Source organism: Osmerus mordax, chromosome 3, assembly GCF_038355195.1.
Source record: "Osmerus mordax isolate fOsmMor3 chromosome 3, fOsmMor3.pri, whole genome shotgun sequence".
NCBI classification, from domain to species: domain Eukaryota; kingdom Metazoa; phylum Chordata; class Actinopteri; order Osmeriformes; family Osmeridae; genus Osmerus; species Osmerus mordax.
In genome coordinates, this window is record NC_090052.1 from 15,381,122 (window position 1) to 15,436,878 (window position 55,757).

The 55,757-nt window shown below is 43.4% G+C and overlaps 6 protein-coding genes across 9 annotated transcripts; 2 read left to right on the top strand and 4 right to left on the bottom strand.

Annotated features, from left to right (window-relative positions):
• Positions 1 to 13,565: 13,565 nt before the first annotated feature.
• Positions 13,566 to 15,226, bottom strand: timm29 (translocase of inner mitochondrial membrane 29). Its single transcript, XM_067233259.1, has 2 exons — positions 15,087 to 15,226; positions 13,566 to 14,616 (listed from the first exon to the last, which is right to left on the bottom strand). Exons 1-2 carry the CDS (start codon positions 15,187 to 15,189, stop codon positions 13,913 to 13,915), a joined length of 807 nt encoding a protein of 268 aa, XP_067089360.1. The 5' UTR covers positions 15,190 to 15,226; the 3' UTR covers positions 13,566 to 13,912.
• A 347-nt stretch (positions 15,227 to 15,573) lies between these two features.
• yipf2 (Yip1 domain family, member 2) lies at positions 15,574 to 18,736 on the top strand. The gene is made up of 9 exons (XM_067232561.1): positions 15,574 to 15,705; positions 16,136 to 16,201; positions 16,434 to 16,579; positions 16,732 to 16,812; positions 16,911 to 16,998; positions 17,112 to 17,228; positions 17,421 to 17,587; positions 17,730 to 17,912; positions 18,021 to 18,736. The coding sequence occupies exons 2-9, from the start codon at positions 16,171 to 16,173 to the stop codon at positions 18,111 to 18,113; spliced, it is 906 nt and encodes a 301-aa protein (XP_067088662.1). The 5' UTR covers positions 15,574 to 15,705; positions 16,136 to 16,170; the 3' UTR covers positions 18,114 to 18,736.
• A 776-nt stretch (positions 18,737 to 19,512) lies between these two features.
• Positions 19,513 to 29,417, bottom strand: carm1 (coactivator-associated arginine methyltransferase 1). 3 transcript variants are annotated; one of them, XR_010876391.1, is made up of 17 exons: positions 29,269 to 29,417; positions 26,794 to 26,919; positions 26,365 to 26,471; positions 25,960 to 26,064; positions 25,535 to 25,645; positions 25,150 to 25,327; positions 24,944 to 25,034; positions 24,681 to 24,762; positions 23,723 to 23,808; positions 23,476 to 23,565; positions 23,218 to 23,355; positions 22,936 to 23,025; positions 22,672 to 22,784; positions 22,171 to 22,251; positions 21,922 to 21,990; positions 20,936 to 21,565; positions 19,513 to 20,797 (listed from the first exon to the last, which is right to left on the bottom strand). XR_010876391.1 is itself a non-coding variant. In XM_067232559.1 (16 exons), exons 1-16 carry the CDS (start codon positions 29,408 to 29,410, stop codon positions 21,426 to 21,428), a joined length of 1,749 nt encoding a protein of 582 aa, XP_067088660.1. In that variant the 5' UTR covers positions 29,411 to 29,417; the 3' UTR covers positions 19,513 to 21,425. The 3 variants fall into 3 exon arrangements, 2 of the variants coding, with proteins under 2 accessions (XP_067088660.1, XP_067088661.1); XM_067232559.1 differs by having other exon boundaries at positions 19,513 to 21,565; XM_067232560.1 differs by lacking the exon at positions 21,922 to 21,990 and having other exon boundaries at positions 19,513 to 21,565.
• A 327-nt stretch (positions 29,418 to 29,744) lies between these two features.
• Positions 29,745 to 32,173, bottom strand: si:dkey-204f11.64 (uncharacterized protein LOC100537752 homolog). The gene is made up of 3 exons (XM_067231580.1): positions 31,982 to 32,173; positions 30,925 to 31,051; positions 29,745 to 30,773 (listed from the first exon to the last, which is right to left on the bottom strand). The coding sequence occupies exons 1-2, from the start codon at positions 32,072 to 32,074 to the stop codon at positions 30,926 to 30,928; spliced, it is 219 nt and encodes a 72-aa protein (XP_067087681.1). The 5' UTR covers positions 32,075 to 32,173; the 3' UTR covers positions 29,745 to 30,773; position 30,925.
• Positions 32,174 to 32,743: 570 nt separating this feature from the next.
• On the top strand, positions 32,744 to 35,839 carry clpp (caseinolytic mitochondrial matrix peptidase proteolytic subunit). Its single transcript, XM_067231569.1, has 7 exons — positions 32,744 to 32,792; positions 33,334 to 33,435; positions 33,520 to 33,591; positions 33,864 to 33,960; positions 34,179 to 34,366; positions 34,554 to 34,659; positions 35,097 to 35,839. The coding sequence occupies exons 1-7, from the start codon at positions 32,781 to 32,783 to the stop codon at positions 35,321 to 35,323; spliced, it is 804 nt and encodes a 267-aa protein (XP_067087670.1). The 5' UTR covers positions 32,744 to 32,780; the 3' UTR covers positions 35,324 to 35,839.
• A 536-nt stretch (positions 35,840 to 36,375) lies between these two features.
• On the bottom strand, positions 36,376 to 41,206 carry aldh3b1 (aldehyde dehydrogenase 3 family, member B1). 2 transcript variants are annotated; one of them, XM_067231548.1, is made up of 10 exons: positions 41,068 to 41,206; positions 40,004 to 40,175; positions 39,691 to 39,801; positions 39,380 to 39,500; positions 39,185 to 39,270; positions 38,775 to 38,856; positions 38,189 to 38,581; positions 37,688 to 37,854; positions 37,452 to 37,551; positions 36,376 to 37,314 (listed from the first exon to the last, which is right to left on the bottom strand). In XM_067231548.1, exons 2-10 carry the CDS (start codon positions 40,163 to 40,165, stop codon positions 37,118 to 37,120), a joined length of 1,419 nt encoding a protein of 472 aa, XP_067087649.1. In that variant the 5' UTR covers positions 40,166 to 40,175; positions 41,068 to 41,206; the 3' UTR covers positions 36,376 to 37,117. The 2 variants fall into 2 exon arrangements, with proteins under 2 accessions (XP_067087649.1, XP_067087658.1); XM_067231557.1 differs by having other exon boundaries at positions 40,004 to 40,056; positions 41,068 to 41,164.
• Positions 41,207 to 55,757: the final 14,551 nt, after the last annotated feature.

The window sequence follows — 55,757 nt, forward strand, 5'->3', positions numbered from 1 at the left end:
TGATATACAGAATAAAGTTCCTTTCAACAACATTGCAGGGGGAATCAGGTCTTAGAGTGTCAGAGATCAAGACTGTAGCCTCCACCGTTCCATTTATATAGGGGGTCAGAGTGTGATACCTTTTAGGGCTTCACTCATTTCTAAGTAATTGGTTGCTGGGATGTGGTGTGGTAATTTTGCAATGTTCACAATACATGTATTTCAGGTGAGCATACAGAATAGGGGAGTATTAAATTCATACTTTGGTGTTTTGATACCTTCATGAATGAACACATCTTTTTTTTCCTAAAATGAACCGTGGGAGTTCATATGTTTTCAATATAGGTGGTCCAGTGAGATTCCAACCCCTAACCTAAGCACCATACTTAACCAATTTAGCTACACAGGATATAAGTGCATAGGTCATAGCTGTCTCATGCCCCGTCTTTTCCCATTTCTGAAGACTCCTACTGCTCCGCCCTCTTGATGTTAGAGGTCTGCAGAGCCTTCTCATACATGTCAATTCTATAGGAGGCGGGACTCCAGAGCAGATAAGCCAATAGAGGCAGAGGGAGGGGGATTTGATGTGTTGTCATAGGAGTTCACCTGATTATTTAAGTCCCCCATTAACTCCTTCAGTTGTTCCTGAAACAAGTAAATTAGAGAAAAGTGTAAGTACTGGAATACATTTTTGTAAAAAAAAAAAGGTTTAGTGATATCCATTTCCCACTGATATTCATTGATTGTTATGATCTTCAGCCCCCTATCTTGTGACTGACTAGTTTCTTCTACCTTGTCTGAACTTACCAATAGTTCAGAATCTGCCTCTTGATCTCTATTTATATTGCCTCTCTTCCTCATCCTCCTTGTCCCTCACAACAGACATGTTCCCCCGGTCCATTAACTACTCTGGACCAGGAGAACACAGAACATATGGAGAACACAAAACTTCTGGGGAGCGCAGAACCAGTGGAGAACACATAACCTCTCTCCAGAGAACACAGAAAATGTCTCAGTAGAAGAGATTTCTGGGTCCGGTAAACTCAAAAGGTGGGATCAACAGAAGGAGGAAAAATAGATGAGGAGAGGATTAGGAGGGAGGGGGATGTGAAGGGGTTAAGGTAGAGGAGAAAAGAGCACAGGACATTGGAGGAGGAGAGAAGGGGAAGAGAGGGATGGGGAGAAAGAGACAGATGGTGGGGAGGAACAATTGAGGATGATGACTTTTTTTTCTTAATGCACCATTAAACCCAGGAGTGGGTAAAAGCCTACCCAAAGAAAGAACACAAAGAAATGGATACAGACAACACTGTATTTTACTTCTATGGTGCATATTTAGTCTATTATATTCCAAATTGCAATGATAAAGTAGCTTGTTCATTACTCAGCCTGAGTGTGGGTGTGCGTGTGCGTGTGTATTTGTTTGGCGAACAGCACCTATTGGACAAGAGCCACTCTGCTCTGCTCTGCATACAGGTTCTCATCTCCATTACAATTACGGGGAGATGGTACAGCACAAATGGAAAGCTCTCATAAGATTTTCTCTGTCTCCTTAGAAGAAATACACATCAAGTAAAAAGTTATTGGTAAATGGTCTGCAAATAAGCTCTCCTGTACCCCACTTCTTGGCAAGTGGTCTTAAGCAATGTGCAATGATAACTAGTTAACCTCAGGTCAACGTATTGACTGGAAGCTTGCTCATTTATGGATGTGTAAAACCCGCTGTGTGATGCTTCCAACCGCAATGGATAGCAGAGGGTGTGTGTGTATGAGTCCATGACATACCCAATGTTCCCAATAAAGGTTAGGCCTGGAGGGCCGAGGTTTAGCAGTGTGGAATGCCACACAAAAGATCAGCAAAACAGAAAAGCAACGCATCTGACATGTGTCTCACATAGACCTGAAGGCGCACTATGTCCTTGAGGGTTTGTTCACTGTGAGGAGAGGACAGGAGCCAGGTCAGATAAGGGGGTGTAACACTGACAGGCAGGCCTAGACGTAGTACTATGTTTTGGTTGTAAATGCTCTTGACTCGAAGTGAAGATATCTGGCCATTATGATGACACTTTGAGCAGAGATGTGCTGATTGTGGCAGACACTGTATTAGTCCTAGTCGTATGTTAGTCACACCAGGGGATGATTTAACACAGCATCCAGACTAATAGACTGCAGCACTGACTCAGACCCACTGCTAACACGCAAGCTAAAAGGGAAAATAGGTCACACGTGTCACATACATTAATACGAGCTCTCTCTCTCTTAGTTTCAAATGTACTTTCACGTCATTGTGTTGTTTATTTAAGATATGTAATTATGGAGTTAATACACTGGTGGCAAAGATTGTTTCAATTTTCATAACTAATATGAAATTAAAAGTTTAGTAGTGACCACTTTAACAGGCTGTTGGATAAGACTGTTTAATTAAGGCTGACTTGACTGTCTGGCTCTCTGCCAGCTCTATCTAGCTCAACTAAGTCAAACAGCTCAATCTGTCTCTCGTTAAAACAACCAATTAAGATAAGAAGACAGCTCAGAATCGAGGACAACACACCAAATAACCAAGTAGGCGAAGGGCGGCACACTGGGTCCATAGATGAGATGTCAAACCGTTATGATGTTAAAATCCAATTGTATGTCTTTATAACATTGATTATGAATTGCATGCATATTTAACAGTGAATATCATATAATGTGGATCAAGCTTCTGCATAGGTATATAACAGTTCATAAATAACCTCCATCAATGTTAGGTAACTTTAGTTAGCTGTGCAGTATTGTATAACTTGCTCACCTGTTAGCTTACACCTGCATGAAAATACAATTACAACCTCGCCTGGTCAACTGCGTTCAGTCGATCTGGGCGACGCCAGAAGAAAATGCCGGTCTCTTTCTACCTTTCAAATCGACGGTTTTGTAGGACTATTTAAAGTGAACAGGTGTGAGGATTAGCAGTTTCTCCAGCGAAAATTGAAATCTACTTCCTGCTACTTTCTGTTTCCAATGGTAACGGTGGTAACCAATCAGAATTATTGGTCTGAAAGGAAACTCGTCTCTTGCGCGCAGGGAACATGAAATTGAACATGAACGTTTCGTCATACCAGTTGCTGATATTTACTGCAAATGTTTGTCTAATTGATACTTTGGTAATACCCAGTAATACTGGGTGATTGAAACTAAGTCAAAAAAATTTTCAACATGAAAACCATTTCTTGGGATGGCAGAGAAGATACCCTGGCCTCTTGAAATGATGAAACAGGATGGCCTAATGATCTATTGAATTATTGCACGAGTGTGTGTGTGGTGCATGAGTAGTAATTGTGTGCACGTGTATGTGTGTGTCTTATCTTGTAGGCTACAATGAGATGTTTAAAATGAGATTGACGCAGTAGTCTCTCTGCCTCAGGAAGACTGTCGTGCCCCGCATCCATATGTATCGTCTTCTCCCAGACGACCCCCACCTGACACACTGGCTGGGAGGTGAGTTACGACCAGGAGCTTCTGAAATGGCTGCTGTGGCCTGGCTCAACTGTACTGCTGCTCTGTGATGCAGGTCCCATGTGCGTGTGCTGACTAGGGATGACCAATACACTGTTCATCATCGGAGCAGACTGGGATAATAGCCTTCCAGCTACTTTCTCCTGTTCTCTCTCTCTCTCTCTCTCTCTCTCTCTCTCTCTCTCTCTCTCTCTCTCTCTCTCTCTCTCTCTCTCTCTGTCTAGGGCTTGTCTGCTCTCTCTCTCTCTGGCTCAGTATGTACACCAACTTTTACACACACACACACACACACACACACCAAATGCTGGAGTCCTCCAAACCTAGCATGCACACATGCATGCATACACACACACACACACACATACACACACATAATAACAACATGTTTATTAAGTTTTACACTGACCCAATAAGGGGAAAAAAGGAGGAGAGTAAGCAATAACACCAGGTCAAATTGTACTACGTGAGATCATACTGATGTATTCAAACCACCCTTTGTAATTCCACCAGCAAATGTGTCAGCTTCCTGTTCCGCAAATTTACACATATATTAATATATTAGTATATTTACTTGCTTCCCTCACGTAGAAATATTTTGAATGCAGTTTTTTCTCTTCAAATAATTGTAATATTTGTTATTCTGTGACATTTATATTTGTTTATTTGGCTTCACATAGAGCGAGAGGAAGATGGTGTTGATTAAAACAGTTCACTTCTCTTATTGTTGTGTGTTTCTGTATGGGAAACAGTTGTACAGAGGTGGTATGGGATTTGTGGTCTCAATTCTCAGGGGTTATGACTCCAATCAAGAGCAAGCCATTTACTGGGTGTTCAGTGTGGTTCACCCCACTGGCAGAGACCCAGGCCATCAAAGGCCTTCCAGAGCTGGATATGTGGCTTGTGTGGCAGATTTAGAGCATGGTGGCAGCTTTTATGGGTGGTGCTGCTTTGAGTATTGACTAAAGGGCTTGTGAAAAGAACTTGAGACAACGAGGTTGGTATGACAGGGTATGGAAATATAGAAACAGAAAACTGTACAAAATGTGTTTTCCTGCTCAAGTGCAGAGGTTACTTTTTCTACTGCAGTTCCAAGCATATTCCCATCATACAAACCACCATGCTGTTTGGAGAAGAAGTAAAGAGGATTCGACAGTATTGAGTCGAGCTGCTGCCATTGACCATGACAATGACCTCTTGGTCCACCTCCAGGGTCTGGGATACTAGGGTGGACCTTCCCTCTAAAGATCATAAAACTGAAGGAGAGCAGGAGGGAGAGGGAGGGGGAAGGGGAGTGGGGGGAAGAGTGACAGAGGAGGGAGAAAGAGAAGCGACACAGAGCATGGCAAATGAGCAAGAGGTGGGCAGGATGGTAAAAAAACAGAGACAGGAGAGTAGCAAAGATAGACACAGGTGTGAAATGAGGATTACAAGGGTGAGGCCTAACGAGGTGTGTGTGGGGGGGAGGGTGTGACGTGCAGGAGAGGAGCGTTTGGAAAGACAAAGACAGAGAGAGAGAGAAAGAGAGAGAGAGAGCGAGAGACAGAGAGAGAGAGAGAGAGAGAGAGAGAGAGAGAGAGAGAGAGAGAGAGAGAGAGAGCGTGAGAGAGTGAGAGTGAGAGTGAGAGAAAGAAGTGAAGGGAACAAAAATAAGATTCTTAGACAGAGAAAGCTAAAGAAAAAAGAAATGACAGAGGGTGTAGGTAGAGGAGCAGTAGGAGTGAAAATGATAAAGCGTGCTTGGTTTGGAGGACTCCACCATAATTCAATTGTCCACCCCATTTTCTGTCACTGGGACAGAATTGATGAAAATATATGGACAGAGGAAGAGGGAGAGGAAGAGACAGACAGAGAGAATGAAAGTGAGAGAGAGACAGACGTTATAAAGATAATGATTTTGCCCTCCAAGTCAGTACCCTCTTTCGTTCTCTCCCTCTCTCTCTCTCTCTCTCTCTCTCTCTCTCTCTCTCTCTCTCTCTCTCTCTCTCTCTCTCTCTCTCTCTCTCTCTCTCTCTCTCTCTCTCTCTCTCTCTCTCTTTCTCCATTGTTGCCTCCATTCCTGATTTCTTCCACCCCCCACTCCACATGTTTCTTTTCTCTCCTTTGCTCTCTCTTCTCCCTCAAAATATCACTCCATCTCTGGCTGTCAAGATCCAATCATGTGGTGGCGTGATCACCACCGCTCTCCCTAATTGCTCCTGGGCCCTGGTGGCTGCTTGTGCTAGAGATGGAGGCAGATAACCAATATAGTTGAAAGGTCAAACAGGTCATAGGTCAGAGACCAGACAGCGTTAGCAGTTTGTCTCACCCAGGAACAGCCATAACCCCTGATGACCCCAGGCTATTTCCTTAACGATGCGGCTCTCTATCTCTCACGCTCTAGGAGAATGGTATTGTTGTGATGACCAGTGGCCTCCATTATGGGTCCTAATGAAGTGGGAATTGGATGTTTTTCGTTTTCAACACTGGTTTTAGTGAAGTGTATGAAGTAAGAATAGGAAGGATTTTGTGATTGTCACTATAGATGAGTAGGCAAAGCCTGCATCTCAATACCATAAACTGCATGCTTCCTTTCTGTAGAGCATATACCCACGAAGTTGATACTGAGCGTGTTTTATATATATATATTAAAATTAAAACCTGGGACGAATTTCAGTTGTACCAAGTTGATGTGGTTGAAATGAGTTAATCTGTTCTGATCAGTAGTCTGTTCACATATACACAGTAGACAAAAGGGATGCACCCCACTTTCATATATTGAATTCTGCCGAGTGGACCATTGTCAGTATTTTGCTTGTGGTCGGTAGAAGAGGCTCTTGGTAGCCTGGTTTTTCCCTGGTTGTCAGAGGTGTCTATCACAACAAATGCTTCCTCTTTGACCTTGTTATGTTATGGGCTCTGGAGGCTGCACACTCATACACCTTGAGGGTGGAACACAGTGCTCTGTGCCACCTGCCAACTCAAATATCCTTCTTCTCCCTTTTTGTTTGTTATTCACTCGCTTCCTTCTGAATCTCTATAAATACTTATTTGTCTTCCTGCTTTTCACACTATATATTTCTCTATTTAATACTTTGAATTATTTCTCTCTCTGTCCCTCTCTCTCTGGCACATGTTGTTTTGACCACATTTACATACATACAAACGTTTTATGGATAAATCTTGACCTAAATGAGCACATAAACTCCTCATCATATTGACACCCAGCTTTGAAATATTTCAATAAAACGCTTTTTCGAAAACATCATCATATTTCATGAAATATGACATGACAATTTCCAGGTCTTGGCTACATAATAAAGTTTTTATTGATCGACCTTTTTGTACACCTTTGACAAAGTATCAGTGTGACAGAACGCTCTTTAGTCAGACAGGAACATTTCCAGCATTGGAAATCCTTCTTCTTCTCCTGTCACAGCTGACATGACAGATGTAGTATCAGAGGAAAAAAGGGTCACACCTGGACACGGTTGTCATTCATCTTCCGGCGAGTCAGAGCCATCCAAACCCACCGACAGCGATGAATGTGAACCGGGACCCCTCTCTGTCAGGGCGTGTGCACACCTTGTTCAGTAGCATCATAGCTCAGTGGAGGTCCTTTTTGGCGGACATCTAGGGAAGGACTGTAGGTATATCCACGATGGCCATGTGCATGCCAAAGGTCTATGCTGATGATGTGCCTGCGTGTGTGCAAGGATGTGAACTCAAGCAGCAGGGTACACTCAACACTCGATGGTTTCTCTGAGTCACAAACTCACCGACAGCGTTGAATGTTCACTGGGACTCGAAAGGCTGAGACTGCGTGATGTTCAAAATTGGCAAAAGTTAAAAAATTCACATTCACAGTGAATTTCAATTTCAGTACTGCTGTGTTGTAGTAATATACAAATTATAAGCCATTGGACTGGGCTAGGCAATGAAGAAATATCTTGGCCAACGGCTTGCAAATAATATTAATACAAATAAAGAAGGAATAATGATTACTAACAGCTGTACACATACACTGTACACCTTTTATACAGTATATTTTGAATCAATAAGCTACTACATAGCATCTATATTAATTTACAAATGCATTATTAACTGTTTGGAATTATTATGTGAGCAATAAAGCTACTCATTTGAAATCCTTTTCAAATCTATCTTCCATGCATACTGACAGACTGACATACTATATGACTATGTCTTACCTCAGGGAGCTGGCTGTTGTGGTCCAACTGGGGTAAAGGCTTTGCCTCTGTGTTTGAGTTAGCAATACCATAGCCTCAGACCGTAAGCTCCATTCTCTGATTGTGGGGGAGGGGAGAATGGGTGTCAAGGGTGAGCGGGAATGCTGAGGGAGGGTCGCAGGGTTGAGAGAAAGAGAAAGAGAGGGGGAAGGAGGGAGGGAGGGAGGGAGGGAGGGAAGGAAGGAGAGAAGGAGGGAGGGATGAAGAGAAGGAGGGAGGGATGAAGAGAGGCTGTCTGGGTGGGTGGGTCGGGAGGAGGGGGTTGTTGATCGATTCCAGACTCTGCATTTCCAGACAGGCTGAATGGTAAAGGTCAGAGGCCACCGGGTCTCGTTTCCTATGAAAGAGAGGCTGTCTGTGTGCGCTTGTGTGTGTGTGTGAGCGTCTCTGCGACTGTGTAGGTAAATATGTGTGTCTGTGTGTAATTATACATGTATATCTGTGTGTGTGTGTGTTAGTGATGGAGTGCTTGTGGCTGTCTGGTTTGGCTGTCCGTCCGTTTCTCTGTGTGTTCTCTCTCTCTCTCCCCCTGCAGCGGGGCTGTGGCCAGGACTGCTCACGTAACAGGAGCACATGGACAGTCACTAGAAACAAACAGACACTGATATACACACGTATCAGGTAGACAGGACATTTATATTTATCCATAGGCATTCCCATACAGACACTCCAAAACATGGATATGCATATTCACATATATGTTCACTGATGTACAGAACATTTCTGTGTTTAGGTACATGTGCTTTTACATAATGAATGGTCGTATGCAGACAAAGATAAACATGCAGACTGACATGCACAAATAGACACAGTCACACACAAGCACAGAGAAGCACACATACAGATTTTTAGACAGAGTGAGAATGCTAATTGCGTCCACACTGACGGTGATGGAGTGGAGGGACTCTTAACACCCTGTTGTTAGCACAACTCTGGTAACGGCAACCAAAATAAACATTTAGCACCACTGACCTACACACACATACACACAACACACACACACACACACCTAACCATGGTAAGGTTTGTAGTATTTGGCCCTATCTGAATGTGTTGAGCTGTTCGTTTAGGGACATATAATCGGTGTGTGTGTCTTTTGCTTTTTAAGCAAGTGAGAAGACAGGTTACCCTTGATGATGGTCTTAGTACTGATGTGCTGGCTGGAGCGCGAGGTGCGGAAAAGTGGGGGAGGGGGTTGACAGAGGAAGGACAGGCCTGCTGCCTGCCTGCCTGCCTCCCCCCTCCTCCACCACCTTCCTTCTCCTCCCTCCCTCTCTCCCCCACCTGGGACTTGAACCCATGACCCTCGGGTGAATGAGTTCAAGGGAGGCACTCCCGTGACTGTGAACTGCTGTTGTGCATGCTTCTTCGCGCTTTCTACATGTAAGCGATGGGTTGGTCGTCAAGTTAGCCACGTGTTTGTTCGTTTACCTCTGAAGTAAGAAAGCGAGTGATTGGTATTTTAATCTTCCGGGATGTGTGCACAGTGTGCCGCCATGAACATGGATGCTTGCAGGTGTGCCTTGACGTTTTCCGGTGAATTCCCAGTCTGTCCGTGGGTGTTAGGTTGAATGTGTTTGTTTATTTGTAAGTATGTGTGCATGTGTCTTTGTGTGAGTTATTGATGAAGATGTCAGAGGTAATGGGAATGGTAATGGCCCATCCCCCCATGTCTGGGTGACTGAGTTTATGTCTACCTGCCCCAGACTGGATCAATACTTTAATCCAATTGTCATTCACTTCTATTGGGTCTGCAACACACACTCACACAGACACACACACACACACACAATCCTATGGTATATGGTAGGCAACATCAGCTTGTACTACAATTACTTTGGGTACACACATTCACAAAAATACAATCAACGTTCTCTCACACATACCAAACAATAATCCCTACCACTATCACATGACAGGGCACAATCATGTGTTATTCAATAAATACAAAATCAGCAAATTACCTCAATAGAACTCATTGTAAAATACTGATCCTGACATGGATCTACCCATCTATATGTCTGTCTATGTATTTATATATTTATATATAAATAAAACATTGCCATTGTATGAGTCCACAGTAGACCTTCCCCCCAGCATTGCATCATGCATTTATGTCTGCATCCACAAACAGCCCATGACACATTGTCACATCATATTTATGTCTACCGGTAAGAGCCTCTCCCATAGAAAGACTGTGCACTCACATGTCAAATCCCATTTATGTGCCCTAGTCCTGACAAAACATACATATACACCAAGTACAGTAACAAGAAGGATGCTTTCAGAAAATGATTTAAGATTAATTTGAGGTAAAAACGTCACTTACCCCCTCAGTCCTCGTGTCCAGCCCCTGATGCAAACACTTCGTTTCACTCCTCTCTCTGCCCTTTCTGTACGTGCTCCCTCTCTCCCTCCCTTGTCCTGCATTCCTCTATCTCTTTCTATCCCACCCTTTTTTGCTCCCCCTTGCATCCTCTATTGAAAAGTGTTCCCTCGCTCTCTGTCTCTATTCTCATCTTTCACCCATCCGCCTCCCTCAAATCCCACCCTCCCCTGTGCCTCTCCCTGTTTTGTGTTTTCCTCCTTCCCGTCCTTCGTCTCCCAGTCAGTCTCTCTCTCTCTCTCTCCACATCTCCGATGTCGTCTTCCCACCGCTGTAAACTTAACTGCGGGCTGTCTGGTGTTTCCGTGCCTGTGTGAGAAAGAGAGAAAGAAGGAAGGAGAAACAGACAGAAAGAGGGAGGGAGAGAAGTGGGAGTGCAAACCAGGACACACAGCCTCTGTCAGTTTGAATGAAAATTGTGCACGCTCGGCTTGTCCCTCCTCCCCCTCTCTCCCTCTTTCCCCTTTACTACCCCTCCTCCACCCTCTTGCTCCCACCCTCTGGTGTGCATGCATGCTGTCTTTCTCTCTGTCTGCCTCTCTTTTTTTTATCCCACTTTCTAAAATGTTTGCACAGACAGACATTTATATTTGTACACTTGCCTGCCTCAACGGCTGTGGTTCTGCCGTCTTCTCTTCTCTATACATTCCCATAAACAAACCCAGAAACACTTCTCACACTCCTTTCACCTAGGAGGTTAACCCTTTCCTTCATCAGCATATTGTGCCCCATGTGTTCATCTTTTTAATATTTACTTTGTGCCACTATCCAATTCGCTCATCACATGGAGAAACAAAAGATAGAAATTGAGACTAAGAATATATCCTCTTGGTTTCTCGATTAGACAAAGGAACAACGAGGATGGGTTGAAATGCTATTACAAATGCATTTAATGTGCTTTGTGGTGCCTTTACTTTTAAAAACTGCCTTTAAATGTCTTTAAATCAAAAAGCCAAGTAATACCTTGCATGCTGATAATCCACACTTTTTTCAATTGTGTTCCTCGCTCCGCCTCTCTCTAGACCTCATCCTCCAGCCTTCCTTAGTTACATATTGATTAGTTAGTATGTGTGTGTCTAACCTCCTGGGTGTTTGTGTGTGTGGGTCTATGTGTGTGTGTGCAGGGCTAGTACTGCTGTGGTCAATGAGGTCAACATGGTGGCCAGACATGCACCCTCCCCCACTTTCCTCTCACCCCTCAGCAAAGCTACTCTCTCCCACTGTTTCCAGGAGCCAGGCCTGGCAATTACCTAGAATGAGGTGAAAGAAAGATTGGACAGATCTTTGTTGTTGCTGGGACTGGAAAGTTAAAGGAAAAGAGTGAGCAAAAAATAGGGCTATAGAGCTATTATGACATCATAGTTCTCATCCCAACCCTCTTTATCTGAGAGGGGAGCAGCAGTGGTCTGTTTGTCTGACCGAGTCCACCACCTGACAATGACCACACTGACCTTTCTTGACAGATAGAATGACCGTCTGCGCTCAATGGAGGGCGGAAAGGAGGGAGGGCGGGAAGGAAGGAAGGAGAGGGGGATGGGTAAGGATTGAGGGTCGATGGAGGCCATAGACAAAAAATTTGAGATTGTGGAGACAGAAAGGGAAAAGAATTGTGAGAGGGTGATGATAGTTGAATAGAGGGGGATATATGTTTATAGTTATATGACACGCTGGATTAGATGCTGAAACAACTATCTATAGTTGTTGCACGTTAAGTGTCATGACGTGTAGATTTTCAACTATGAAGTGTTAATCCTGTCTTTTGTCTCATTGGGGGGAAACAATCACAAACTGTGTGTATGTGTGTACTTCTGGACATGTGCACTCACATCCATTCTGACATTATTCTTGAGAATGAGACAATGTGCAACAGTGCCAAACCGATAATGGCAAAAAGAGTGCATTAGATCAAGTGGTTCTATGATGAAAGAAAAGATTCTGCCTGAGGCTTAACTGGCGACTTTGACAAAGAAATCACAGAAATACTGATACAAACAAAAGTAGGTGCAATACATACAGCAATATTTCATAGATATAACATCATGTATCACTGCTCTTCACAATTCTATTTTCATATTAGTATAGCATACTAGTATACTCTAATACTAGAGGTGCTGTTCATGATACAACTGTGTGCACATTCTGGATAAAATCAATCAATCAATAAGTGAATCAATAATAGATGGCTTGCCTAGTAGACAGTTTAGGGAGAGGCATATTTGAAAGACTTTGCACAGTAGTCCCTCAGTGATGGGTCTGCCATTAACCCGATATCTCTTCCTGGCGACAGTTGATATTCCTCACCAGTGATTTGTAAATGCACCTTTGTGACATCATTGATTCACCTTTGACCTCATTAAGGTCAGTTTCAGGTTCGCCTTTCCTTCCATAAAGGGCGTGTAAGTTACGAGCTGCGCCAGGCAAACGGAAAGCACCTGACTTGGTCTCTATGTAGGGAGAAAGCTTTCTTCTGCCATTCTTCAGGATTCTGCCTCTTACTTGAATTTCAGAACAGATTCACACTGCACGTAGGAACCTTAAATGCAGAATTAAACCTTCTTATGGCCCCATCCTCCTTCTATCGATGGGTAGAGAAAGGAATCCCTTTTCCCACAATCCGGGAGCCATGGCTAACATTGTTGTGTGTGTCATTTAGTACAGTGTATGTTTTGAATCATTGTGCAGACATTGATGTCCTGTTGGACCTGTCTTCTTTTGTAGACCTCCACTGCATCTACAGTTTGATCTCTTCCTGGGCTCCACCCTGCAGTTTGGCTCAGGATGAATGGTCCTGTCCTGCGCACGAGATAAGCAGAAACTGACGCCACTGCAGCCTCGGTTTCCAGAGAACCACAGAATCAATAAATGACATGAATGTGGAGAGACAGAGATGAGGGTAAAGTAGACTGAGATCGAGTTTTTTTTTTTTTTTTTAAACAAGGGAGATGGAGGTTATGAGAAAGATAGAGAAGGGAGTGAGCCATTGACTTCCAGAAATAGATGGAGGAGAAAGCGGCAAAGAGAGATTAATTTTAAGAGGATTTCTTCAATGACACGGGGTGGGGGGCAGTCAAATGCAATGTGATTAGCAGAATAATTAACCTCACTCATTAGGTTGAAAAGATGCTCATTCTCTCTGCCAGAAGGCCAACACTGTATCTCTAATCCCTAAAGAAAGGACAGGGATAAGGACTGATTAACTTACCTAACACACACACACACACCCAACTGGAGAAATCAGACAAAAAAGCATTGATTCTCTCATGGCTGTCACAACAGTCAATGAGGAATGGAGGGCATAGACACTGCCTGGTCGCCACAAAATTTACACCATCATCACAGTAGACAGTCTACGTACATGGATTCCTATAGAAATGCTGGGATCTAGTTCTGGGATCTAGAGTTGTTCCGTGTTTGTGAATTTTGAGTAACCAAGGCATCACCTAATTTTCAGGTCAAATAACCTCAAAATATTAACACTATCACTTTAAATATAAGATTGTTTTAATTTGTCCACCACAAATACATTTTGGTACACAATAATTTCCTTATTCATGATAAATCACTACAGATTTTCCAATGTTGTGAAGTTCAACAGACTAGTCACCAAGTTCAAATTATTTATCTTTACCATTTGTAAACAGAAGTGCACAGAATCAGCCAAACATTTCCTTTCATACATTTCTCACCAACCACTTTTCGCAAACCATCAACATTCAGATAAACATGTCCATAAATAATTATCTTTCTAACATGCCATTGTCCATCTATCATCATCTTGACCAGGTAACCACCAATATCTACCATCAATATTCATAGTTCATAAGACTCAGGCCTGGGCCTGAGCTTGAGTATGCTGTGTTTCTGACGGAGTCTGCTCTACCTCTCCCAGACTCTCTTCTTTTGCCTCCTCATTTCCTGTTGCTGGAGACATTTTGTCCTTTTCTTCTTCCTCCTCTATTTTTAGAGGCAGCCATGATTCCTTGTGCAGACTCTCATTCCTTTCCACTTCCTGCACACTAGGGGGCGCTGTGGAGGCCATGGCAACAGGGAGGTGCTTGAACTCCTCTTCGTTCACATCATAGTCCTTCATCTTAGTGTCCAGGATCCACCAATACCCAGCAAAGCCCACATCCAGTATCCGCTGAGGCAGCTCTCTCCAGGGAACAGAGAGGTTCGAACACTGGGCCTCATAGAGGCTTGAGTCTGGGTCGTAATCAGCACAGTAGGTAAGCGAAGCGACACCTAGGCTAAGGTGACGCAGACGACCCTCGTTACAAAGCTTCACCAGATTCTGGACATGGCCGTCAGAGGTGCCGCTTCGTATCCATGGAGACAGGAGGCCCAGCTGATTGGACCGGTCCAAGAGGCTGGTCTTGAAGGAAGTGTCGTCAGGGTTGGTATAGATGCAGGCACAGGTGCCTCCGATGAGGCCCATGTATACAGAAGCTTTGATTGGTCTCTCCCAAGCACCAACCACTGCCTCGCGACATGCCTCCTTGTAGTCAGTCAAAAGGCCGCGGCACCACATAGCTGAGAGACAAAGAGAATATTATACTGTATAATACGTATAGCTTGTTACACCTATGTGTAATACATAGGTGTAACAAGAACTGTCTATGACCCCTACTCACCTTTTACTTCTTAAGAGGAACATTGTACCTGAACACAGCAGTAATGTAAACCATTAAATAACTCCAAACCATCCTTGGACAGGTCACACAACCTCTTTGACTTTGGATCAATTGGTCACATGTCCATAGCTGTCAAAGAGTTGCAGAAAATAGGGAAGCGGACATACATCTCCTCCTTACTAACAGTAGATGAACACATCTGAGAAGTCAACAGATCTTTAACGTAACGTCATCTGGAAATGACTTTGTCAATGGCATTGCTAGCTGGCTGGCATTTTATAAAGGTGGATAGACACTAAGCTAGCTATCGTGCGACCGGGGAACAAACTGTTAGCAATATATACACAACCAAAAGAAAAGACATCTCACCCGCTTTACTGCTTTTTAACCTTTCCCATCTGGTGGTTTTGGCTGGCCCTGCTACTTCTGCTACAGTAGAGCACAATCTTCTAACCACCCACGAGGCGGCCATGTTCGTTGAACAGATGCAATAGCAGCCTCAATAAAGACTGTCAAAGAAATCCGGGTAGATTTTTCCAATATCTTCAAAATAAAAGTCGATCCGGGTGAATCAGTTCCATATCCGGGTGGTTATGGGCACCGCGTTTAGTCACGTTATGTACTATGCTTTTATTTTGAAAGCAAATTCACAAAACCGGAAATGGTTTTGGTAGTAACCAAATTGTTAGTAACAGTTAGTAATACATTTCTATTTATATATATATGTTCGTTAAATGTCATAAATAACTAACGACTTTGTGTCTGTTACCATGTTCAAGTCATCCTATCATGTGTCACGGAAAAGATTTCTTCCGGGGTAATCAACGATCATGTGATCATTATCCGAGTTTTGCTACACAAAACAACCGTTGTACATAGGTGACGTGTAACTCGAGTGCGTTCTTGCTGAAATGGACTCATAATTTTTGAATATATTGCCGTAAACTTGACTTCTCTCGACAAGTGCTGTGTATCCTGTGATTCACCGGTAAGTTAAGATACTCAGGCTTGAATATGTCTGTCTTGCTAATTACAGTCATCACACTGTGCAGTTGTTATACCTAGCTGGCTTAAACCTTGTTGGCTAGCGGAGACAGGGAACTGCATCATCAGTCAAGACAGCCGGTTAAGCCTCTGGCCAAAAAACACGATGGCCTGTGTGACAGGAGACTGCAATGAGTACTGAGTAAAGTACCACATTCGATACTAGCTAGGTCGAATTCAATAGAAAATAAAGCATACACATTTTAAATAAATATGTTCTGGTGTTCTCTATTGTTATAGGAACTTGAGACATTTAGCTTGCTGAACTGCTGCCATATGTTTGGCTTTTTGCCTAGATAATCACGTTCCTCACTGTCTAGAAGTTCCTCACCTGTACCACATAGGTAGGATAACACATTTCACTTATTTGACAGGCTGTGCATGAGGTTGTCAGGTTTCCAGAGCTGCCATGGCAACTCCAGATGATCTGAAATTCCAAGGTGAGCTTAAATCTGTCATCCCTTTTCACATCCTGCACCCTGCTTTAATGTGGGGCCTCTACCCTTACTACTCGCCTCTTTGAACTAATTTCTAAAGTTTCCTGAAGTGCAATCTAATGTTCACTACCCCATTTATTTATCACTGGTATTATTTGCCTGTTCCTTCTGTTTTATCCTCATCCCTTCCTAATTTTGTCTCATCTCTGCTGTTGACCCTCAAATTTGGTGACAGAGTTTGATGAGGCCGCAGACCTGCTGTCTGCAGACCCAGGGGCCTCCACCCTTAGTGTGTCAGATGGTCCCAGCAAAGCCCCATCCGGAGGAGATATCAAACTGGACCTGTCAGATGATGAGGGAGGCCAAGAAGAAAGTTCAGAGGTCAGCAAATATTAGGCTATGTCTCTAAAACTGTTTTCTTATTAATCACATCCTCAAGCAGTTAAAGCTTTTAAGTTGTCATTTGTTTATTTAAACAAGTGACAACTTGCTTTAAAACAACCCTGTTCATTCAAATATTAAATATGCTATAGCTCCTGGGAGGATCAAAAGAGACCAGTGGCTTCTGGACTTTTGAGTACTATCAGTCGTTCTTCGATGTGGACACAATGCAGGTACAGAATGCATTAAAGACATACAGAAGGGCTTATAATATCCTCCATTGCTGTGAATTTCTACCATTCCTTGACTTTATTGTTGTCATATAATGCAGGTGTTAGACCGAGTCAAGGGGTCAGTTATGCCAATTCCAGGGAGGAACTTCATTAAACACCATCTCCGGACAAATCCAGATCTATACGGTAGGGAAACACCATCACTGTCATAACGCCCTAGACAACATCAAAACAAGGTTCAGGTTTGCCCACTTCAACCCTAGAATAAAGAATGCTCTGCCCTCTCTTGGTGTGAGCAGGTCCCTTCTGGATCTGTGTGACTCTGGTGTTCTCAGTAGCCATCAGTGGGAACCTGTCCACCTTCCTCAGCAAGATGGGAGACCCCCAGTATCATTACAGACCCCAGTTCCACAGAGGTAAGACAACACCGTGGACAGGGGGGGGCGGGCGGGCGGCGGGGGAAACATCAACCACTTCACACATACAAAGACTTACACCTCAAATAGTTCTACTTGATAGTATTTTTCTAATGGCGGGTTAAGATTTCTTGAGCAAGTTTGGCCTGCTCCAGTGCAGTTTGTGTTATTGTGCACTTGTCTCCCCCACAGTGACGATAGCTGCTGTCATGATCTTCTTGTATGCTTGGCTGGTGCCGCTGGGTGTATGGGGGTTCCTAACCTGGCGGCAGGGAACAGAAAGGCAGATTGGTGGATACTCTTTTCTAGAGACCGTGTGTGTCTACGGATACTCTCTCTTCATCTACATCCCTACCTCGGTGTGTTGCTAGGATGCATTTTGATCATACACACTTACTGGATGTTATTGTCTTAATATTCACTTAAATGCACTTTTGCTTGCCTTGTGTTGCTCTGTTGGCGTTAAGAACTGTGCAATAAACAAGCCTTTCTCTGTTTCAGGTGTTATGGATCATACCATATGATTGGCTTCGCTGGCTATTGATCCTGGTTGCCATGGTGATCTCTGGCTCAGTGCTGGTCCTCACTTTCTGGCCCGTTGTCCGGGACGACACCAAGGCAGCAGCGTTTTCCACTGTGGCCACCATAGTTGTTCTACATGCTTTACTGGCTATTGGCTGCAAGGTTAGAGATAATTACACGCTACGCAAGCTCAGTTGCTCAGAAAATGGTGTTATACAGGTGGACTTGAATGCCTTTTGTCTTTAAACAATTGTTTCTCTTTCCCCCCAGATGTACTTTTTCCAAACGGAGGTTCACACAATCCTAACTGTTCCTACGCAGTTGCCAAACAGCACAGCACCAATTAACAGCAACATCCACTGACCAAGAGGAACTGGGGAAAAGATGGAGGGATGAAATGAATAAATAAACCGCAAGGCTATGTACTTAATTACTTCTGACTATTTCCCTGACCAACCAGTTGGTCAGTGAAATACAGTATATAAATTATGGGGAAACTTTCTACATTGGGGTGAATTGATGATTGTCTAATTTATGCAGATTATTCCAGTATGTTACTCAGCACTTGTTTGCTGCAATAAATGACCATTTCTAGTTATACTCTGCTTGGTAAAAAATGACATCCTCTTAATCTACGGAGACGTATTTATAGGCATATAATGCTCCATGTGTGCTCACACGTGTACACATCTTTGTCTCTGGTGCAGCTGGATCGAGGAAGCTATTTTAGACCATTATGATGAAGGGGAAATGCTAAATGAATGTTTAACTAATGTAACTGACTGTACGGGGTTGTTCTGGCACCCAAACCACTCCTGAGACCTGAATCGGTTATTTACTTACCCGTTTAGTTTTATTTTCCTTTAATGTGGGTGACTTGTAAATTAAGAGGAAAAAGTTTGTCAGTATAATTATTTATTTATTCTTTGTTGCCTTTTTCTTCCCTTTTTGTTTTTGTTTGTGGGAATAAACATTCCTCCTCAGTGTGAAGTTGTGCGTCCTGGTCTGTAGAACAAGATATGCTGCTGTAGGACAATGGCTTTTGTTCCATTAACAAGATTCAACTACGTAATCACAATTTGGGATCTACCTCACTTACCACTTTGATATCTGAGAGTGATTATCTCATCCTGTCTGAGGTGCTTGTAAACCATATAACCTCAAATCTGAGCGCAAAATGGGTATATATGGTTAATTTTGAACAATTCATCTCTACGCATGTGTACATACGACTTCCAATGTAAAAAAAGAAAAGAAAAAAAAAGTCAGACGCTGTCATCCTGAGGTTCAAATATTCAAGTCAATTTAGGAGTGGTCCATAGTATTTAAGAATGAGATCCATCCCAAAATCTTCAAATGAGTGGTTTGTTGTTATGGTCAGGGATTTTAGTTTCCCCAGCAGTCTCAGCAATGATCCCTGAGATGTATGGCCCAGCGCTCCCACAGGTAGAATGTCCGTGAAAGAGAAACACGACTAAGGTTGTTTGTGCTGTTCTGTTTGTTTTAGAGGTGTGTGAATTCATGAGGGAATGGTGCACATTCACACTTGCAACCACACCGAGTGCAGAATTATGGCACCGTTTGCTACGCAACTATACTCACTAAGAAAGTCTAATGGTGTGGGCTACTCCCATGACTAATCAATTTGACACCATACGCTTTGGTCCAAGACAACCAGGAGCCTTTGTTTTCTCAGTCATTTTACCTCTATCAGACACAATCATGGTTATATTCTAGAATCTGTCTCAGAAGAGTCACAGGGTCTGGCAGAGAGAAAGGTGTTATTGCTGACAAAAAGACAATGAACAAACAGCACGAGAAACAAGGTATTTCTCATACACTTTCCATCAAAACAATGCCACTATTTGAGGACATGGAGCATAAGTTGTTGACAAGGTTATGCGAATGCTAGGCTAGCTACTACACGGTAACATCATGTTCAGGTAACGTCATGCTACCCAATGCTAATTACGATAAAAATCAAAATACTACAAGACGATGTGGTCGTGGATGGTTTTTGGGAACTTCTCCACCAACATTTAATTTCCTCCTTTTTTTGAGTGTTTTTTTTGTTTTTTGTTTTTTTGTGAAAGAAAAAAAAAAAGAAACCAAAAAGAAACAAAGAAAGTTAACCCTACAACCTAACAAGAGACAGTTTTGTCTTCTCTTTAAAAACTTGCTAAACCATGAATTCAAAATTAACTCAATCCCCCCAAAAAACAAAAACAAAGAAAAAGGTGAGACTGGAAGCGATGCATACATGTCCAATAAGTCTTTGTCCGAAGTATGGGCAACTGCTTGCCTGATAGTGGAGGTAACAGGGAGGGGGGGGGGGTTAACGATATGATGGAGCTCAAAGATGGCTGGGGAGGTGTAGGGGGGTGACACTACTCCCCTATCTCACCTTAGTGTCTCAGTGACATTCTCACAGTCTCAGTATGGTGAAGGAAGGAGCCGGAGAGGGGGGGGGGGGGGGGGGGGGAAACGAAGCAAGGATGTAAACTAGGATACAGTTGATCCACACAGTTCTCTTGCTCCAGACGCCGTCATCATTGTCCTTGGTCCTTACTGTCTATCCCTCTGCCTGTAGGTGTGTGACCGTCTTCTCTCCCCCAGCAATGCCACCAGACTTTCCCACTTCAATTCCATCCAGTTTGGCTTGAGAGATGGGAGGATGCTGCCATGTCCTTTTAGCCGATTGGGGGAAATTGCCCCAAATCAGCAAGTCCAACCAGTGGAGAGGTCAGGATACAACTTTCAGGGTCCTGTAGATGTTTTCATCTGAGATTCAAGTCCTAGTGGGTGATCCTAAAAACAGACATCTAGCCTAGGTACCTCTTTCTTAAAGACTACAACAATGGTCAACCTTACTTGGCTGAAGGGGGGGGGGGGGGGGGGGAGCGGAATGGGATGAGTCTGTCTAGACAGAAGTGTTCTCTACAGGGAGGTGGAGAAGTGCCTTGAAGTTGTGATATGAAAACAAAATCGAGGTCCATTTGTGGGTGTTGATAGTGTTCTACTGGACAAGTGAATAAACACCCTTTGTCCTCGCAGCGCAGCTCAGTACAGGAGGTTTCTGGGTGGGGGGGGTTGTGTCATGACCAGTCCAGGGATGAGGCAGGGGAGTTGGAGGCGGGAAACAGGTGCTGTGGGGGGGCAGTCAAACTTCCAATCCGGAGGGAGGCAGAAGGAGGAAGGGAGGGGGGTAAGATGACAGCTGCTGTACAGTCGTGCAACGAGTTCTTCTTTTAATGAAGAGTCTCCGAGTGTGTGTGTGTGTGAAGCATACAAAGGTCCAGTCAAACAAAGATCACATCTCCATTCACAAAAACCTTCTCCGTTACGTTTGTTCCTATCCTTTTTAAAAACGAGGAAGTGCTGCCACCTGCTGTCTGGACTGGGCCATAGCATGATAGCTACTGCACGACAGAGGGAGGGATCGAGCTCTCGGATAACGGATAAAGAGTGTCTGTGGCGGTTGGAGGGACGGATACGAGAGCATGACACCAGTGACGGAGAAGGGGGAACAGGAAAGGGGAAACGGTGGTGCTGAAAGGGTTTTCGGCAGCACTGGTTTTGGTATACTGGTTTTGGCTATGGTCGTTAGGGGCTTGGGAGGGGTGGGGGGCCTAGACATGCAGGGCAGGGGGGGGGGGTGGGTCTGAAGAAGTCTTCTTAACTCCCGTAATGCATGGTGTTGCTAGGTATCGCCATGGGAGACGCCATGGAGATGGCGGGCCCGCCCATGGTGAACTGGTTGGTGACAGGATAGTGAGTACTGCTGCCGCTTGGACCCGATTGGCCAGTCGTAGCTCCTACAAAACAGAGAGAGGGACATGAGGTAGACCGACACAATCAATAGTATGTATATGTGTGTCTGTGTGTGTGTGTGTGTGAGAGATTGAGTGGGAGAAAACTAGGTCTTTGTCCCGTTTAAACAAAATATCCCAATGTAAGAGGGCCAAGCCTCTTCCCTAGACATTCCCTGTGTCCTCTCTTCCCTTGCTTCCTGCTCCACACCTACTGGACGCTAACATCTCGGGGGACGGGGGACCGGGGACGGGGGGGGGGAGGGCAAGCAAGCAGATTTGGAAGGAAGCAGCGAGGAGGGAGGACACGAGGCAACGCCAGAGAGGTGCGAGCGGGTGTAGTAAAGAAGGGGGGCCGTTACCCTGGACGATGCCTGTGCTCATGATGGAGCCCATCCTGGAGTGGGTGTGATTCACTATCCCTGTGTTCACTACAGCAGAGGAGAGGACACAGGGGTCAGGGGACTACCAGGACACACAAGCCGGTCTCCCGCCCTCTTTCACACTCACATACACAGGCACGTCGAGATATTTGAATGACATGCTACACACAAAACCTAAAGCAAAATCGTCAACAAAAAGGGGGAACCGAAGTAGAGTAGTGCAAATACCCAGGGGGATGAGGTTGTTGTGGGACACAGTTGAGCCGCCGCCGCCAATGACTGTACTGAGGTCATAGGCTGTAGGCATCCCTGTTTGGAGGAAGAAGAGGAAAAAGAGAGGAAACCAGACCCCCCCCAAAGAAATATAGAAGCAAAGAACAGCGGGACGGGGTACAAGATGTGGAGGGGAAAGCACAAGAAGAGAAGTGTAAGTCCTTCTCAACACAAACCTGCAGTCCCCTCATCGCATGCACCCCCCCCGTTAGCTACGGTGTCGATCTATGGCGTGTGTTCACGAGAATTCACTGCTAGACTGGCGGAGGCTAACGAGCTCTTTTGTGGCCCCAGTCATCTGTCATTTGGATGCGTCTGTGTGTGTTCAACACTGCAAAACCTGACACAGTTTCTCTCTCTGTGTGCGTCTGTCTGGGTGCTTCCTTCATACCCTGGCGTGCGCCCATGCAGTGTGCCTCTACAGCGCGTTTGTGTTCTCTATGTGTGTGTATTTACCTGACACGGCCATGCCCTGGCTCATGCTGTAGGCCCCCCCAGTGTTCCACATGGTCTCAGAGGGGGAGGTGTAGTGCGACCCAGGAGGGGGGGTGGGGGTGGTGCCTGTGTACCTACAAAAACACACACATACACACACATACATACATACAGCAGACTCGCCAATGAGAGGGAGCCTCCTCCTCTCTGCCCCCTCCTCCTTCTTTTAATCCTCAATAGTACCGGTCCGCATAACCAGCAGCACGGCGGGAGCTACCAACTCACCTAAAAAAGGGGTTCTTCAAATCTAGGAGGTTGCTAGACTTGGAGCCTGTCTGGTCCACTTGGGCGACAATACTGATGTCGTAACTTTGTCTGTTGAGGAAGGAACATAGTGGGGTTTTAATATGGGGGGGGGGGGGGGGCAGAGAGAAAAGCACAGAAAGGCAGGCTGGAGAGATCGGCGGGTACATATAAGCATCGGAGCCACTTATTTCGACACGTCGAAACAACTCCTGGCGAAACGCCGACCAAGATGGCCGCGGCTCCCTCCGCTCTTGCCCTCACCTCTTGTTGGCGATGAGGAGCGCGGTGCCGGACAGCGTGTCTCCAGCCTTGGTGAAGAGGGGCGACTGGAGCAGGCAGCGCACCTGGTACCAGTGTGTGAGGGGCTCCGTGGGCGCCGTGGACAGCCACACCGTCATCCTGTATGGAGGGACAGAGGACACGGGCGGGCGTGGGGTTAGGCGTTTCTGTTCTCACGACCGGCCGCCCGAGGGGGCTCACGTGCGCGAGTCAGCGATTGGCTGGTGTTTGACTGCTTACACTGATCCTATGAACGCAACGTCGAACCAGAAGGCCAGGCCGTGGACCAGTCCCGAGTGCATCATGTGGAACTTAAAGGGAATCTCTATCCTGAGAGAGAGAGAGAGAGGGGAACGACAGAGTCGATGAGGAAAGCTGACAGGCAGGAGCAAGAAATACACATTTTGCGCTGTGGAACACTGCCACTTGTGGGTCTGAAACACACACACACAATCATATTGAACATTGTCCAAGTAAACAAACATACCTGTACAGATCATCCTCTTTGGTCTCCAGGAAGTTGACTGTGTATTTGACTGATTTGGCCATCAGAATACGGATATCAAACGTGTCCTGAAAAAGGGAAGAAGCGCACAGACAATCAAGTTTCTTGTTCGTGTGAAAACAAACCATAGAACCCTCTTCTTTCGCCGTCTCGTGGTTAAATCGTTCCGACATTCACAAGGCGAACCCGTTTGCTCTTAGGAGCCTTGCTGGCTAACTGCATCCTGGTGTCCGTGCCAGTTCCCTGGCTTTCGCAAAAACACATATTGACATGAGACGCATAAAAAAAAAAAACATACACGGCTAATATGAGTTCGACAGACAACAGGCTACTCCGTGTGTTCTCATGAATGGGTGGGTGGGTGCGTGCGAGGCCAGCTGTCTGAGGCTGTCCCATGGGTGGGAGGGGGGGGGGAAATAGGAAGAAGGTGCAGCCTGCGCTCAGGGGGACTGGGCAGGGGCAGAGCCTCTCAAAACAGCTCCAGCAGCACCAGACCCGCTGTCCCAAGATGTACTCTCCCAGCACAGTCACACCTGAACGGGCATGGGAGAGGCCAGCACAGAGGGTGGGTTCATACCTGGATCCTCTCTTCGAGGTAGGCGTGGGAGTGTGTGGAGAACGGTGTAAGACCAGACCCGGGGGGTCAGGGGGGTCTAACAGGCGGAACGGGATTCTGAGCTATTCTGGTCGTGTTGATTCTGTGGCGTACGGCAGGGAGGGCAGAGTACACACACCAGTTTCCAAGCATCTAGCTTATTTACAGCTGATAAACAAGTTGCTCTTGTACTGCACGCGCACACAACGAAACCCAACACTTCATAAACATGACTTGTCCTCATGTGCTCTTTAAACTACATAACCTTCTTACTCCCCCACTCAGAGAAAGAGAAATAGAGAGTGCGTTTGTGTGTGTGTGTGTGGGGGGGGTGGGTGTATGTACCACGATAGGCTGGCGGAAATACTCGTCCACTGCTGCCCCCCGCAGGGCAGAAAGGTCCACACCATGGAAGGAGGGCTGGTACCTGAGAGAGAAACGTCTTACTTCAGAACCAGCGAATCGGAGTATTTCCGGTTGTTTCTTAGCTCTTCCCTTTTTACACCATCACGCATCACATTCAGCTACCTTGTCTTCCTTTTTTTTTAAGAAACATCCCCCATTCTGCCTGCCCTCCACCCCCCCCCCCCCCCTCCTCCAGGCCTCACCAGAAGTTGGCCTTGGTGAACTGCTCCATGTACAGCTGCTCATCTGTGAAGGGCGCCAGGTGGACGTCTCCAATGGTGGGGAACATTTTACCTGCGACACACGCGGGAGCAAGTCAGTCGGCAATAAGGCCCCCGCTTGTGATGTGGCGATTCCGTTCGGCGCGCTCCCAGTGCCGCCTCCCCTCCATCCCCCCTTTCCTTCTCACCGTTGGGCTTTAAGAACTTCTTGGCGTGCAGGTAGCTCTCCAGCATCCTCTCGTTGAACAGCATGTAGCCCATGGGCTCCGAGATGATGATGTCCACCTGCTCCGGCAGGGTCACCTCCTCCACCTTCCCTGGGATCACGACCACCCGATCCCCCAGGCGGTTACTGTTCACCAGCACCTGGGACCACAAGCAAAGGGCGAGCTCAGCAGGGAGTGGGAGTGGGTTTGCGTGCGACAGTGACATCAGAGTGTGTGAGAAAGAGGCGCGACCTGTAGCAAAGTTTCACTGGGAGAGATTTGTGTGCGTGTTGGGAAGATGACTTGCTATCGTTAGCTAGCACCTGGAGAAGCAGTCAGGGGAAGGCTGTGTGTGTGTGTGTCTCACCTCTGCATGCTGGGCCATGGTGCTGGCCTCGACGGCGTACACCTTCCTGGCCCCAGCCTGGGCCGCAAAGAAGGACAGAATGCCAGAGCCACACCCGACATCCAAAACCACCTAGAGATAGAGGGAGAAAAATGACTCACTAATTACAGAATGGGGATGCAATACGGCGATATACGCCCAATTCACAATCTCAGCTTCTAGCTGCTTCCATGTCGTTGGTTTCCCTTCCATAAAAATAAAAGGCTGACAGGAAAGATATGACCAAACTCAAAAGAACCGGGAATCGTAGATTGCCTTCCATTAGTCATCGGACCCACATCTATCTACGTCTGTGATAGAAAGTTACGGTTCTAAGAGTTCAAATGGAACTGGGCTCTACAGTACCACCCTCAGTACTACAGTACCACTCTCAAACGTCTCGATACCTTGTCTTTGAAGTCTGTGTGGTTCTGGAGGATGGCCCGCTGGTAGGTTCCGGTCCGAACGTAGTCCTGCATCATGTTCTGCTGCTGGGAGAGGTAGCCATAGAACTAGGGGACGAGGAGAAGGAGGAAGCATGAAAACAGGGATGCCATGCTCTAAAGCAGGATGGTTTCCAATGTCACTGAGATGCAAGATGAAACCACTTTACAATGATGTAAAATGAAACTATTTTGCCTGGCATAGATTCTGTGTGAGTTTGTGTGTGCGTGGAACCCTCCCCCCCCGAGATTTATTCTAGATTTGGTTTGTTTAAACGTTTGTGTTCCAGGCAGTAGAGTGATATTTTACTTAATACCAACCGTAGGTGTTTGTGAGACAGTAACATGTGTGTGTGTGTGTGTGTGTACCTGGAAGTACTGTACAGCTGAGGATTCCTCTGTCCTCTCGCTGAAGACAGACCGCTCACCACTGTGACCACGGCAGTTCTTCAGCAGGTTATAGAAAGAGGAGAAGTCTGAAGAGAACACAGTCAACATGTATCAGAAACTGACCTTCGCAGGCCTGCACACCACAGACATGCTCTCTAACCCACTAATGGTACAAGAAAGCCATTTCCCCTATTCAGTTTTTCCCTTCCAGATGATCAGTTACTTCATAAAAAAACTTTACATATGCATAGAATTTGAAAGAATAAGTGGTAATGACCTGTGGGTGGTGCATTAGGTACAAAGGCACAGATCATATTCAGCACTATAATACAGGCCCCAGCTAAGTCAGGCTATGGACAGTTGTGTCCGGGTGATGGTGTGTGAGGGTAGACCGTTGCCGGCGGATACCTGCGGGTGAGGAGAACTGGAGCAGGACGCTGTTGCAGCCCAGGGTGACTATGAACGACTGCTTTCCCACGCGACTGCACTCCGTCTCCCTGGAGACCGAGCACTTGAACACACATGTCTCCTCCGCTGTGTGTGTGTGTGGGGTGGGGGGGTGGGGGGAGATGAAAACATGACACCAATAGTACCACAGTTCAATCGATTTGCTATCAATCCCAACAACATGAACATTAAAATATAATATGTTTTAAGAACGAATGATGTACCATTTGTCTTAGACTGCTTCAGTAATGTAAACCCTGACCTCGGAAAATTGACATAAGCAGTAAGCCTGGTTTGTTCCTTTCCATGATCATTTGCATTCAGCTCTTTCCTCATTTCAGACAAGCTGCATGACCATTTTGGAGGGCGCCTTTAAAGGCAACTAGTATTTGTGAGTGCAGAACCAACAGCAAGCACATCCAGCCATCCCATCATGGAGCACGGTCAGATTATATCTGCCCATGCTAACATCCAAAAGGACTGATGAGGGAGAACAGAGTATGAGGTTCAGGAAGGTAAACCGGAAGGTCACCTTTCCGACTTTTGAGTGTCTCATCAAATCAATGACCTCACTGTGTGCTTGCAGGGGGAGTGTCATACACATTTATTAGCTCAGTGACCTTTGTTTGTCTGCACTTTATTTACTTTGATGGGAAGCTCGATGTCAGTCCTGGGTGTTTCCTATAATCTCATTTTAGCTAATCCATAATCTGGGATTAAGAGCAATTCTTAGATTAGCCTGAAGCATGTTGATGTCACACCGCCAACAACTACAATCTCAAACTATCTTCAGACAGCAAATATAGGACAAATGACTGTGTGCACTTGTGTGTCTTTACATGGTGTGTGTGTGTGTGTGTGAGAGGAAAACTGTTTATGAGGGACAGCTCAGAACTTGTGCTGAGTGTCCATGTGTTAACATATTACCAATCATTACCCCTCACTGACTGAAAACTCCACCTGCCCTAGACTTGACTATGCAATTTGCGAGATGGACGTGTGTTCTTAAAAGCATTCAGAAAATCTGTGCAGCACCACAAGGGTATTATCAGTGGGCCTGATAGTTTTGTCAACAGACAGTCTATAATGACTGTGCTGCATATTATTGTGGAGGTTGATGAGATGCTATTTCAAGAGGGTGGAACAAATTGTGTCCGTTGGCACTATTCAACATAACTGGCCATTCCGTTGTCATGTAGTATTGAAACGTTAACCCAGCATCATCATACGAAACTGGAATATTACGTTTCTGGGCCTGGCAACCCCCTTAAATTCTAGCTGAAGTTGTCCGAGTTAGTAATTTCTAGAAATACCGCATCTGATAAATGTCTAACTGTAATTGAGGAAAATTGCAATATACGCAAAATGAAGATGATAGTTCCATGTTTATCCAGTCATGCAAATCTATGGCACAGCACAACAAAGCTGAACGAGCGCGAGGGCCACCAGCACACAAGACAGGGAGGCGGGGAACTGGCTATTGTTCGTGGGAGAACAAAGATGAATGCATAACTAATACAGGCCTGATGTGGCTATCAGAAAAAACACTGTTATTCCATCATATCTTATTTCTTCAATAGTTTTAAAACATATTCAATTTAGCTGAATATCGGCAAGCTCATAAAAGTGCACGCGCTAGCCATCTATCTAGGTTCGCTCAGCGACGGTGTACAGTGCAGGCAGCTAGCTAGCCAGCTAATTAACAACCATCCGATTGCAAAGCCGTTCACTCCAAAACAAAATGTATGATGGACTACTTTAGTTAGCTAGATCCGATTTCTGTGGTCTTTTGTAAATAGTTTAACCAAAACGACTGCATATTTTAAAGTGACGCAATTAATGGTAGTCGTGCATGAAGGGCAAATACATGCGTAGGTAGCTGGTATGTTTGCTATGCATTCTACTACTGTACCTAGCTAGCGATATATACTTGAGATTGAAACAATGTAGCGAGCCTCAACATAGCTAGCGAGATTATGACAACAATTATTTCAGTTTAGAGTGGCAGGATGACACCCTTAATTAACCGTAGGTACATTACACTAGCTCGATAGCGAACCACTAAACTTGCTATCTCTGGCTGATGCTAAATTTAAAGACTAGTGTATGGGGCTTTCTCAAGTCAAGACAAACAGGGAAAGCAACGTGGTCAGCAGCTAACGTAAGCTAACGACAGACACTGGCCAAACAGTACACTTGCTTCTTTGTTTGACATTATATGTCTTAAATTCTCAAGCAGGATACCATTCTACCGTAGAACATATAATAAACATGCCATACTTCATATACAAAGTAAAAGGCTGGCTAGGTGTGCTAGACCAGTCAGGTAGCACAACGTTAGCCTAGCTAGCTTCTCCGAAATTAGCGAACGTTAGCTAGCACTAGCCAGGAAGCACAGGCCGAGCCGGGGATGAGCCATCTCACAGATACACTCACCGTTGGACAAATTGATCAAGGCAGCGTCTTGTGTGGTTTTTACTTCCAGTCGTAGAGGCTGTTGCTCGGAGTGACGCTGAATGTCTCCGTTCGCGTCTCCGATTGAGAGGAGTCGCACGCCGGGGAACACCGACACCGCCATCTTCGATCTGGGGGAAGAGACAGCTCACAGTCGCGCTCACATCCAAACACTCTATTCTCCGCTAGACTCACATCACAAGGAAAAATAGCATGCGTGTCTTTACCGCCACCTTCTGGCCGAAGTATATTATCAGTATTAGTGGAGTTGGCGCCATGCACAAAGAATAATAATAATAATATATATGTCTATATTAACACACAAGCAAATTTACATAAACTATACCAGTGATTGCCAAGTTATCAATTATTATTAGAATTTCCCCCAAAATTGCTAGAAGGCGTCAGCAGAATACATGGAAAACCAAGTCTACACAGGAGACAATGATGAAAGAAGGTATGGTCAAATACATTTAATCAATTAGTCAACTAAATATTGAAACAATAATTGTAAACCCATGAATTTGGCATCCAATAACCCGATTGTTCACCATTTTAAACAAGAAACTGATAATAATTATTTTCAAAAATACGTCTTTAACATGCCTTCTTTTCTGGCTTTCTGGAAGTACTTCAATTAATATGTAGTACCATATAAATAGTGGGCAGATAAAATAAAATAAAAAAGCTTATGTTTATGCAGTATTTTGTTGTAAAACTACCACCTACAACTATTAAAAATACTGAAAGCATTAAATTGTGAGATTATAACTTTTCTTTCAAAGGGCCACATACATGTCAGTGATGATCATGAAAAAATACTTTAAAACACTTCAGAGTAATATTGAAGAAAAAAAAATAATTATAACTGTTTGACACAACATTGAATTGCGGCAAAGTTTAACAGCAAGGGCGTGGAAGGACGAGAGACATCATGGACTTATGTATCATAATACATATCACAATTCATACTAGATGCACCAACTGAGTAACACAGACTGCAGCCATTGATTCATCTTCTCAGTGACCTTAAACAACAATGGCACATGTGTTCAAACAATAAATATAATCATATCATATTCCTTCATATCTTATCTCTTACAGTGAGCAACATCAAACCAATGTGGAAACTAACCTGAGATTGAGCCCTGTTGCTTGTTTTAAATTATCTTATTGCACAGTAAATGCAAAGGTCATTGCTCCATCCCAAAACGTATATGTAATACAATTGACTCATTCACGGCATTACCATGATCTGGAGTTTTGGGGAAAAAGTATTGTTAACCGAGTTCAGGTCAGCCTACAATTACTTGATATGACAGGGTGTAGTGTGTCACAGCTGACTGTGTTGCTCTAGCCTTGTGACCTTCAGTGTCTGGACATGGTAAGGTAGTGTAAAGAGGGGCACAGAGAGAAGCTGAAGCCAGAGTGTCTTGGGGAATATTTGGAAGTGTGAGGGTGAGCTTCTCTATGACCAGCAGCATTCCCTATAGAAGACAGAATGGATCCTTGTTAACGACATACAATGGAATATGGATTGGACACACTTACATTTCTAAAGAATTCACTTTATTATTTGATGTGATTGACTTTTTTTTCTAAAAGAGAGATAGCAGCCTCCTGGTTATTATCTATTACCTCAGAAGAGGGCGCAGGATTTGGGAGGTCTGAAGGGGTTGTCGCTGGAAGGAACCCCCATAAGGAGAGGGTCTTTGTGGGCGTTCTGCAGACAGAATGTCTTCAGGTCGGCTGCTGCTTGGGATACCTTTGGAAGATAAAAACAGATTAAACATTCCCCTTTGATGTGTTTATTGGGACACCCTTGTCCACAGAGAAGAAAACCTTTTCAAGAGAGGTCAGAACATAATCATGCTAAACTGCGCCACTGTTAATAATATATTATGATTATTATTTCTGTATTTTTATGAATTGTTTTATTCTGACATGGGTGTGTCCTGTTAGATAAAGAACAGGCATCGTATTTAAAACATACTGTGTAAGGTGGATAATCTTTAACAATGGAAATCCTCAAACTGATTTAGCCTAAATATATATTCATATAATTCTAATATTTCATTTTTGCCTCCTTTGGTCCCATCAAAAGTGTTCAACGACATGCATAGGTAAATCATTGTGGACCCTGCGAGCTCATACGGATACGGACCCAAGTTATTACACTATTCTTCATGACTTACATACATGATCTAATTTGCCCTTTTATTCACAGCGGCCTTGTATACGACAGAGGCTAATCTAGCAGGGCTAACAATCGGTCCACTGTCACACGCCCACAATCAACAAAGCCCACCACTGTGCAGCACTAGCACGGAAACAACCAGCTGTTTGCTTTCATTACATTACAGAGCCTAGCGAAATAATCTCACATTCTTTAAGATTATTTTTAGAACCATAAATTCATCAATTCATTATAAAAACGGTCACATTATCACAAAGGTTAAAAATACCATTTTAATTTAGCTTTTTATGACACTATTATTAAGGTAATATTACTCCTTGTCTACTGCAGGCAGTTAGATTCAAAACAAGCAGATATTATTATTTTTGCCTACAGTTCATGACAACTCTTTTTCAAAACACATTTCCCAGACAGGCTATACTTTGCTTATGTGGAGTGAGTCACTCTTGAACTGTCACACCCAAAAGTTTATCAGACGAATAGCAGCTGGAATTTTACCTTGATTCGACGAACACTGGCCTCTAGGCGCAATTGTTTGACGGTCTTCTGAGCGATTACTAAATTGCTACTATTTGCGCTGTTATTCGACATGTCTGCAACTCATCGACCAAGTGAAAGTGGTTTACAACTTCAAAGACAGAAGCGAAAAACTCTAGGGACCAGTTTGCCTCAAGTGCTCCCCCTTTTGGAGATTATCCCTCTCCTGACCAGTTTTCCGTCCATCACTGAAACGATCAGTCAAATAATTAAAATAACTAACAAATCAAATGCTGTCTATTGTCCATCAGGCATCCTTATGCTACAAAGGAATTATTCTGTAGGCTATTTTTCGACCTAACTGAGAAAATGGGTTAGGGAGAGGACATATCTAGCGTATGTATATATTTTTCGGATGATCATTCCATTTGTCAGGTTACATATGTAGACCTGCTATCACGCCGATTTTCCCCAAAGAGACCCTTGCTTTTGTATTTATTTGACTTCATATTGTTTATAGTAAGCGTAGGTAGCGTTTTATTAATTCAACAAAAACAGCAGTGCAATTCGGTAAGTAAATACGTCATTTGTTCGTCAGAATTTTTTGGTTGTTCAATCAACATTTTTGGTAATTGCAACTGAAAATCGTTTTTGTTTTTGTTACATTTTTACTTGCATGAGTAGGGCCCACGTCTCAATGTAATTGTCACGTGACAGACGATTCCCACAAAGCGACTTCAACAACAGTTCAAAGTTTAAAAATCTGCTTCCGGTAGTATCGGGGTCATACAGAGGGGATTGCACGTTACATGATTTGACTATGCTTATACGAGTAAGAAACAGTATAAACACATTTTGGAAATGCTTCAGCGATTTAAATCAAAGGGGCTGTGGTTTACGATGCAATGCTCTCTTTCGCAAGCGTTGATTTTAACGTCAATTACTAGTTAATCATGAACGATGATGAGATGTACTTGTGTAACTCAGTCACACTAGCTACCAAAGCTTGTATCTGCTAACTTGTGTTTGCTGCTTAGCTGATCTACAACAAAAACGTTAAACAAAATGGAGTTAATGTCATCCATCAGTGGTCACCATATTGCCTGCTTGGGATGTTTTATATGTGATATAGCTAACATTATTTGCTGATAACTCTACACCTCCATTTTAAAGAGCAGATTATCTTATTAAATAACTCATAAAGCTTACATGTTGGGACCAGTGACGAGCATAGTTTAATTATTTGGTATCGACTCAATTAATTAAATAGGTGAATGCAAAAAAGACAAAAAACGGTTTGAAATGTATTGTCCTGCAAGTGGATCCTTCCCTCTCTCATTCTTGCCCTTCGTTTCCATCCATCTGTTTGTCAGAGGGTCTTACAGTGTGGGGTGTCGGTGTTTAAAGGCAGCAGATCCATCCATCACAGTTCACCATGGAGGAGCCCCCTCATACCGATAGTAGTGGAACAGACTGTAAGGATGCTACCTCCCCAGAGTTCCATACAAGACACAGCATTAGACTTTTTAAATGTCTCACCCCTTCTGTTCATTTTGCAGGGAAGAGGAGAGCGAGCATACGACATTTACTCCCGCCTCCTTAGGGAGAGAATAATCTGTGTAATGGGTCCGGTAAGTTTTGCTGTGTAACTGTGTAGTATTATTGTGGCATCAACACGATCACCCGTCACATCCACATGCATGGCCTGAGAGTTTGCCTGTTTAAGGCTAGCATGGCTAACCAGACATCGCACTCTTCTGATCTGAAATGTTAATTCATGTTATCATATACACTTTAATTTTGGCACAGTTTGTGTGTAATTTTTTTTTTATTGTACTGTCTTTTTCTCCTCTCTTCTGTCTCTCTCTCTCTCTTCCGCCCTCCCACTCCCTCCCTTCTTCAGATTGACGATTCCGTGGCAAGTCTGGTAATTGCTCAGCTCCTTTTTCTGCAGTCAGAGAGCAACAACAAACCTATCCACATGTACATCAACAGCCCTGGTGAGAAAGAGGTGTGGGGATAGAAAGAAAGACAGGCAGAGGTCTACTAAGGAAAATGTGACAAATTCCTAGAATATATGAAGGCTAACACTAGAGACCTGTCTAACCTCAGGGAAATTCTCTGAAGCCGAGTACCGCATAAAAGATTTTTGGGATGAAAAACCTGACCGTTCCCATTCATTTTAATGATCCTCTTACCCATGCCTTTTCTCCCCAAGGTGGTGTGGTGACTTCAGGCTTGGCCATCTATGACACCATGCAGTACATCCTCAACCCCATCTCTACCTGGTGTGTGGGCCAGGCGGCCAGTATGGGCAGCCTTCTTCTGGCTGCAGGCACTGCTGGCATGAGACACTCCCTGCCCAATGCTCGTATTATGGTGCATCAGCCTTCTGGAGGTGCCAGGGTGAGTGCCAATGGACTTGGGGGAGGGCAAGTTGCAAGGGGTTGAGTGAATGGGGGTTCATTTTGTATTGCAGGTTATGGTTGCCAAAAAAAAACAACAAAAAAACTGAGTGAATGCTAAATCAACATACTTTATTTAGACTTACGATGCTGCCTGTGACATGCGGTTTTGGTTTGTGTGTGTTCAGGGTCAGGCCACAGACATCGCCATTCAGGCTGAAGAGATCCTCAAGCTGAAGAAACAGATCAACATTATCTATGCCAAACACACTGGCCAAGATTTGAAATTAATAGGTGAGTTAGGTGTTCAGCATGAATGCTGTCATCTTACAAAACCTACTAAGGCTTACAGCAGTACAGAAAGCACTAGAGCCTCTATGTTTTTGATGGTTATCATTGATTCTCTGCATTTGTCAACCTTTGTCCATGAACTAAGGGCCTCCCAGACCTACTGACACCCATGTTTCCTTGTCCCCGTTATACTATGCTGTAGTGATACTAGCCAATTGAAAGAGCTATTAATTTGGTTAATGCATGGCAGAGTCTGCTTGATTAGAAATTGAATCCGTAGATTTGTATAAACTCGTTTTAAATGATTGTGTTGCATAGTGCCATCTCTTCTTGTATACTTTATTGTTTGTTAAGGGGGGAAAAAACATGTCTCATACCGCAGCCATTCGGATCATAAATGCTATCCCAAAATCGCCTTCCTTTCTGTCTTTGACTCCCAGAGGGTGTTATGGAGAGAGACCGCTACATGAGCCCGATGGAAGCCCAGGACTTCGGTATCATAGACCGGGTGCTGGTACACCCCCCCCAGGCAGGGCAGGATGAGCCTGAACTGGTTCAGAAGGAGCTCTCCACTGCTTCCAGTCCCTCCCCTGCAACTGAATCCCCCACTCCTGAGCAGGCACCCTCTGGGACCAACCCCCCCTCCTCCTACAAACCTGAACCCTGAACTGAGACAACTCCAGTCAGACAGGAGTCGCTGGGTGCATGTTGATAGTCGAAACTGGCTTCTTCTTGTCCATAGGAGAAAAAAAGTGTCTGCATTAACTTAAAACTTTAAAAACAAGTGAAGACACAGTTTGGGATGTCATTATGTAGGCATGAAGCAACAAATGTCTGGAAATTTAAAATGGCAGAGATGCAGATTGTTTCGCAAAGTCTTGCCCTACTGAACATAACCCTGATGCACAATGAGGAAGCTACTAGATTATCGAGATGCACCATTTGTGTTTTGTTCTATATATCTGTCCTGGAAAGGCCTTGTGATGGGAGGCAGCAACAGCAACATTTGAATATTAAAATTTTTAAGAATTTGATATTTTGATGTGAACTGTTCATCTGGATTAAGAGATATACACTATACTTTTACACTAGACTATAAAATAACTATCTACGATGCATAGAATCACACAGTCATCAGTTGTGTACCATTTCAAATTGAAATAAATCTGTTTTGGAGGCCCAACCTGACCATGATTATGGAACTGACCTGTGGTTGCTTGCAGGAACCAACATGACAACCTATTGTAATTTAGGTTTAAATGTATCTCACAAACGGAACACCATATTGTGTCTATAGTTGATATGGTACAATTTATGTTGAAATATTCAAGTTCTAGCCTTTCCATTTTTTAAAGTATCTAAATCTGCTTTAGGAGGGATGGGTTATATTAAAGCCTGTCTTTCAAAAAAAATCATAATTAAGCCTTACTGTGACTTTATAGTGAATTCATGATACCGGATACCTAATTGTGCATCCTCATTGGTATTTTGAGCTCAAACCCAACATGACATGCAATTTGTATGGTTGACATCTTGATTAAACCAGATGGTATTACTTTGTTTTATCCCAGAAACACCAACACCAGACTAAACCTGACTTTATGCAGCATTTGCATTACAATTGTGAAACTATTTTGTTGATGACATTTTAATTTGAAAATGGTAATTACCAATGACTAAATATTTGTTTACAAAATGTGAATTGTGATTTTATTCATCACATTTTTTTACACGGACATCTAATGTACACTTGGTAAAAACAGAAAACCCATCTGTCTCCACACTGGACAATTATATAGAAGAACCTGCAATAAATTGTGTGAAACCCAAAGTAATAAGTGAACCAAAACCCCCTTATCCACCAAAAGGACAAGCCACCTAATTTTCACAACAGGGCTTTTGTGCATATATGTCAATGTATCCCTGAGTCAGGAGTCCAAGGGTTAGAGACAGTTAATCTAAAGTTTATTTCTGTTGCACACTACAATATTATACAACAGCTTTCCCCACATATCTACATGTATGGGTCAAATTACCTTTAGAACTTGGCATTTCAAGTGAATAAATAGAAGAGGTGGCTTAACATGCATCTTAGGTAGAAGGAAGAAAATCCAGGATTGCGTAAGCTGGTCAAACCAGATCGACAAGTGCTACTTCTTCACGCTTCAGGTGTCATTGAATGAAGAGTTACATTAGGAACAACTGCAAAACCAGTCCCAGCAGAACAGGAACCAACAAAGTGGTTTGACTTTAAAAAAAACAGGTTAATCAGAAGAGTCTGCACTGTCAACTACATGCCTTGACCTGACAGAGGATCTTCATACGAGGTACATAAACATTTGATGAGAAAAATCACATTTTACACGTGACCCAAATATTTCATTCGAAATGTAACAGTCAATGAGTCACAGACTGAAGAGGTGTGACATCAGCCGCATGTGTTGGTTCCACTGACTCAGTTTCACATGAGAGAGCAGCTTGTCCAGCTGCTCTTGGCGGTGGTGGCCCAGCGGAGCCAGCTCAGGCTGCGCTCCTGGTAGGGCGGGTAGCGAAGCCCATTGATTTTCTCCAGGCCCCAGCTTCGCATCATGCAGCCCCGCCGGTGGCTGAACGTCTCAAAGCTCCAGCGCCCGTGGTAACTGCCGCAGCCACTCGCTCCTTGGAAAGGGACGAGAGAGGATGGTGGGGAAAAGAGAGAGAGGGGAAATACATTGGACAAGTGTGGGGATAGGGAGTAGCTTAGCTTATTCATGCTCAGCTTGAACACACACACACACACACACACACACACTTACCTACTCCCCCAAAGGGCAGTCCTGGTAGGGTCATGTGGACTATACCATCATTTGAGCAGAAGCCTCCACTACTGGTGTTCTCCAAAACGTTTTTCACCACCTGAAAATCAAAAATGCCATTTCCATGATTAAAAAAATGGCAACAGTCCAAAGGCCACAGTGATGACATGTAAATACACGCAAATCCTTCAAAAAGTGTTTCCACTTCCTTATTACAGCAAACAGCTCTGTCTTACCGAGCTCTCGTCAGAAAAGACGTAAAGGGCCAGTGGCTTCTCCCTGCGGTTGATGAAGTCTATCCCCTCCTGCAGAGACTCAATGGTGATGATAGGGAGGATGGGCCCAAAGATCTCCTCCTGCATCAGGACATCACTCTCCTGAACATCCACCAGCACTGTGGGAGCTGCAAAAGGAGGTGGAGGTTGTCGAGTCAAACTTCAGTTCCAAATAAAGTGACATCAAAACATAGACTTTACAACTATACTGCTTTTAACATGTCATTAAAGGGCAAGTTCAATTGAAAATGATCAACGAGCAAAACTGTCAATCCAAAAGATATTTAAATTAGAAACATAGCACCAATACTCTATCAATTTCATACCTCAACAAAATGATCAGTTTACCCTGAAAAGCAGCAGGTGGCAGTATGCACTCACAATGCCGCTTCACACTTACAGACTCACACTAATCTACGCGTTTCTTCCTCTCCTGTCCCCTCCCCTCCATACCCAACTCACCAATGTACCGGTCTCCCTCGTCGCTCTCTCCTCCAATCACCACCCTGCCCTTGCTCTTGCCCAGCAACTCCATCAGGTGAGTCCAGTGGCGTGGCGTCACAATGCGCCCCATGTCCGGACTAGTCCGTATGTCCTCCCCGTAGAACGACTTCAAAGTGTCGCGGAGGGCGGGCAGTAGGGCGTCACGCATGGCCGTCGAGCAAAGCACGTAGTCGGGTGCCACACAGCTCTGGCCGGCGTTGAAAAACTTTGCCCAGACCAGGCGGCGTGCAGCAGATGGGATGTCCAAGTCCCCATGGATGAGGCAGGGGCTCTTACCACCCAGCTCAAGGGTGACGGGAGTGAGGTGCACCGAGGCTGCCTGCAGGACAATGCGTGCCACTACCTGGGAACCTGAGGCAGCAGGAAGTCAGGGGGGTTAGAGACACTTGGAGGTGAAATTGACAAGAGCAACAGTGGAGTTCATGTAGCTAAGCAGGTTGTCACAAGGAGACACAAACCTTCCACATTCAAAACATTAGTAGGAAAAAATAAGTTATATCTCCTTGTGTTACATTATTAAAAAGTATTCTCTGGTTGGCTTTACCCGTGTAGAAAATGTGATCAAATTTCTTCTCTAGTAGTTCCTTGGTTTCATCTGCTCCACCACACACCACTGCGTAACAATCCTGTAGAGTTCAGATTATCTGTTAATGCAACACACGTCTCAGTGACTCAACAGAACACAAACCCTGACACTATAGGTCCTATGTGCTTATGGAGATACAAGTCTCACAACCCCTTTGAAAACTTGGAACAGCACATATGCTTCACTTGATAAATCACAAACTTCCACTTGATATAATCACATCAAATGTACTTGATATAAATCACAACTAAACTTGTGAGAATGAGGCTTGAAGAATGAGGAAATGGTCGCTGCCTGCTAGTGTGACACTAAATCAGCACAGACAAGTGCGTAGCAGCAGTTGTGTCATCTTACAATCTTGTCTTTACCTGAGACAAATATTTGGGGATGAGTTCTGCCAGGAGTTTCTCTGTAGCCTGGCTGATCTCCGACGGCTTCAGCACAACACAGTTCCCTGGTCGATGATGTAATCACAGCATTACATACAAATAAAAGGAATCAGAGCTCACCTACATTACACTGGAGGTACTAGTGCAGCCTCTGAAGATGAGTATACAGTTTACCTGCTGCAATTGCCCCTATGAGGGGTAGGATAATGAGCTGTAGGGGGTAGTTCCATGCTCCTATGATTAAAACCACTCCTAAGGGTTCTCTACGGATAAAACAGTCATCTAGCCTTGTGGCCTTGAAATGGGTTGATGGTTAGAGAAAGAGAAAAACAGATGCATCAAAAACTGTGGTTTCACACTTTTGCCAGGCATTAGTTAACTTTAAAGAACATTTGTATTTGTGTGTTTGTAGTGATAGTGAATAACCAACATGAACTTCCGTGAAATGTTCATGAACTTTGAACAAACTACAGACAAGGCCTTACCATATTCTTGCCCACATATTCATGCTGCATCCAGGACTTCAGGTGGTCCAATGCATAGTAAATGTCATTCAAAACCATATGTACCTCTGATAGGATGGCCTCAAACTTGGGCTGGGGGGGATTATATGTGCATCATTAGTTTAAGATCTAAGGCTGCCATTAACAGGCCACCATTTGCAGTACATACACACTAATGTGTAAGTAGACATGTTTCTCTTCATTTTCCTTATGAAAGACAATAATAGATTTACATTTACATTGCATTTTATAAAGTACTCCCACTTATTTTTTCAGTCAATATAGGTAGTCTCACCTTATTCAAGTCGTTGTGGAGTGCATCTACAATCAGTTGTTCGTTCTCTGTTACTAGTGAGAGAAGGTTATTAAGCTGGGTTCTACGGAACTGTTCTGTAACAGTCACACCAGAGCGGAAGGTAGCACGCAGCCTATCCATAATTTTACTTTGGCTGTCCATCTCTGCAAGTCTGTGGAAAATGAGCAAACAAATGACACAGACATGCATGGTGGAAGGGTAGTTAACAGAAGTAGATTAAAAAAACTCCATAGACGGTACAGCAAGTTTAACGTAGATCAGGATTTCTCAAAATGTTTTCGATGTTTTCTTACTACAAACGCACCTGATTCAAATGAATGGGTTGTCGTCAAGCTCTGCAGAAGCCTGATAACAACCCATTCATTTGAATCAGGTGTGTTGGAAGAGTGACATCTAAAACAGTGGGTCCTCATGACCAAGTCTGAGAAACATTGAGCTAGAAATCACTGATGGAAGTGCCATTCATCAAATGACATATTATTTATGAAAATTGTATGTTGCGCCCAAGTGGAACCCACGCAAAAGTACCAGGGTCTAAAACCATTAAACAATTCATACCGATTATGAAGAGAAAGGCCTGTCGCTGTCGCCCCCCCCAAAAAAAAAAAAAATTGACAACGACGTCGTGAATTCATTCATTCGTAGCCTACAAGCGTATGCAAATGAAAGAGCCACCAAACCGCCGAGTGATCACGGTTGAATGCTTGCAGCTGTATCTGTTGAGCTAGTTTGCAACTCGATCGGTCCAACGATTTGTCCCTCACAATGGAGAAGTGAAATCTGTGGCGTTGCCATGTCATTTGACTTTTGACGTGACTTCAATAAGAAAGCTACTTTCATAACAATTAGTCTACCGTAGGGTCGGCCTATGTGTATAGAAATAATGTTACAGTTTACTATGAGGAACAAATTGACACAGACTAAATTAAACGCACCATCATGTCCCCATGCTCCCTCTTATGCAATCTTATACAATTAGTTTATTTTATCGGTTGTAGTTCCCCTTCTTGCTTAAAAGTTTACATCAACAACATTAAACTCACGTGCTTCTGCAAGGTATCTTACTTCGACGCCTTTCCTTTATTTTTCAAAAAACCAGGTCGTGTCCGAGTTTGGGAAGAAAATGGAGTAGATACCGGGTGATTTTCTTTTCTTAAAAAAAATCATGACTAGTCATGCTAGTTGGGTGTGGAAAGGAAACAGCAGTACATTTTTGGTTGAACTAGAAAGACGAGCCTTTAACCTATCCCAGGAAGACCATAAGTAGGCCTAAAGGTGTAGGCTACTTAATTGTCTATTAAGCATATTGTTGTCACATTATGTGCTAATAGTGTACACAGTACTTATTGTTAGACCAATTAATTCAGGGCATATCTTTAATGTATAAATACAAAGTTGCCTACAAACATACAGAGCCTCAGCTGCAGGTGGCTGCTCTTTCTTTCCACCTCACACACACACATCACACACAGGAAATTCCCCATGGTGATACAGTGCTATGCATGATGAACTCCAGCTTGTGAGTCGTTTCAAAATATAATTTCAGTATGACAAAGACTGCTCCTGTTCATTTTCATAATCTAAATTCTACCATATTTCGTTTACTAGAAACTTTGGCTACTTTGCATTTGCAAGCATTTGCATTGTAAGCTAGTTACCACAACGTTTCAAACGAGCAAAAAAGTAGTTACTGTTACTCAAAACTGAATAAATACATCTTTATTATTTTCATTGATTGATGTAACATGAACGTTAATGTGGTAGTAGTGTGGATCCTCATCAATTCCCCCTGTAGCTATTTAATTCTGATGTTTTTCGTTTAAATGTTTAGCGTTCATATCAACAATATTCAATATCTATTTCTAGCATTTACGTGAGTAAAATGGGGGAGAATTGGGCCATATGGAATCATCATTAAAGGCCTACTCAAATTCCCTTTATTGATGTAATTCACATGAATGATTATTAGAAAAATATGAATGAATTCTAGAACTATTAATTCTAACATCATTAGAACAGCAAAACGCATTTTTCATTTTGGTCCATGACAGAACAGACACCATAAAAGTGTAAAACGTTTAAACCATTCTTAAATATTTTTTTTAGCATATATTTAGGCAACCCCATGGCCCTTACAAGGCTCAATAAATATAGCAGACACTGTTGCTTTTGAACACAGGCCTAATTATGTGTCATTTTCCACTGCAATGCTCAAATGTATTGTTAGTTAATTAATTTATATCCTATGTTGAAATATAAGCAGTAAAAGAGACCAATGTTCTCATGAAGGCCTTCTCACAAACATTATAGTTTCATTATAGTTTCAAACATTTTCTTCTGTTCTCTGTATACCTACAACAACAGTTTTCATTGACTCACTCCATGGGAAGCTGACACTGCACTTTTTCTTAAAAGATGTTCCCCTATTTCCTTCAAATTCTAAACAAGTCTTCTACGTGAGCTGTTAAGATAGTACAACCCAATCCACATTGTCATGCAAATCATACAGCCTCAGCACTGGTACTTATGACTCTCTCTCAGGCAGACTACACCTCCTCCTGGTCCTGCTGGGACTTTGTCATCCATTCTCACAAAGTTGAACCATTTAGGATATGAATAAAACATCTGTTCTCCATCAGGTGCAAATGGCCACTAGTACCATACCAGTCAGTTCAGTCCTGCAAAAACCTGCTGTGTACTGTGCTCGACAGACACAGTGATGTGACAGAGTGGAGCAACTGAACAAACCCACTCATAGAATCTAAACCCTCAGAGAAGACAGAGGTCTTTGTACTTCATTTAACTCACTTGCTGTTGACAGCGTGTTTCTGACTTCAGCTGATGACGTGACATTTTTAAATGTTTCTACATTACATGAAATCGATGGATCATTGAGTGAATGGTTAGATGGATGGATTAACTGATCAGTTACTTTATTGACTGATTCTTGACCCTAATGAGTCAAGACTACCCCTCCGTCTTCATGATATTTTGATGCAAATCCAGCTCTGAGTGTCGACTTAAGTTCTGCTGTCTTGCTGCCTTGTTGTCTCATGTTGAGCAGCTGAGCTGACATCTCCTCCCTCAGTATGACAGACAAACTCTCCTTCCTGCTGCTGTCTCTCTGTCTGCCCTGTGAGTACTGACGGACTCTACTGCTTCATCAACTGACATACTAATATTCCACCTGAAGACCTTCATTGTATCCCCTTTTGTTGCTTACTTGATCAATATTGTTGTTTTGCTCTCTTCCCCAGGTCTGAGTGGCCAGACTCTGGAGTCCATTCCCTCCAGTCCAGTACTGAAACAGCCAGGAGAAACTCTCAGTCTGTCCTGTGAGGGAGCTGGGTTTACTTTCAGTAGCTATGGCATGCGCTGGATAAGACAACCAACAGGCAAAGCACTGGAATGGATAGGTGCCATATGGAGTGATGCTAGTGGAACTTCTTATGCAAAAAGTGTTAAAGGAAGAATAGAAATCACCAGAGATAACTCCAACAGCTTGGTGTATCTGAAGCTGTCTGGCCTACAAGCTGAGGACTCTGCTGTGTACTACTGTGCTAGAGACTCACAGTGATGTGTGAGAGTGGAGGAGCTGCACAAAAACACTGAGAGATTCTAACAGTAGAACCTTCAGAGGGCAGCATAGTATCAGTCAAGTACTAAAACACAAACACACACGTTTGTCCCTGTGTCTACGGAACACATTCCCCAGAGGTTCAAAACAACTGTCAGTCCTTAACAAAAGATACATACAGTATGTAGGTTCACATTTCCTCAAACTAGTGGAGAGCAGCCTTTCTGTTACACAGACAATCATTCACCTTCATAGGCGATTTTCTTTCGTTGCTCTTTCACCAATGTATAGACAAATTGACCCATTCTCATGAAGTCCCTGTATTATCAAATTAAACTGTTTCCTTAAATGTTTGTACATTATAGGTAATTGATTGATCATTGAATGGATAGATGGATGAACTGATCAGTTACTGTATTGATTGATTCTTGACCCATGAATCAAGATAGTCCCTCCTTCTTCATGATATTTTGATGCAAATCCAGCTCTGAGTGTCTACTTAAGTTCTGCTGTCTTGCTGCCTTGTTGTCTCATGTTGAGCAGCTGAGCTGACATCTCCTCCCTCAGTATGACAGACAAACTCTCCTTCCTGCTGCTGTCTCTCTGTCTGCCCTGTGAGTACTGACGGACTCTACTGCTTCATCAACTGACATACTAATATTCCACCTGAAGACCTTCATTGTATCCCCTTTTGTTGCTTACTTGATCAATATTGTTGTTTTGCTCTCTTCCCCAGGTCTGAGTGGCCAGACTCTGGAGTCCATTCCCTCCAGTCCAGTACTGAAACAGCCAGGAGAAACTCTCAGTCTGTCCTGTAAGGGAGCTGGGTTTACTTTCAGTAGCTATGGCATGCGCTGGATAAGACAACCAACTGGCAAAGCACTGGAATGGATAGGTGCCATATGGAGTGATGCTAGTGGAACTTCTTATGCAAAAAGTGTTAAAGGAAGAATAGAAATCACCAAAGATAATTCCAAAAGTTTGACGCACATGAAGTTGTCTGCCCTAAGAGCTGAGGACTCTGCTGTGTACTACTGTGCTAGAGACTCACAGTGATGTGTGAGAGTGGAGGAGCTGCACAAAAACACTGAGAGATTCTAACAGTAGAACCTTCAGAGGGCAGCATAGTATCAGTCAAGTACTAAAACACAAACACACACGTTTGTCCCTGTGTCTACGGAACACATTCCCCAGAGGTTCAAAACAACTGTCAGTCCTTAACAAAAGATACATACAGTATGTAGGTTCACATTTCCTCAAACTAGTGGAGAGCAGCCTTTCTGTTACACAGACAATCATTCACCTTCATAGGCGATTTTCTTTCGTTGCTCTTTCACCAATGTATAGACAAATTGACCCATTCTCATGAAGTCCCTGTATTATCAAATTAAACTGTTTCCTTAAATGTTTGTACATTATAGGTAATTGATTGATCATTGAATGGATAGATGGATGAACTGATCAGTTACTGTATTGATTGATTCTTGACCCATGAATCAAGATAGTCCCTCCTTCTTCATGATATTTTGATGCAAATCCAGCTCTGAGTGTCTACTTAAGTTCTGCTGTCTTGCTGCCTTGTTGTCTCATGTTGAGCAGCTGAGCTGACATCTCCTCCCTCAGTATGACAGACAAACTCTCCTTCCTGCTGCTGTCTCTCTGTCTGCCCTGTGAGTACTGACGGACTCTACTGCTTCATCAACTGACATACTAATATTCCACCTGAAGACCTTCATTGTATCCCCTTTTGTTGCTTACTTGATCAATATTGTTGTTTTGCTCTCTTCCCCAGGTCTGAGTGGCCAGACTCTGGAGTCCATTCCCTCCAGTCCAGTACTGAAACAGCCAGGAGAAACTCTCAGTCTGTCCTGTGAGGGAGCTGGGTTTACTTTCAGTAGCTATGGCATGCACTGGATAAGACAACCAACTGGCAAAGCACTGGAATGGATAGGTGCCATATGGAGTGATGCTAGTGGAACTTCTTATGCAAAAAGTGTTAAAGGAAGAATAGAAATCACCAAAGATAATTCCAAAAGTTTGACGCACATGAAGTTGTCTGCCCTAAGAGCTGAGGACTCTGCTGTGTACTACTGTGCTAGAGACTCACAGTGATGTGAGAGAGTGGAGGAGATGCACAAAAACTAATCAGAAAATCCACAAAGGGGAAGTAGCTACACACACACACACACACACACTTAAACACAAACACACACACTTGCTGCAACTACCCACATTCCTAGGGGCTAGCCACGCAAAAAGTGTTGAAACAAGGATGTAAATCACCAGAGATAACTCTGACAGCATGGGGCATCTGAAGTCAAGGGCATATTTGTTTTCAAATGTGGGTGGGACAGCTTTTTTTAATAACTGGTGATGCACCTTAAATATGAGTTTCCCATATAAAAAGTGGTGGGGACTGATTTGCCATTTTCAAAGTGGGTGGGCATGAACCTACAACCTTGTCTGAAGTTGTCTAGCCTACTAAACTTTCAGAGTGTAGTGTTTTAGTATCAGAAACACTAACACACACGTGTCGCTCAAACAATTTCTGAGCCAGAGACCTTAAACTTCTGTCCTATTTCAAATTCATATTGAATTCTGAAAAATATGACCTTTAGCAGTTTTTGAAATCTAATCATTCAGAATCAACACAGTCATAAAACACAACCAGATTTACACCAAACTAAATGGCTGATACTACAAATATAACAAACCTGTTTTGTTTTACCTAATGTAGATTTTACATGACAGAAAGGTGATGCAGAATTGCCCAATGATTTTAGAAACCACCTCTACAAAAGCATGTGGTTGTCATAAATCCACTTAACATAACTACAAGACAAACATGGCAATATGTTCTGTGTGATTCGATATTTGATTATGTAAATCAATGTACTGCTGTAGGAAACAACACAGAATAACTTGCTGTTTTATACTTTTTTCATGTTAAATCTTTTTGTTGTTGCCTTTTCTTGGATTATATTGTATTTAAAGCAAAATGTATAAACACACAATCATCATATTATCTTGATTTAAAATCAGCCCCTTCCCCTCAAGACAGGGGCATTTCTGTAACTTCCACTTGATTTAAATGTTGGTGAGTTGTGAGATGGTCTGTAGTGGTTGTATGATGGTTGATATGGGACCGGTCTTTCTATTGGTTTCACAAGGACTTGATTAGGCTTCTTTTTGCTTCGTGATTGTGCCTCGATCCCCAGGTCATCAGAGGATGGCAACTCTGAGGAGTCAAATTGTTGAGTAGTATAGGTGCTGTTGTTGTAGTTTAGTCCTTGGTAACAAAGGAAGATGATGAGAGAAGTCAGCAGACATGTGATGAGGATAGCAGCTACGTTGGTCCTGCAAGCGTGGCGGCTGCACACTAGTGCACCCTCGATGTCTCTCTTCCCCATCTTCTTCCTCGCCTGAGACAGAAGTTAGGATGTACTGTAAATAAATCTGGTCCCACTAGCAGAGGAACACCAGTGACATATACAGCTATTTTTTTTCCAATCGTATGACTGGGAGTTTAGAGACTTTGGTACCATAGACACATTCAAAAGATGAAACACAAATAAGCTCAACCTTTTTTTAACCCTCGTGCTGCCTTCGGGTCACATGACCCAAAGGTTCATAACGAACCATCGTTGTGTTTACCCAATTTTACCCAATACAAAAACAAATAAAAATAATTTTCTTTTAACCATTCCAATGTGGGGGGTCTGAGACAGCCCGACAGTTAAAAGAAAATGCTTCACTTTGTTTTTGTATGAGATAAATTTGTCGCAATACGACGGTGGGTCACAATGACTGATGGGTCAGAATGACCCGAAGATAACACAAGGGTTAAGCAAGCTGTCTTACCTTCAATGAACAGAGTAGAGCCAGGAGTCCAAGGCAGAGACAGTTGCAACAAATTAGATTGAATATGGAGCAACAGAGGTGGTCCTTGAAATGGAATCCCTGGTTCTGGACCCTCTCTTCCTGGGATGGAATATCACAATCTAGCTGCTCTATCTCCACAACAGCTTCCTGTTGATCTGTTTCTGTCTCTCCTTCATACTCCCAACCCAAATCATAATCAATTTCTATTTCAAACATTTCAATTTTTTTTGCCTGCTCTTCATTCGGAACCAATGCGAACAAATACAAACACAATTAGAAATACAAAGTAAGATAATGCACCCGTCAGGTTCAAAGTAAGCCTGTGCTACGCCCTTTCAATACTTTGATGTTTGGTGCTGCACTTTACACAGTACATATAGGCACTGTTAACATTCAGAGTGCACTCTTGTTTTTCTTAAATCTCTCTGCCCTATTTTTTCAACGTGGTGGAGTGTTCCATTTAGTTGTGGGCAGTGACCTAACCCTGACCTTATTACTGGAAATAAATAATGCGGTACAGGAAGCCTAACCTATTTGACATTTCATCTGTTCATCTAAGGTGTAATTTGCCTAAAGTAAACAATCGTTTAAATGCTTGTTACCATATATTAGCAAAAAGTTATTCTTGAAAGTCACAAGACCTTTATTATATTTAATGTTAAATTTGTATATTTTTTCCATGTCCACGTAAAATGTAATTGAAGGTCACAGAACTGTCTTGGAGAATGTATTATCCTGTGAAATCAATGGTAATAAAAAGCCAGGCTAAGACACAGTGCAATGAGCATGAATTAGCGGTCTGATATTTTGAAAACCTGTCTCTCTAATTTGTCTCAGCAGGTATTCAGGGAAAGACACACATCAAGAAGACTGGAGAATCCCACAAACTGACTTGTTCAACCTCTGGGTTCACATTCAGCCAGTTAGTAAATGTAGTGTCTAAATGTAGTACTCCATGTATGTTCCGGGTAGATTCACTCTCTTCTCAGATGAATCCATTAGATAGCAATATCTATGGCTGAACATTGAAGACACAGTATTGTATTACTGAGGCAGAGAAAGGAGAGAGGCTAGTGGACGACTATTACAAGAAAAACTCTCCCATTTGACGAAATCACACTCAAGCTCAAACACAGCTAATGTACATTTCCCCTTATGTGTGGTCAGACACAACTATACTTGTGTCAAACATGCACAAGCTTGTCTGTAGCAATATGGATGCATGGTCAAAAAAGTCCTGGTATTGTGGATGTAGAAAAACTGCACATTCTCTCCCACCATCTCCCACCTATAAACGGTCTCTATGTGAGAGTCCTAGTGAGTATCAGTGGGTAGAGAAGAGCAGCTCCCTACAGTTCATCTTCACCATCAACCATCTTCTCTGTTTCTCTGCTGCTGCTCCTTGCAGCTGCTTCCTGTGAATCTCTCTGATTTAGGGGAATAAACAAAACAAAAACATCACTTGTAAAAATGCAGAACAGGTTTCCAGACAAAGACCCCATGAACCTTAGACAAGTAGAAAAGTGGAATTGAATCTTTTTTCACACCACAATTTGATCATCCTTTAATATGCCCACCTGACACCTTTCACTATGCAAATTACATTTCCCCTTCTCCCCTACCCACTTCCCCTTATAAACACTGTTCCAGTGTCTGAGCCATAAAGTATCTCTTTCTCAGTAGGAGTAGAGAAGACCAGCTCTATCCAGTTCATCTTCACCATCAACCATGTTCTCTGTTTCTTTGCTGCTGCTGCTGGCAGCTGCTTCCTGTGAGTGTCTCTGTAATGAGGTGGAATAAACAGGAGTAAAGCTTTCATTTAAGGGTAATATGGTGCCGTCATTCCTCATTTTGGTGTTACTGTTGTATTTCAAACAGGTGCGAACAGTGAACAACTCACCCAGGCAGCCTCTATGACTGTCCAGCCAGGTCAAGCACTGACCATCACCTGTCAGGTCTCCTATTCTGTTGGAAGCTACTGGACAGCTTGGATTCGACAACCTGCAGGGAAAGGACTGGAGTGGATTGGAATGAAATATACTGGAGGCTCACACCATAAAGATTCACTGAAAAATAAGTTCAGCATCTCAGTAGACTCCTCCAGCAGCACAGTGACTCTGACAGCACAGAGTCTGCAGACTGAAGACTCAGCTGTGTATTACTGTGCTCGCTACCACATTGATACAAACCAACAGAAGACCTGTACATAAACACTCTCCTCACTAGTTAGAGATGAAGATGTATCAACCTTGAGGGGGCGATGTAGGTCTTGAAATAAAATGTAGATTGGTAGACCCATGAAATGAGAACAATTGGAGGGGAATTAGTTGATCCTTAGAGTGACTTTACTTGAACCTCTATAAATGATTACAGATTACATGTAACCCCCCACACTGCAATATAACACAGTAAAACATGCTGTTCTACATAAATGCACGACAAATGTCCAGACAAAGACCCCATGAACCTTAGACAAGCAGAAAAGTGGAATTGCATCTTTCTTTCACACCATGACTTGATCAATCTTTAATATGCCCACCTGACACATTTCAATATGCAAATTACATTTCCCCTCCTCTCTCTCTCTCTCTCTCTCTCTCTCTCTCTCTCTCTCTCTCTCTCTCTCTCTCTCTCTCTCTCTCTCTCTCTCTCTCTCTCTCTCTCTCTCCACCTCTCCACTTATAAACACTGTTCCAATGTCTGAGCCATCAAGTCTATCAGAGTACAGGACAGTAGTGCAGAGCAGTTCTCTCAAGTTCATCTTTAACACCATCAACCATGTTCTCTGTTTATCTGCTGCTGTTAGTTGCAGCTGCTTCCTGTGAGACTCTCTGTATTCAGGTGGAATAAACAGGAGTAAAGCTTTTATTCAAGGGTAATATGGTGCTGTTATGTTTCATTTTGGTGTTACTCTTGTATTTCAAACAGATGCGAACAGTGAACAACTCACCCAGCCAGCCTCATTGACTGTCCAGCCAGGTCAAGCACTGACCATCCCCTGTCAGGTCTCCTACTCTGTCACTAGCTATGGCACAGGTTGGATACGGCAACCTGCAGGGAAAGGACTGGAATGGATTGGCTATACAGGTTATGGTGGAAGCTTATCTTACAAGGACTCACTGAAAAACAAGTTCATCATGACCAGAGATACCTCCAGCAACACTCTGACTCTGAAAGGACAGAACCTGCAGACTGAAGACACAGCTGTGTATTACTGTGCTAGACAGTCACACTGATTCAAACCAACAGCAAGCCTGAACATGAACCCTCTCCTCACTTGTTAGAGATGAATATGTATCAACTTGGAGGGGGCGATCTAGGTCTTCAAATTACATGTAAAGCAGTAGACTCATGAAATAAGAACAATTGGAGGGGAATAAATTTATCCTTAGAGTGACTTTACTTGAATCTTTATAAATTATTACAAATGACATGTAACACCCCACAGTGCAATGTAACACAGTAAAACATGCTGTTCTACATAAATGCATGAAAAATGTCCAGACAAAGACCCCATGAACCTTAGACAAGCAGAAAAGTGGAATTGCATCTTTCTTTCACACCATGATTTGATACATCTTTAATATGCCCACCTGACACATTTCAATATGCAAATTACATTTCCCCTCCTCTCTCTCTCTCTCTCTCTCTCTCTCTCTCTCTCTCTCTCTCTCTCTCTCTCTCTCTCTCTCTCTCGTCTCTCTCTCTCTCTCTCTCTCTGTCTCTCTCTCTCTCTCTCTGTCTCTCTCTCTCTCTCTCTCTCTCTCTCTCTCTCTCTCTCTCTCTCTCTCTCTCTCTCTCTCTCTCTCTACCTCCACATATAAACACTGTTCCAATGTCTGAGACATCAAGTCTATCAGAGTACAGGACAGTAGTGCAGAGCAGTTCTCTCAAGTTCATCTTTAACACCATCAACCATGTTCTCTGTTTATCTGCTGCTGTTGGTTGCAGCTGCTTCCTGTGAGTCTCTCTGTAATCAGGTGGAATAAACAGGAGTAAAGCTTTTATTCAAGGGTAATATGGTGCTGTTATGTCTCATTTTGGTGTTATTCTTGTATTTCAAACAGGTGCGAACAGTGAACAACTCACCCAGCCAGCCTCATTGACTGTCCAGCCAGGTCAAGCACTGACCATTACCTGTCAGGTCTCCTACTCTGTGAGTAGCTATTATATAGCTTGGATTCGACAACCTGCAGGGAAAGCTCTGGAATGGATTGGAATGAAATATACTGGAGGCTCACACCATAAAGATTCACTGAAAAATAAGTCAGTATCACAGTCGACTCCTCCAGCAGCACAGTGACTCTGACAGGACAGAGTCTGCAGACTGAAGACACAGCTGTATATTACTGTGCTTGCTACCACATTGATTCAAACCAACAGAAGACCTGTACATAAACCCTCTTCTCACTAATTAGAGATTAAGATGTATCAACCTTCAGGGGGCGATGTAGGTCTTGAAATAAAATGTAGATCACTAGACCCATGAAATGAGAACAATTGGAGGGGAATTGGGTTGATCCTGAGAGTGACTTTACTTGAACCTCTATAAATTATTACATATTACATGTAACACTCCACACTGCAATATTAACAAAGTGAAACATGTTGTTATACATACAAGCATGACAAGTGTCCAGCCAAAGACCCCATGAACCTTAGACAAGCAGAAAAGTGAATTGCATCTTTCTTTCACACCATCATTTGATCATCCTTCAATATGCCCACCTGACACATTTCATATGCAAATACAATTTCCCCTCCTCTCTCTCTCTCTCTCTCTCTCTCTCTCTCTCTCTCTCTCTCTCTTCTCTCTCTCTCATCTCTCCTCTCTCTCTACACCTCTCCACTTATAAACACTGTTCCAATGTCTGAGCCATCACGTTTCTTAGGAGAGTAGTGAAGACCAGCTCACTCCAGTTAATCTTCACCATCAACCATGTTCTCTGTCTCTCTACTGCTGCTGCTGGCAGCTGCTTCCTGTGAGTATAAGAGGTGTGAGATGGTGTGATCAAGTGAGATCTGGAATGATACATCAGCTTTATTTCCCAAGCTTTTCTCTACACTTCGAACATCCATAGGCATAATATTATACCTGTATATTTTACAACTTGTTTAGGTGTTTACAGTGACATTGAACTCATCCAGTCTGGACCTGTGGTTGTGAAGCCAGGGGAGTCTTTCTCCATCTCCTGTAAACCCTCTGGGTTTTCTGTCTCCTCTTATTGCATTCGCTGGATAAGGCAACCTGAGGCAAACCTCTGAGTTACATTGGGTATACCTGCACTAGCAGCCAGTCTACAGTAGACTCACTCAAGAACAAGATCAGCTCCAGATATGACAGCTCCAGCAGCACAGCGTTTCTAGAAGGGAGGAACCTGCAGTCTGAAGACACAGCTGTGTATTACTGTGCTAGACAGTCACAATGATACAAACAATAGCATTACTGTACATAAACCGTCCCATCTCTAATATAGATTAACATCTATCAACCTGTTGGGGGCGACCTTAGTCTTCAAATAAAAAGTACAACTGAAATCATGTGAATTAAGAACAATGGGGAGTGAACTTTTTTGATGCAGTTCACTAACAGACACAGTCTATGCAGAGTAACTCTTTTAATATCAAGACGTTGTAGCAGTCAAGGAGTGTGGGGTTTCCACAATATCAAGCTGAAGAAAACCTTGGCACACACAGTCCAATTTCCATGCACATGGCTCGGGGCTGGACCCCACAGGCTGCCAGATACCTGCCCTCAACCACCACTCCCCTCACCTCTCCCTGCCGTCTGCCACAACGTGATTACACCAGAGAATTGAATACAGTGAACAATTATTTCAATTAAATCTTACACAATTAGTTTAGAGACAAAACGTTTATTTTTTCACTGAAAAGAACGTACCGAGTGTATCATCACAGTTAGATCAGAGAACGTTCTTTACACAGTGAACATATGCCCAATATATACCTCTTTTACCATACTATCGTCAAAAGGAGTTCTTAGTCATATTCTAAAAAGGGACTACATTTGTCCAGAAGGTTATTATTAAGATATTTCCTCAGATATATGTATCTGCCCACATCCATCTTTTCTCTATGCAAATGACATATTCCCCCTTTGCTTCCTCTCCTCCACCTCCTCATATAAACAGCCTCTCTGGGTCCAGGAGAGGAGAAGAGAGCAAACTCCCTCCAGTTCATCTTCAACACCGTCAACCATGTTCTCTGTTTCTCTGCTGCTTCTGATGGCTTCTGTTTCCTGTGAGTCTCTGAGTATAAAATACATTAGGACAGAAGAAAATTTACCATCTTCATATACTAAATACATGTTGCCAAAAATGTTTCATTTCTGTAGGTGTGCATGGTCTTGAACTCAGCCAGCCAGGGTCAATGGTTGTGAAGCCAGGAGAGATTCTGACTCTCACCTGTAAGGTGTCTGGCTATTCTGTCAGTGATAGTAGCTACGCCACAGCTTGGATCCGACAACCTGCAGGAAAGCAAATGGAATGGATTTTTCATATGTGGGGCAGTGGAAGCTTCTATGAAAATAACAATCTGAAGAATAAGTTCAGCTACAGTAGAGACACCTCCAGCAACACTGTGACTCTAAAAGGACAGAATCTGCAGGCTGAAGACACAGCTGTGTATTACTGTGCTCGCTACCCTCCACATTGATACAAACCTACAGCAGACCTTTACATAAACCCTCTCCACACTAGAAAAAGATGCATATGTACCAACCTAGAGGGGGCGGTCTTTGTCTTCAAATAAAATGGAGAGTGGCAGGCCAATGAATATACAAGGGAGTGAATTAGTCAGCTATTGGGTCAGACACAGTCTGTGACCTTCCTCAAATCTCTAGAGTTGATTACATATTACCAGTAGCACCACAAAGTCTAATACTGTCACAGTGAGACACACGGTGAAACTATACATGAATGGATCATTTAATTTAATTGTAAAGGAACACCAGTACTGTTGTCCAGCAAATTAAAGAAAAGTTTGACAGTGGAACAATGTCTTTCACATCATTTTATTTGATTCTAGGATTCATAGAGGAGGATAAATGAAGGTGATGCATTAACATGAATGTATGTTTTTGTGGCTATGGCAACCTTCTCAGCTTCACACAGACACACTTTAAAGCACATCATACGTGAAGCACAGCTGAAACCTATACACCCTGCTCACTCTAAGAGGTATAGATTATGCAAAGGTTCCCTCCTCCCCCTTAATCTCTCTCTTTCTCTCTCTCTATGTGATATAAATAGGTAATTGATCGAGTAGAAGCAGTGTTGACTGCCTACAGACCAGACTGTAACCATGACTCTGACGAAATTATTACTGTTGGCTGTTTATCTAACAGGTATGTTATATCCACTCTTCTACTTGAGGAACATTCTCTTTTATAAGTTAGAGTATGGGTGAGAAACTTGATGACTTTGTCTCCACAGGTGTTCATGGTCAGACACTGACTGAGTCTGCACCGATGATAAAGAGGCCTGGAGAATCCCACACACTGACCTGTACTGCCTCTGGGTTTGACATGAGTAGTTCCTATTTTGGTTGGAACAAGCTTGTCTCTGGACAGGGTTTGGAGTGGATTGGTCTCATAAGACCTGATTCCAGTAAAGCATGGTACTCCCAGTCAGTCCAGGGTCGGTTCACCATCTCCAGAGACAACAACAAGCAACATGTGTATCTCCAGATGAACAGCCTGAAGACTGAAGACTCTGCTGTTTATTACTGTGCTCGAGAGCCACAGTGGCACAGGAGACTGCAGAGCTGTACAAAAACGCATCAACTTTGATCTCAAATGAGATGCACTGAGGCTTGACTTTGTCTTTATAACACCGTATATTACAGAACTAGGAGAGGGCTCTGTGCAACAGCCTCTCAAATGAAATTTTGTGTAGGAAAATCCCTTTCAATTTGATTTAGGCCGTTACTGTCCCAGAAGGAAAAATTGGTTTGCAGACCAGATTAATAAACAGATGAAGGCAGACATCAGTGGAAATATACGCCAGTGTTCCTTCCAGACTAATGACTTTAGTGAGCACCATATGGACCATGTTGTTGTAATTTGTGCTACAACAGTACCTGCTCAAAATAAGTAACTATTGGAGGTTGCAAAGCTACACAAAACTCCCTCAAATATCTATCTTATTGTTAGTCTCTGGTGCTGAGCTCATCTGTTAATCACCAATAACACCACAACACCACCTAACTCACATTTACAAATATCATAATAATAAAACATGACTCTAAAAATGT

What these genes read in the sequence shown, in the direction of transcription:
- clpp (XM_067231569.1), top strand. An exon ending in TAATCTGTGTAATGGGTCCG is followed by an intron (nt 33,592 to 33,863) that starts GTAAGTTTTGCT and finishes TCCCTTCTTCAG; the next exon opens with ATTGACGATTCCGTGGCAAG. An exon ending in CCAAGATTTGAAATTAATAG is followed by an intron (nt 34,660 to 35,096) that starts GTGAGTTAGGTG and finishes TTTGACTCCCAG; the next exon opens with AGGGTGTTATGGAGAGAGAC.
- aldh3b1 (XM_067231548.1), bottom strand. Translation starts at nt 40,165, where the DNA reads ATGGACAGCCAAAGTAAAATTATGGATAGGCTGCGTGCTACCTTCCGC. An exon ending in TCCACAACGACTTGAATAAG is followed by an intron (nt 39,802 to 40,003) that starts GTGAGACTACCT and finishes AATCCCCCCCAG; the next exon opens with CCCAAGTTTGAGGCCATCCT. An exon ending in ACTGCCCTTTGGGGGAGTAG is followed by an intron (nt 37,315 to 37,451) that starts GTAAGTGTGTGT and finishes TCCCTTTCCAAG; the next exon opens with GAGCGAGTGGCTGCGGCAGT.
- timm29 (XM_067233259.1), bottom strand. Translation starts at nt 15,189, where the DNA reads ATGGCCGCCTCGTGGGTGGTTAGAAGATTGTGCTCTACTGTAGCAGAA. An exon ending in GTTAAAAAGCAGTAAAGCGG is followed by an intron (nt 14,617 to 15,086) that starts GTGAGATGTCTT and finishes TTTGTCTCTCAG; the next exon opens with CTATGTGGTGCCGCGGCCTT.
- yipf2 (XM_067232561.1), top strand. Translation starts at nt 16,171, where the DNA reads ATGGCAACTCCAGATGATCTGAAATTCCAAG. An exon ending in GCCAAGAAGAAAGTTCAGAG is followed by an intron (nt 16,580 to 16,731) that starts GTCAGCAAATAT and finishes AATATGCTATAG; the next exon opens with CTCCTGGGAGGATCAAAAGA. An exon ending in TCGATGTGGACACAATGCAG is followed by an intron (nt 16,813 to 16,910) that starts GTACAGAATGCA and finishes CATATAATGCAG; the next exon opens with GTGTTAGACCGAGTCAAGGG.
- carm1 (XM_067232559.1), bottom strand. Translation starts at nt 29,410, where the DNA reads ATGGCGGTGTCGGTGTTCCCCGGCGTGCGACTCCTCTCAATCGGAGAC. An exon ending in ACACAGACTTCAAAGACAAG is followed by an intron (nt 25,646 to 25,959) that starts GTATCGAGACGT and finishes CTCTATCTCTAG; the next exon opens with GTGGTTTTGGATGTCGGGTG. An exon ending in GAAGTTCTTAAAGCCCAACG is followed by an intron (nt 25,035 to 25,149) that starts GTGAGAAGGAAA and finishes CGTGTGTCGCAG; the next exon opens with GTAAAATGTTCCCCACCATT.
- si:dkey-204f11.64 (XM_067231580.1), bottom strand. Translation starts at nt 32,074, where the DNA reads ATGTCGAATAACAGCGCAAATAGTAGCAATTTAGTAATCGCTCAGAAG. An exon ending in CCAGTGTTCGTCGAATCAAG is followed by an intron (nt 31,052 to 31,981) that starts GTAAAATTCCAG and finishes TATCTTCCAAAG; the next exon opens with GTATCCCAAGCAGCAGCCGA.